This window comes from Triticum aestivum, chromosome 1D (assembly GCF_018294505.1).
Source record: "Triticum aestivum cultivar Chinese Spring chromosome 1D, IWGSC CS RefSeq v2.1, whole genome shotgun sequence".
NCBI lineage: Eukaryota > Viridiplantae > Streptophyta > Magnoliopsida > Poales > Poaceae > Triticum > Triticum aestivum.
The window spans coordinates 350,917,447-350,989,535 of NC_057796.1; the positions used below are offsets into that span (position 1 = coordinate 350,917,447).

At 45.1% G+C, this 72,089-nt stretch overlaps 2 protein-coding genes across 2 annotated transcripts; one reads left to right on the forward strand and one right to left on the reverse strand.

Moving 5' to 3' along the window:
• Positions 1-36,472: 36,472 nt before the first annotated feature.
• On the forward strand, positions 36,473-42,609 carry LOC123182000 (65-kDa microtubule-associated protein 5). The gene is made up of 11 exons (XM_044594432.1): positions 36,473-36,726; positions 37,389-37,592; positions 37,716-37,970; positions 38,050-38,265; positions 38,959-39,114; positions 39,224-39,383; positions 40,583-40,734; positions 40,879-40,966; positions 41,416-41,489; positions 41,584-41,658; positions 42,191-42,609. The coding sequence occupies exons 1-11, from the start codon at positions 36,655-36,657 to the stop codon at positions 42,470-42,472; spliced, it is 1,734 nt and encodes a 577-aa protein (XP_044450367.1). The 5' UTR covers positions 36,473-36,654; the 3' UTR covers positions 42,473-42,609.
• Positions 42,610-46,006: 3,397 nt separating this feature from the next.
• On the reverse strand, positions 46,007-47,811 carry LOC123169857 (WAT1-related protein At5g07050). The gene is made up of 4 exons (XM_044587726.1): positions 47,100-47,811; positions 46,852-47,010; positions 46,602-46,753; positions 46,007-46,506 (listed from the first exon to the last, which is right to left on the reverse strand). The coding sequence occupies exons 1-4, from the start codon at positions 47,745-47,747 to the stop codon at positions 46,245-46,247; spliced, it is 1,221 nt and encodes a 406-aa protein (XP_044443661.1). The 5' UTR covers positions 47,748-47,811; the 3' UTR covers positions 46,007-46,244.
• Between the last annotated feature and the right edge of the window lie 24,278 nt (positions 47,812-72,089).

Here is a 72,089-nt window from a genome sequence, read left to right on the forward strand (position 1 = left end):
TGTTTCCCTTTCGTAACGCTTCGGTCTCACGGAGATGAGTGAATCGGTCCCACCGAGTTTGCCTGACCAACTCTCTGTTAGCTTATTACCAAAATCGGTCCCATCGAGTTTGTGTAATCGGTCTCACCGAGATTACATTATGCCCTAACCCTAATGAAATCGGTTCCACCGAGTTGACATGTTAGTCCCACCGAAAAGCCTAATGTTCACATTTTGAACTAAATCGGTCTGACCGAGTTTCATTATTCGGTCCCACCGAGTTTGGTGATTTGTGTGTAACGGTTAGATTTTGTGTGGAGGCTATATATACCCCCTCCACCCACTCTTCATTCGTGGAGAGAGCCATCAGAACATGCCTACACTTCCATCATACATTTTCTGAGAGAGAACCACCTACTCATGTGTTGAGGTCAAGATATTCCATTCCAACCATATGAATCTTGATCTCTAGCCTTCTCCAAGTTGCTTTCCACTCAAATCATCTTTCCACCAAATCCAAATCTGTGAGAGAGAGTTGAGTGTTCGGGAGACTATCATTTGAAGCACAAGAGCAAGGAGTTCATCATCAACACACCATCTATTACCTTTTGGAGAGTGGTGTCTCCTAGATTGGTTAGGTGTCACTTGGGAGCCTCCGTCAAGATTGTGGAGTTGAACCAAGGAGTTTGTACGGGAAAGGAGATCGCCTACTTCGTGAAGATCTACCCTAGTGAGGCAAGTCCTTCATGGGCGATGGCCATGGTGGTATAGAAAAGGTTGCTTCTTCATGGACCCTTCGTGGGTGGAGCCCTCCGTGGACTCGCGCAACCGTTACCCTTCATGGGTTGAAGTCTCCATCAACATGGATGTACGATAGCACCACCTATCGGAACCACGCCAAAAATCTCTATGTCTACATTGCGTTTGCTCCCTGCAAACTCCTCCCTTTACCTTCATGTGCAATGTTTTACATTCTGCTGCTATACTCTTAGACTTGCATGTGTAGGTTGTTTGCTTGACTAGTGCTAAGTTGCTAAAATCTGCCAAGACTTAAAATTGGGAAAAGACTACATTTTTATTTGGTCAAGTAGTCTAATCACCCCCCTCTAGACATACTTTCGATCCTACAATGACCATTGTCAAGACTATTGATTATGTGATGTCATCCCCAGATCTTATCGATCCTTGTAATTCATGAGATGTATCTCTGCTTATTTTCCTTTGCCTGACTCGTGAGGTTGTGGGATCCTTACTTTCCTTAGGTATATCTGCTGGATCCTTGCCGCATCTCGTATGAGTGACTGATATGACTGGGGATGCATGCTCACCATATATAAGAATCATATGCAACCAAACACTTGATTCTTGAGGTAGGCATATGTTTTGAATGAATTGCACCTCTGACAAAATTATTGCAAATCTGATCCTTGAACTGCACTGTCATATACTGGCAACTCACGGGGTCATCTCTTGTAGCAATACTGAATACGACATGCGGTGTCATACTGAAGAAGGCAATGTGTCGTGGGTTGAAAGCTATCTGAGTAACTTGCATGTCCGAGGACACATTCTCACCATATATGCGGAAAGATACGTAACCGAACACTTGATTTCTGAAGGAGACACATGGCCTGACGTATTTGTGCTTCCGACAAAAATGTTGCGAGTCTGATTCTTGAGCGGTACTGCCATACATTGGCAACTCATCATATAACCTCTAAGAAAGGTGTAATAGTATGATACTGACGCAGACTGAATGGCTTACGAGAGAAGCCATCTGAGTAGCTTGTTGAGGAAGACTTGTTAACTTCTGCTTAAATCTTTTGTCTGGGTATCATGCAAAAGAAGGCTCTATAGCTTACACATGAAGCTTGGTCTGATTATTGTGCTAGAGAATCCTGAGTTCCGTACTTGATAAGCTTCTCCTCGGGTTTGCTTGTTGAGAAAAATTCATTTCCGTCTGTCAAAAGCTTTTACCAAGGTATCTTGCTAAGAAAGACCTGGTATCTTGGACCGGAAATTGTTCACATATCATGCTTTGACTGAAAATATACCGTTGATCTTGTACCTGACTTGTCTTGCTGCTGACTTGATCATTACTGCTATGAGGATTTTGTACTAATGTAGACTTGAGGCTGATAATCAATCCAATACACTATTGGTATTCTGAGCAGATATTAATGCTATAATGCAGTTGACTGGGTAGACCATAATGTTTAGCTGAGCTTCTTCCAAATATTTGAAATCCTTATTACTTCTTCGAGTCTGGTGTCAGTTGATGAGCAACTCTTTATAGGGGAAATAAGGTAAACCGGGACCCAAAAAGAATGAAGCAAAAGAAAACTCAACTAAACAAAAGCACACAACAACAATCACTACACACTCAAACAAAGTCACATAGTATTGCTAGTCACACAGTATGCATGCCTACTTAAGCACACAAATCTCGCGGGATCTCTGGTTCTACGATCTAGCGTGTTGTGATGGTGTGCACGAGGACGAATAAATGTGTGGAAAATTGGTGTAAACAGTGCTACACCAAGTGCTATCTTAGCCAGGTAGCAACCTGGACAAGCTCGGAGGCGAGGACGCACTCGGTAATCATGTAGTGGGACACGAAGGTCGCAACCACATTATTATCAAGTGGACGGAAAAATATTCGTACTCGTCCAAGAAATAGGATAGCGGGGAAAAACTGAGGCTGCTGACATTGCCCTCTCTTGATAACTAAGATCATTAAGGGTTAGCAGCACGAAAAAATGAAAGAGCGATTCGGGATAGAAGCATGTCCATCACCAAAACGATAGGCGGGGCTGAAAGGGGGACATCGGCGAGATACCTGAGCACCATTTTTGCAAACAATGTCGGGATCACTTGGCATCACTCTGTTGGGACAGAAATGACACCAAACATCGAAGAACGAGCAAGAAAAGAAAACTGGAGAAATGCAAAGGCTGAGCTGTAGTGGATCCGGACCGATGCCAACTACACTCACTAGATAAACCATTAGCAACAAATACTAAGGCTATATGCATGCTATGCAACAAACAAATGCAGCAACCAAATGCAATAAACAAGCCGGACTTTAAACTACCGATTTCTACCGCTCGCGCTGACTAGGGCGTCCTACAGCCAGACCTGCTCTGATACCAAGCCTGTGGCACCCCAGCTCAGAGAAACAAGAACGCCCCGTATTCCATCCCAGAGATCGAGATGAAGTCTTCTAGAATACGGCACTGCTTGACATAGAACAAATCAACTCTTATTACAAAGGATAAATACAATGGTCTGATGTTACAAAGGATCACATCAGCACGGCGACACTACGCCTGCTATACTACACTTGCTCTATGCTAGCAGCAGAAATCTCCTAGCAGCGGAACAACGACGAAGGTGGTGAACTCCACTCCGCAGGGACTCTGGCTGGGACACAATATAGCTCGCACGAACGAAAATCACGACAAGCAATCAAGCAATCACGGCATCACCTGCAATTTGGCATGACACGCCAGGTCAGTACATTGAATGTACTTGCAAGCTCACAACAACCAAAAGCATCAAGGCAAGTCAACAACATAGCATTAACATGTTAATTAATTAACAGCTACCATGATACGAAAGCAACTGCTAAACATGACATCAAACTCATACAATACTGATAAACCACCATCTCCAATATCAATATCCATCTCACCCTTGGCTAACCGGCCAAGCAATATACAATCTCGACCACCTCGTGATCCACCTGATCACCTTGTGATCAAAGCATCCACATGATCACCTCGTGATCATACCACAAACTGAATGATCATCCTCGAGATCATCCCAACATCATCATCAACATCCTGCCAAACTGTTACTGCTCACAATATATCAACATATAAATCACCTATAAGTCATTCCGTCATGTGAGTGTTGATCGAACGGTGTGACCTAGTACGAACTTGTGCCCATGACCGAGGACGTGGCTATCGATAGATTAAACACACACACTCTGCAGAGGTAGCGCACTTTACCCACACCACAGAACCCATGGCCTCGCTCTCCCATTCGGGTGGACCAACGGCGTTCGGACAAAACCGATCTACTGCCATGACACTCTCCGGGCCACTCCGACCAACTCCCCTTTGGGCTAAGTCATGGGTGGCCCCAGCCTACCAAAGGCAAAACGGCCACTATCGTGGCAAATAAACGGTCCCAATGTTGGGGAACGTAGTAATTTCAAAAAAATCCTACGCACACGCAAGATCATGGTGATGCATAGCAATGAGAGGGGAGAGTGTTGTCCACGTACCCTCGTAGACCGAAAGCGGAAGCGTTAACACAACGCGGTTGATGTAGTCGTACGTCTTCACGATCCGACCGATCAAGTACCGAACGCACGGCACCTCCGAGTTCAGCACACGTTCAGCTCGATGACGTCCCTCGAACTCCGATCCAGCCGAGTGTTGAGGGAGAGTTTCGTCAGCACGACAGCGTGGTGACGATGATGATGTCTACCGACGCAGGGCTTCGCCTAAGCACCGCTATGATATTATCGAGGTGTAATATGGTGGAGGGGGCACCGCACACGGCTAAAAGATCGTTGATCAATTGTTGTGTCTTTGGGGTGCCCCCCTGCCCCCGTATATAAAGGAGCAAGGGGGGAGGCGGCCGGCCTAGGAGGAGGGCGCGCCAAGGTGGGAGTCCTACTCCCACCGGGAGTAGGACTCCTCCTTTCCTTGTTGGAGTAGGAAAAGGGAAGGGAGAAGGAGAAAGAAGGAAGGGGGCGCCCCCCCCTCCCTAGTCCAATTCGGACTAGTCCATGGGGAGGGGTGCGGCCACCCTTTGGGGCCTTTCTCTCCTTTCCCGTATGGCCCATTAAGGCCCAATACGACTTCCCGTAACTCTCCGGTACTCCGAAAAATACATGAATCACTCGGAACCTTTCCGATGTCCGAATATAGTCGTCCAATATATCGATCTTTACGTCTCGACCATTTCGAGACTCCTCGTCAAGTCCCTGATCTCATCCGGGACTCCGAACTCCTTCGGTACATCAAAACATATAAACTCATAATATAACTGTCATCGTAACGTTAAGCGTGCGGACCCTACGGGTTCGAGAACTATGTAGACATGACCGAGACACCTCTCCGGTCAATAAACAATAGCGGAACCTGGATGCTCATATTGGCTCCCACATATTCTACGAAGATCTTTATCGGTCAAATCGCATAACAACATACGTTGTTCCCTTTGTCATCGGTATGTTACTTGCCCGAGATTCGATCGTCGGTATCTCAATACCTAGTTCAATCTCGTTACCGGCAAGTCTCTTTACTCGTTCCGTAATACATCATCCCGCAACTAACTCATTAGTTACAATGCTTGCAAGGCTTATAGTGATGTGCATTACCGAGTGGGCCCAGAGAAACCTCTCCGACAATCGGAGTGACAAATCCTAATCTCGAAATACGCCAACCCAACAAGTACCTTTGGAGACACCTGTAGAGCACCTTTATAATCACCCAGTTACGTTGTGACGTTTGGTAGCACACAAAGTGTTCCTCCGGTAAACGGGAGTTGCATCATAGGAACATGTATAAGTCATGAAGAAAGCAATAGCAACATACTAAACGATCGAGTGCTAAGCTAACGGAATGGGTCAAGTCAATCACATCATTCTCCTAATGATATGATCCCGTTAATCAAATGACAACTCATGTCTATGGCTAGGAAACATAACCATCTTTGATCAACGAGCTAGTCAAGTAGAGGCATACTAGTGACACTCTGTTTGTCAATGTATTCACACATGTATCATGTTTCCGGTTAATACAATTCTAGCATGAATTATAAACATTTATCATGATATAAGGAAATAAATAATAACTTTATTATTGCCTCTAGGGCATATTTCCTTCAGTCTCCCACTTGCACTAGAGTCAATAATCTAGTTCACATCGCCATGTGATTTAACATCAATAGTTCACATCACCATGTGATTAACACCCATAGTTCACATCGTCATGTGACCAACACCCAAAGGGTTTACTAGAGTCAATAATCTAGTTCACATCGCTATGTGATTAACACCCAAAGAGTACTAAGGTGTGATTATGTTTTGCTTGTGAGATAATTTTAGTCAACGGGTCTGTCACATTCAGATCCGTAAGTATTTTGCAAATTTCTATGTCTACAATGCTCTGCACGGAGCTACTCTAGCTAATTGCTCCCACTTTCAATATGTATCTAGACCGAGACTTAGAGTCATCTAGATTAGTGTCAAAACTTGCATCGACGTAACCCTTTACGACGAACCTTTTGTCACTTCCATAATCGAGAAACATATCCTTATTCCAGTAAGGATAATTTTGACCGCTGTCCAGTGATCTACTCCTAGATCACTATTAAACTCCCTTGCCAAAATCAATGTAGGGTATATATGATGTCTCAAAGCCCGAGCTTTGAGTCTTACTCAATTTCACACCTTGTAACACAGGCAAGAAACTCTTTCTTTGACTGTTCCATTTTGAACCACTTCAAAATCTTGTTAAGGTATGTACTCATTGAAAAAACTTATCAAGCGTCTTGATCTATCTCTATAGATCTTGATGCTCAATATGTAAGCAGCTTCTCCGAGGTCTTTCTTTGAAAAACTCCTTTCAAACACTACACTCCTTTATGCTTTGCAGAATAATTCTACATTATTTCCGATCAACAATATGTCATTCACATATACTTATCAGAAATGTTGTAGTGCTCCCACTCACTTTCTTGTAAATACAGGCTTCAGCACAAGTCTGTATAAAACTATATCCTTTGATCAACTTATCAAAGCGTATATTCCAACTCCGAGATACTTGCACCAGTCCATAGATGGATCGCTGGAGCTTGCATATTTTGTTAGCACCTTTAGGATTGACAAAACCTTCTGGTTGCATCCTATACAACTCTTCTTTAATAAATCCATTAAGGAATGCAGTTTTGTTTATCCATTTGCCAGATTACATAAAAATGCGGCAATTGCTAACATGATTCAGACAGACTTAAGCATAGATACGAGTGAGAAACTCTCATCGTAGTCAACACCTTAAACTTGTCGAAAACCTTTTGCGACAATTCTAGCTTTGTAGATAGTAACACTACTATCAGCGTCTGTCTTCCTCTTGAAGATCCATTTATTTTCTATGGCTTGCCGATCATCGGGCAAGTCAACCAAAGTCCATACTTTGTTCTCATATATGGATCTCATCTCAGATTTCATGGCCTCAAGCCATTTCGCGGAATCTGGGCTCATCATCGCTTCCTCATAGTTCGTAGGTTCGTCATGGTCTAGTAACATAACCTCCAGAACAGGATTACCGTACCACTCTGATGCGGATCTTACTCTGGTTGACCTACGAGGTTCAGTAATAACTTGATCTGAAGTTCCATGATCATCATCATTAACTTCCTCACTAATTGGTATAGGCGTCACAGAAACTGGTTTCTGCGATGAACTACTTTCCAATAAGGGAGCAGGTACAATTACCTCATCAAGTTCTACTTTCCTCCCACTCACTTCTTTCGAGAGAAACTCCTTCTCTAGAAAGGATCCATTCTTAGCAACGAATGTCTTGCCTTCGGATCTGTGATAGAAGGTGTACCCAACTGTCTCCTTTGGGTATCCTATGAAGACACATTTCTCCGATTTAGGTTCGAGCTTATCAGGTTGAAGTTTCTTCACATAAGCATCGCAACCCAAACTTTAAGATACGACAACTTTGGTTTCTTGCCAAACCATAGTTCATAAGGTATTGTTTCAATGGATTTTGATGGTACCCTATTTAACGTGAATGCAGCTGTCTCTAATGCATAACCCCAAAACGATAGTGGTAGATCGGTAAGAGACATCATATATCGCACCATATCTAATAAAGTACGGTTATGATGTTCGGACACACCATTACACTTTGGTGTTCCAGGTGGCGTGAGTAGTGAAACTATTTCACATTGTTTTTAACTGAAGGCCAAACTCGTAACTCAAATACTATTCTCCACGATCAGATCGTAGAAACTTTATTTTCTTGTTACGATGATTTTCCGCTTCACTCTGAAATTATATGAACTTTTCAAATGTTTTAGACTTATGTTTCATTAAGTAGATATACCCATATCTGCTCAAATCATCTGTGAAGGTCATAAAATAATGATACCTGCTACGAGCCTCAATATTCATCGGACCACATACATCTGTATGTATGATTTCCAACAAATCTGTTGCTCTCTCCATAGTTCCGGAGAACGGCGTTTTAGTCATCTTGCCCATGAGGCACGGTTCGCAAGCATCAAGTGATTCATAATCAAGTGATTCCAAAAACCCATCAGTATGGAGTTTCTTCATGCGCTTTACACCAATATGACCTAAACGGCAGTGCCACAAATAAGTTGCACTATCATTATTAACTTTGCATCTTTTGGCTTCATTATTATGAATATGTGTATCACTATGATCGAGATCCAACAAACCATTTTATTGGGTGTATGACCATAGAAGATTTTATTCATGTAAATAGAACAACAATTATTCTCTAATTTAAATGAATAACCGTATTGCAATAAACATGATCAAATCATATTCGTGCTCTACGCAAACACCAAATAACACTTATTTAGTTTCAACACTAATCCCGAAAGTATAGGGAGTGTGCGATGATGATCATATCAATCTTGGAACTACTTCCAACACACATCGTCACCTCGCCTTTTACTAGTCTCTGTTTATTCTGCAACTCTCGTTTCGAGTTACTACTCTTAGCAACTGAACCAGTATCAAATACCGAGGGGTTGCTATAAACACTAGTAAAGTACACATCAATTAACATGTATATCCAATATACCTTTGTTCACTTTGCCATCCTTCTTATCCACCAAATAGTTGGGGTAGTTCCGCTTCCAGTGACCAGTCCCTTTGCAGTAGAAGCACTTAGTCTCAGGCTTAGATCCAGACTTGGGCTTCTTCACTTGAGCAACAACTTGCTTGCCGTTCTTCTTGAAGTTCCCCTTCTATCCCTTTGCCCTTTTCTTGAAACTAGTGGTCTTGTTAACCATCAACACTTGATGCTCTTTCTTGATTTCTACCTTCGTCGATTTCAGCATCGCGAAGAGCTCGGGAATTACTTTCGTCATCCCTTGCATACTATAGTTCATCACGAAGTTCTACTAACTTGGTGATGGTGACTAGAGAATTCTGTCAATCACTATTTTATCTGGAAGATTAACTCCCACTTGATTCAAGCGATTGTAGTACCCAGACAATCTGAGCACATGCTCACTGCTTGAGCTATTCTCCTCCATCTTTTAGCTATAGAACTTGTTGGAGACTTCATATCTCTCAACTCGGGTATTTGCTTGAAATATTAACTTCAACTCCTGGAACATCTCATATGGTCCATGACGTTCAAAACGTCTTTGAAGTCCCGATTCTAAGCCGTTAAGCATGGTGCACTAAACTATCAAGTAGTCATCATATTGAGCTAGCCAAACATTCATAACGTCTGCATCTGCTCCTGCAATAGGTCTGTCACCTATCGGTGCATCAAGGACATAATTTTTGTGTGCAGCAATGAGGATAATCCTCAGATCACGGATCCAATCCGCATCTTTGCTACTAACATCTTTCAACATAATTTTTCTCTAGGAACATATCAAAAATAAACACAGGGAAGCAACAACGCGAGCTATTGATCTACAACATAATTTGCAAAATAGTATCAGGACTAAGTTCATGATAAATTTAAGTTCAATTAATCATATTACTTAAGAACTCCCACTTAGATAGACATCCCTCTAATCCTCTAAGTGATCACGTGATCCATATCAACTAAACCATGTCCGATCATCACGTGAGATGGAGTAGTTTCAACGGTGAACATCACTATGTTGATCATATCTACTATATGATTCACGCTCGACCTTTCGGTCTCAGTGTTCCGAGGCCATATCTGTATATGCTAGGCTCGTCAAGTTTAACCTGAGTATTCTGCGTCTGCAAAACTGGCTTGCACCCGTTGTATTTGAACGTAGAGCCTATCACACCCGATCATCACGTGGTGTCTCAGCACGAAGAACTTTCGCAACGGTGCATACTCAGGGAGAACACTTTTATCTTGAAATTTTAGTGAGAGATCATCTTATAATGCTACCGTCAATCAAAGCAAGATAAGATGCATAAAAGATAAACATCACATGCAATCAATATAAGTGATATGATATGGCCATCATCATCTTGTGCTTGTGATCTCCATCTCCGAAGCACCGTCATGATCACCATCGTCACCGGCGCGACACCTTGATCTCCATCGTAACATCATTGTCGTCTCGCCAACTATTGCTTTTACGACTATCGCTACCGCTTAGTGATAAAGTAAAACAATTACATGGCGATTGCATTGCATACAATAAAGCGACAACCATATGGCTCCTGCCAGTTGCCGATAACTCGGTTACAAAACATGATCATCTCATACAATAAAATATAGCATCATGTCTTGACCATATCACATCACAACATGCCCTGCAAAAACAAGTTAGACGTCCTATACTTTGTTGTTGCAAGTTTTATGTGGCTGCTACGGGCTTAGCAAGAACCGTTCTTACCTACGCATCAAAACCACAACGATAGTTTGTCAAGTTGGTGTTGTTTTAACCTTCGCAAGGACCGGGCGTAGCCACACTCGGTTCAACTAAAGTGAGAGAGACAAACACCCGCCAGTCACCTTTAAGCAACGAGGATATAGACCTTAGAGTCACCCGCCAGGAGGGGCCGGGTTACTCATATGGTCATTGCCAGAAGCCCGGCGCCAAGCTTGAAGACGGTGGGCCAAAGATGGGCTTAAGACCCGAATATGGCTTAAGGCCCGTAGTTGCAATCATTATTATGGTAGAACTTGTAGTTTAAGGCAAGAATAGTTGAGAGTCCGAGCCGGACACTCTTATGAGCCGGCCGGGACTCTGAGAGCTGCTGGGCGTCAGCCTCCCTATATAAAGGGACGACCCGGCAGCGGTTTAAGGACAGGAACAATCTGATCGAGAGCCAGGCATAGCGGTCTAGCTCCCTGGTTATTGAAACCCTAATCAATACCACCTCAAACTGGACGTAGGCTTTTACCTTTACCGTAAGGGGCCGAACTAGTATAAACCCTCGTGTTCCTTGTCCCGCTTAACCCCTTCAAGCTTCCTAGTTGCGATGGCTCCACGACTAAGTCCTAGCTCGAGGACATCTGCCGTGACAATTCCACGACAGTTGGCGCCCACCGTGGGGCCAGCGCACGGTGGATTTGAGTTCTTGAAGGGCAGCTTCGAAGGGCTCAAGGGATACACTGTGGGCCGGATGACCAAGAGTCGTCGCGCCAAGCTCTACATCGACGATGCAAACTAGGGCCCCGACGCCGGCTCAATTGAGTACGGGTACCAGGTCCCCTTCGGCGGAATTCATGTTTTCATTGGCAATATTGGTGAGCCGGGCCCTGAGCCAGATCTCTGCGCCGATCTCATCGAGACGGCTCAGCGTGCACGACCCGCCCGGGCCCGGCCTGCCTTAAGGCATGCTTTTGTGGGGTGTATCCATGGAGGACTCTCTGATCAATCTGGATCTGGTGATGAGACGGCCGCCGGCTCTGACGGTGAGTCGGCCACCGATGAGTCAAACTCGTTGTATCAACTTCAAGATGGCAGGCTCATGGGTTGTTCCGATGGTGATAGTATTCCGGACCTATTTGAGCCGCCAAGCCGGGTTGGAATCTTTATGGCCGGTGCGCAGCCTGTTCAGAACCCCGCTGCTGGAGCGGGAAGCCCGGTGCCTTCTCCGGCTCAGGTGCTGATGGATCTCACGGACAAGATGACGGCCCTGTTAACCGCCACGGTTGACCCGGCGGATCAAGCTCAGCATGATGCGGAGGTGGCACAGTTAAAATTGGATCTAGTGAAAGCTAAGGAGGATCTTGCAGCGGAAGGGATCAGGATGGCTGCGGAGAGGGCGGCTCTCGATGCCCAAACTCAGTTGATCCAGGCGCGGTCCTTCCGACTCACGATGGATCAGAACGCGTCCAATGAGGTCATGAGAAGGAGGCATCAAAATACCCAATCTCGACTCCCTCCGGTTTACGATCCACGCAACCTCTTCAACACGCCAGGTGCAGGGTCTAGTAACCCGCCAGGGGTCATAGTGCCCGGGTCTGGAACCCCTATTCAGCCAATAGTGATGGGACCTCCCCAGGTGCCCCCTGCCCCGCCTCAGTACGTGCCAATACCCCCGGGTCATTATAATAACCCGCTGGAGAACATGGTCGCCGCGGCAGCACGGCTGGCGGCTCTCCCAGTCGACGACAACTCTCCGACGGCTATTGAAACCCACCGGGTCAGGGAACTCCTTCAGACAGCACTGGCACAGCAAGAGGCGTACTCCTACAGCCGGGACAGGATCCACTCGACCCCTCGGCCAGGCCGGAGCCCGAGTTACAGCAGACACATGGTCTCAGCGACCGGCTCAAGCAACGTCCGACGCCATGACCCGCCCCCTGGCCATGGCCCGGCTCATAACGGAGCCTTTCACGCGGCAGACCAGGACAGAGCGCGGAAAGAGGCGGAGCAGGTGCCTCAATTGACGGCTTACCAGACCCCCCCGGCTTATCCGACGACTTCCGTCGACGTGGGTATCCCTACCAGGACTGGGGGTGTCCCTTGTTTAGTGCCAGCTATCCGCAATGAGCGTCTACCCAAGGACTTCAAAGGCCCTAGGAAGGTGCCTAATTACACAGCAGACTTACAACCCGCAGCCTGGATCGAGAGTTATGAGATGGCTATGGAGCTGCTGGAGGTCAGTGAGGCGGCCATGGCTAAGTACTTCACCATGATGTTAGATGGGACTGCCCGCACTTGGTTGAAAGGGCTACCACCGAATTCCATTGGGTCTTGGGCTGAGCTGAAAGCCCGGTTCATCCAAAACTTCAAGGATACCTGTAGGCAATCTATGTCAATTGTGGATTTGACTAACTGCAAGCAGCAGGAGGGTGAGTCTACGACACATTGGGTTCGCCGGGTTAAGGAGATAATACATTCCTCGGATAAGATGGACGCCGGCTCTGCAGTCTTAATGTTGGAGCAGAATTGTCGTTTTGTGCCCCTAAAGATGAAACTCGGGCGGCTTAAGCGCGACTGCAATGATATGGGTACACTGATGGCGGCTCTTGTCAAGTACGCCGATTCCGATGGTACCAAGGACCCCGCTTCAGATGATGAAAGGAGAGGGAAGGGAAAGAAGAACGGCAATAGCAAGGGTCCTCAGCATAACCCGGGGAACCAAGGAGGAGGCAAGCGCAAGGCCGACGGCAGCCTAGAGTTTGTGGCCAACGCCAGCTCACAAGGGAATAACCAGCGACGTAAGGGGAGGCCCCCTCCCCGAGGCGGCGGGTCAGGTCCGACGCTGGAGCAGCTGTTGAATGAGCCTTGTCCAAGGCATGGCTCTAGAGAGAAGCCAGCGACTCATCTATGGAAGGATTGTGCAATCATGAAGGCCTTTAAGAATTACAATGGCCCGGGCGGCGGCTCAGGCGCCGACGGTTTTCACGGCCCGGGCGGCGGCTCAGGCGCCGGCGGTTTTCATGGCCCGGGCGGCGGCTCAAATTCTAATCCTCAGAACGGTCAAGGGGGCTTTAATCAGCAGTCTGGCCAGGGTCATCAACAGCAGCAGGGGGGTTATCAGACCAATCCAAAGCAGCTTAGCGGTGGACAGTATTATGTGTTTACCACCAGTCTGTGTAAGCGAGATCAGAAGCTTCATAAGAGGGATGTGAATGCTGTTGAGCCGGCGGTTCCACGCTACTTGCGATGGTCTGAACAGCCTATAGTGTGGAGTAGGGAGGATCACCCTCCCCGGCTGGATAACCCGGGCCACTTGGCCTTAGTGGTGGCTCCTCAAGTGGGAGGATATAAGTTCACTAAGGTGCTCATGGATGGAGGCAGCAGCATCAACATCCTCTATTATGAGACTTTTCGCCGTATGGGGTTGGTTGATAAGAACCTCAGCCAGTCAAACACTATCTTCCATGGTGTGGTACCTGGTAAGTCGGCTTATCCAGTCGGCAAGATCGAGTTGGAAGTGGCCTTTGGAGATGAGAACAACTACAGGGTGGAAAAATTGACCTTTGAGGTGGTCAAGATAAGAAGTCCGTACCATGCTATATTTGGGCGGCCGGCTTACGCCAAGTTCATGGCACGGCCGTGTTATGTTTACTTACAGCTCAAGATGCCGGGTCATAATGGGACCATTACGGTTCACGGCAGCCGGAAGGTGGCCTTGGAATGCGAGGAAGGCGATGCAGCTTATGCAGAATCTGTTTGTGCAACAGAGGAGTTGAAGTTTTACAAAGACAACGTTGACCCAACAGATATGACCTCTCTGAAAAAGCCGACTACGGAGCATGAGCCGGCAATGAAATTTAAGTCGGCTGATGAGACTAAACTTGTTGATTTCATTCCAGGAGATTCATCTCAGCAGTTTAGCATCAGTGCCAACCTGGATCCAAAATAGGAAAGCGCGCTCATCGAGTTCATCCGTGAGAATAGGGACATCTTCGCATGGAAACCTTCTGACATGCCAGGTGTACCTAGAGAACTCGCTGAGCACACTCTCAATGTTGATCCGAAATTTAAGCCGGTCAGGCAGTTCCTTCGGCGGTTCAATGAGGAGAGGCGGAAAGCTATTGGTGAAGAGGTGGCCCGGCTCTTGGCGGCCGGGTTTATTGTTGAAGTCTTTCACCCAGAGTGGTTAGCTAACCCGGTGCTCGTGCTCAAGAAGAACGGCACTTGGCGGATGTGTGTGGATTATACGGGCTTAAACAAGGCGTGTCCGGCTGATCCTTTTGCCCTCCCCCGTATTGATCAAATTATTGATGCTACGGCAGGTTGTGCGCGATTAAGTTTCTTGGATGCTTATTCCGGATATCATCAGATTAAAATGGCAGTTAAGGACCAGGAGAAGACGGCGTTCATCACTCCCTTTGGAGCCTTCTGCTATGTGTCTATGCCCTTTGGACTCAAGTGTGCACAGGCGACTTACCAGCGTTGTGTACAGAACTGTCTTCATAAACAGATTGGGCGCAATGTTCACGCTTATGTGGACGATATTGTGGTTAAGTCCATAAAAGAGGAAACCATGATAGATGATTTAAGGGAAACCTTTGATAATCTCCGGGTCTACAAGATGATGCTTAACCCGGCCAAGTGTGTTTTTGGTGTTCCTGCAGGCAAACTTTTGGGTTTCTTGGTTTCTGACAGAGGCATTGAAGCTAACCCGGAGAAGATCAAAGCCATCACCTCCCTAGCTAAGCCGGCGTGTATAAATGATGTTCAGCGCTTGGCGGGTCGCATCGCAGCTTTAAGCCGGTTTATAAGCCGTTTGGGTGAGAAGGCCATGCCATTATATCAGTTGATGAAGAAAGCTGATAACTTTGTCTGGAATGATGCAGCTAATACCGCTTTTGAGGATTTGAAGAAGAGCTGGCAGAGCCCCCAGTCCTTGCTGCTCCGGTTGATAAGGAACCCTTATTACTGTACGTGGCGGCGAACACACGAGCCGTCAGTGTGGCTGTGGTGGTGGAACGCAAGGAAGAGGGTAAGGAGCATCCGGTTCAGCGGCCGGTTTATTATGTCAGCGAAGTGCTTATCGAGTCCAAACAGCGGTATCCACATTGGCAGAAGCTTATTTATGGTGTGTTCATGGCAAGCCGGAAGCTTAAGCATTATTTCCAGGGCCATCCCATAACCGTGGTCAGTTCTGCCCCTCTTGGTGATATCATTCAAAACAGAGAGGCCACAGGGAGAGTGGCTAAGTGGGCTATCGAGCTCGGACCTCATGGTCTCAAATATGTGCCACGCACTGCTGTTAAATCTCAGGCCTTGGTGGATTTCATCAATGATTGGACAGAGTCACAAGTGCCCGAGCAAAAGCCGGATAACACATATTGGACTATTCACTTCGATGGGTCCAGGCAGTTGGAGGGCTCGGGGGCTGGAGTTGTATTGGCTTCCCCTAAAGGTGACAAGTTCCATTATGTGCTACAATTGATGTTTCCTTGCACTAACAATGCGGCTGAGTACGAGGCCTTGCTCCACGGTCTTCGGATGGCTAAGGAGATGAGCTTGAGCCGGGTAAGGTGTTTCGGTGACTCAGACTTGGTGGCTCAACAAGTATCAGGCAAGTGGGACTCTAAGGACCCTCTCATGGCGGCTTATCGCCGCGAAGTTGATGCCATTGCTGGGCACTTTCAGGGCTACCAAGTAGAGCACATTGATCGCAGGAAGAACGAGGCGGCTGATGCTTTAAGCCGGCTAGGCTCTCAGCGAAAGCCGGTGCCGCCTAATACTTTCCTGGATGTCCTGTATAATCCTTCTGTTAAGCTGCCTACAGAGGAAAACTTGGCTGTCCCCGACCCAGAGGCACGACTGGTGGCGGCTCTCCATATCATACCAGACTGGACAATGCCCTATCTGGCTTACATGACCCGGGGCGAGTTACCTGAGGATGAAACTTTGGCCAGGCAAATAACCCGGCGGGCTAAGTCAATGATCGTTATCAATGGTGAGTTGCACCACCGCAGTGTTACGGGAGCGTTTCAGCGTTGTGTTTCCCCTGAGGAAGGTCAAGAGATCTTGCGTGAGATCCATGAAGGGGATTGCGGCCATCACGCCGGCTCAAAGTCTCTTGTGGCCAAGGCTTTTCGTCATGGTTTTTATTGGTTGACGGCTCATGCTGATGCAGAGGACTTGGTCAGTAAGTGTGACGGTTGCCAAAGGTTCTCGCGACGGGCTCATGTACCGGCTCAAGAGCTGAGGATGATCCCAATTACTTGGCCCTTTGCGGTCTGGGGGCTTGATATGGTTGGGCCTTTCAAAAGGTCCAAGGATAAGAAGACCCACCTTTTGGTGGCAGTTGACAAGTTTACCAAGTGGGTTGAAGCGGAGCCAGTTAGCAAGTGCGATGCAGCCACGGCGGTTCAGTTTATGAAAAAGGTGATCTTTCGCTTTGGTTTTCCGCACAGCATTATCACTGACAATGGCACCAATCTCTCCAAAGGCGCCATGGAAGAGTTTTGTCAACGAGAGCATATCCGACTTGATGTTTCCTCAGTGGCTCATCCTCAATCCAATGGTCAAGCTGAGAGAGCTAATCAGGAGATTCTGAAGGGCATCAAGCCCCGGCTTTTGGTCCCTTTGCAACGGACGCCGGGTTGTTGGGTGGAGGAGTTGCCCTCCGTGTTATGGAGCATCAACACTACTCCTAACAGGTCTACAGGTTTTACGCCTTTCTTCATGGTTTATGGGGCAGAAGCAGTCCTCCCCAGTGACATCCGTCATGACTCACCTCGAGTGGCGGCTTATGTTGAGACGGATAATGAACAGGCGCGCCAAGATGCTCTTGACTTGTTGGACGAACAGCGTGATGTGGCAGCAGCCCGTTCAGCAATTTACCAACAAGACCTGCGCCGTTATCATAGCCGCCGGGTTAAATCCCGGGTCTTCCAGGAAGGCGATCTCGTGCTCCGGCTCATCCAGGATCAAACAGATACACACAAGCTGTCCCCGCCTTGGGAAGGGCCCTTTGTGGTCAGCAAGAACTTGCACAACGGGTCATATTACCTCATTGACATTCGGGAGCGCAAAGATTCACGTAAGTCGGAGGAAGAGACCCGTCGGCCGTGGAACATAGCTCAGCTTCGGCCTTACTACACTTGAGCCACCGGCTCTCATAATGTACATATTTCTCTCAGCCATGTATATATTATGATAAGCAATAAAGCAGGACCTCTGTCCTTTTTCCTCCTCCAAATATGTACGTGTTGTTTTTCATTACAAGATTACATGATAACTTGAAGGAGGATCCAGCTTATGATCGTGTTCGAATCTAGCTGTAAGCAATAAGGTCACTTGGGGGCTTCCTGTTCAAACATGGGTCGTATTCGAACCAAAGAGAACATAGCTGTCAATACCCATTTGATTGGCAAGGTGCCGAGCTCATTGAGGAGTTTTCTTTGATCATATTTGAATCTTAGTTTAACCCCTTTGAGAACCGACGTGGATCGTATTCGAATCAGCGTCGTTAAACAATTCTTAAAGTCATTTGGGGGCTTCCTGTTCAAACATGGGTCGTATTCGAACCAAAGAGAACATAGCTGTCGATACCCTCTTGATTGGCATCGCCACACCCACTGGGGGCTATATGATCGTATTCGAATCCTAGCATAACCCCTTTGGGCCGGGTCTCTGGTCGTATTCGAACCGGAAGCCCCTAAGTTCCTCTGCTTTATAGCAAGTTCCGTCTGTTTATTTCCAAGTGTGTACGGCCGGGTCTCACTTTGCCGGCTTAACTTTGGTTTACAGTATTAGCTGAACACAATGGGTGTTATTAAGACAGGTAAACCGGAATTGCGGTACCAACCTTCCTACCCGGGTTATCTAAGCCGGAAGTATGCTTGCAGGCCGCTAAGTATGTTATTACAGCTGTATTCAGGATATTATTGAAGACCAGTCCTTTTTTGATTCATATTCCGGGTTATCTAAAACCTATGATTCTCAGGGCGGTAAGCCACCTCGAGGCTTGTGATTTGTCTTTTTCTGCAGGATAGTTACAGGCAACTATTTTGAGAGTAAGGTAAACAAATGATTAATTATGACCCGGAGAAACATAAAGGAGACAATTTCAACAGACTTCAGCATTCAAAGCGTGCACGGTGGCACGACAAAGATAAAATATTGGTTCTACTCTATTACAAGACTCATTGAGCCAAAAGGGTGAGGCATTGTCTGATAAGCCGCCAGCCGAGTTACGACGCTTGTTGAGTTGAAGTTTCCGGCTCGTTCCTATCTTCTCCTCCGGCTGATCCCAAGACCTGGAAAGTTGATGACTTCCAGTCGATGCCGCTGAGAGCTTCGAATTGGGCTTCCTCGTCAATTAACCCGGCTGGGTCAATCTCCGGGGCGAAGGTGTGCTGACGAGCCGGCGGGATCAAGTTGGGGGCTTCATAGCGCGGAGTAGGGATCCTCTGATTTTCTGCATCGTAGCCCGGCTGATACTTCATCAGATCTGTATCGTTGCCAATCAGAGTGGCCACCGGGCGTACGGCCTTCACGCAAGCTGCGAAGTCCTTCTGATCGAAAGCGGAGCCGTCTTCCTTCAGGCTTGGATAGCCAAGGGCGATGTCCGCCGGGTCTAACTCTGGCAGGAACGCCTTGGCCCGGCTCAGCGCAGCGATCGCTCCGGCTCTTGCAGAGGCCCGTCGCAGCTCTTGGATCCGTTGAGGCAGAACGGCGAGCCGGCGAAGGACTTCTGCCAGGTGAGTCGGCACCTCGTTGGATAGGGCCACCACAGCCAAGGCACGCTGTGACCCGGTGTAGAGTTGCTCCACCAGGGTATACACGGCCTTCAGCTTGGTTACCACGCTCTGGTTGAGGTTGGCACTTCTGGGACCTGTTTAACAGAGTCAGATAAGCCGCCGACAAGGATGAATTATGAGATATAAAAATTCTAAACTTGATGAAAGCCGGTGAGGCGACTTACCGAAGATTGCGGCCACCATCTGGGACACCTGGCGCTTTAGGCCGGAGAGCTCGGCAGTCTTCTCGGAGAGAGCCTTCTCCGCCTGTTCAGCCTAGTTCACCAATGCGACCTTCTCTTCGGCCCACGCCTTCCGCTCAGCGTCAAACTCCGTCTTCAGCTTCTCTTGAGCGGCGATGCTGGACACAAATTTGGCATTTGCCTTCCGGGTCTCCATCTCTTGCATCTTCAGCCGGTTCTTGAGATCAGCCATGTCAGCCTCTAGCTTCTTGCCAGCAGCCTGCATAAATTTCCGGGTTATGACATGAACAATTACTATATAAATTTCAAAGTCCCAAGCGTTTTCCAAGCAAAGACACTTGGCACTTGGGGGCTAATGCATATTGAACGTTTCTATCTACAACTGGCCGGTTCAATTGGGTAAGCTGGAACCTAAGTCTACAACATATTCAACCATAAGTCGTCGACTTGGGGGGCTAGCATGGTAAAGGTAACTATGCAGTAAGTAAGAGGACAGCAGAATGATACCTCAGATTTCTGCTGGATCTGGTTCACCATGGCAACCTCTGCGTCCCGGCTCTTGTGCACTTGGCTGATGTAGCCAGAGACGAGCTCTCCAATGCTCAGGTTGGCGTAGTCGGAGAGGTCCAGGTTCACCCGGTGGGGCTGCAGCAACTCCCCCTTAGCGGAGCACTTGGCCAGTGCGGTAGGTCTCCCCGGCTCAACAAATTCCGTCCGAGTGATTACCACGTCCGGATCATTTGCTGGTTGAGCCGAGCCGGAGGCCTCCGGGTTAGCAGAAGCTTCGGCAGCTGCCTTGTTGGTTGGAGCGGCGGCTTTGGGAGCGGAGGCAGCTGGCGGTTCTTGATCTGCTGCCTCCGGCTCAGGCAACTCCGGCTCTTCGATTGGCTTGGCCTTCTTCGCCCTCTTGGTGAGTTTGGCTTGGGCACTGAAAGGACAGAAACGTTAAGCATAAAAGGGTAAGTAAAGACAAGTATAGCATGAGATGGTTATCATTACCCGGGCGCGGTCTTGAAAGCCAGAAGACTCGACTGCATAGAGTCGCCCGAAGAGGGGGAGGTCTCCTGATAATTTGAGTCAGAAGAATTGAGTGGCTGACGGATAACACCCGCCAACGGATGAAAAGGGTACAAGTGGGAAATAACCTCAGTTCGGCGCTTCCTCGATGCGTCAGGTAACCCGGAGGAGAGGTCGGTGTCCTTGTTGGTCCGGGTGTGACGCCGGCTCTCATGAACCTGTCGCTTCAAAATAAATTGAGGATCTTGATAAGCTAAAGGATGTGAAAAGCTTACTTTTCGGGTTACCCTTCGGACTTTCAGCCTTGGCAAGGGCTCCGAGTCGGAGGAAAGTGACATTACCTCTTCAACCACCGGGTTACTGGCTCCGGTGTCATCCTGTTGATGAACAAGTGTTGGTAAGGCGGACAAGAAATAAACAATAAACACAACAAAGAGCTTACAGGTTCAGGGGTTACCTCTGACTCGGAGCTGTCGCTTAATTGCATCAGCTCCGAAGCAGTTGGCCTACTCCCCTTCTTGCGGGGAGCGGCTTTCTTGGCGGCTTTCTTCGCCTTTCTGGCCTTCTTGGCCGCTTCGTGGTCATATTTGACCCACCAGAACTTGTCATCAGCCTGAAAAAATACAATGGTGATTCCTCAGAGATTCAGATGAAGGTTATCTGTAGACAAAGGTAAAATGTTTAAATCAGTGGCTTACCGCTGGGGCTGGGTTGGTCTTGTAGAAGGGGGCTAACCCGGTCCTCCCGCAATCTGCCAGGCTCTCGTTCAAGAGAGCCTTGGTCATCTCCTCGGCAACATCTTCAGGAAGATCGTTGCGGCTGTGTCTCTGGGGGTCATCCTTTCGGCCCGTGTACTCACACATTAAGCCGGGGCGGCGGCTCAATGGGATCACCCGCCACGAGATCCAGACCCGGAGCAGATCGATTCCGTTCAGACCATTGCCCAGGAGAGCCTTGATCTTGTTGATGGTAGGGAGCAGGGGTTGGCGCTCCGCTGGAGTCAGCTTGTCTGACAGTGGGTGAGTCGGCTCCAGACGCGAGGGGCGAAAGCCGGGCAACGGACTCTCATCAGCCGGTGATGTGTCTTGGCAGTAAAACCACGTCAGATTCCAGTCCTTGGGGTGGCTGGGCGGCTCTGCGTAAGGGAAAAGGCAGTCCCTACGCCGCTGGATGGAGATGCCGCCTAGCTCCAAACTCGGCCCGTTGGCACACTCGTTCTGGCGGTTTAAATAGAAAAGCTCTCTGAAGAGCAGCAGACTGGGTTCTTCTCCAAGGTAAACCTCGCAGAACACTTGGAAGTTGCAGATATTGGATACTGAGTTGGGTCCTATGTCCTGAGGTCGCAGATCGAAGAAATTCAGAACGTCTCTGAAAAACTTTGAGCCGGGCGGTGCGAAGCCCCGGCTCATGTGATCCGCAAAAATGACCACCTCTCCGTCCTTTGGCTGTGGTCTCTCTTCTGACGGGTCAGGGGCGCGGTAGGACATGACATCCTTCTTTGGCAGGTGGCCTGACTTGACAAACTCTGCTAGAGTTTCGTTGGTGACATTGGACCTCATCCAATTGCAAGTGATAGAGGCTTTAGGAGCTTTGGGAGGCATGGTGAAAGTCGGCAGCCTATGATAGAAGGAAACGTCCGGTTTAAGTATAAGCCGGAGGAAAGTTGTAATTCAGTGTTAAGTGGCGGCTTATGGAGGGGACTAATGATATATGTCTAGGTACATCGGGTTATCTAAGCCGCTGGTGTGCTTGAGGGTAATTCAAATTGTCTACAGCCTGGTTATAAGTGAGCTGGAAAGTTTTACGGTGCGCGGCTTCCCTTAAGTCGGAAGGTTCTACGGCGCATGTTTTCTTTAAGCCGGAAATGTAAACCGCCATGATTCAATGAGGGCAGTTTTTTACTAAGTGTGGTGAAAACAGGTTTCACACATTGTGGTAAATGTTTTGGATCAAAATGGTCGGGCAAAAGGAAAATTTCTAGACCTAAAAAACAGACGCAGGGGAATTCTTGAGCATTGAACAAGGCCTTATGCAGTAAAAGGAGGTCTACTTGCATGAGAAATGGGTGCTAAAATAGCTACCGCAGTAGTTCTACACAGGGCTAAGATCAAAAAGGGCAGTAAAAATAAAAACTACCGGGGCTCGTAGGTGACAGCGAAGAACACGAAGAACACGGATGAACCCTACGGCAGATCTGTTCTACAGGGCAAGCAGGACTTACGGTGGCTGGTGAGTCGCGGAGGTTGTCGCATTCCTCTGGTCAAATCAGGGTGATGCAGCGGCCTGAGTTGATGACGACGAGAAGACCCGCGGCGGCGGTAGTAGTAGAGCTCGGGCAGGGGAGCAGTGGCGCGAGGAAGAAGACGAAGGAGAGAGAAGTGGTTGGAGGCCCGTCGGTCCGGCCTATTTATAAGGCGAGCTCATAAGTGGGCGCGAGAATCAAGGAGACCACGGCGTGGTTATCTCCCCACGAAACGCCTCGATTTTCGGGATGACAGTAAAAAAATGGACTTAATGGAGGATGACGTCACGGCGGATTATCCGGAGTCCAGAGGATGACGTCGCGCCGGGTTATGGCCTTCACACAATTATAAGCCAGAGGTTTTCTGTCGAAGGAATGGAAGATTGACATGAGCCGGCTCAAATCAATCTGGGGCCTAATGTTGAGGATATAGACCTTAGAGTCACCCGCCAGGAGGGGCCGGGTTACTCATATGGTCATTGCCAGAAGCCCGGCGCCAAGCTTGAAGACGGTGGGCCAAAGATGGGCTTAAGACCCGGATATGGCTTAAGGCCCGTAGTTGCAATCATTATTATGGTAGAACTTGTAGTGTAAGGCAAGAATAGTTGAGAGTCCGAGCCGGACACTCTTATGAGCCGGCCGGGACTCTGAGAGCTGCTGGGCGTCAGCCTCCCTATATAAAGGGACGACCCGGCAGCGGTTTAAGGACAGGAACAATCTGATCGAGAGCCAGGCATAGCGGTCTAGCTCCCTGGTCATCGAAACCCTGATCAATACCACCTCAAACTGGACGTAGGCTTTTACCTTCACCGTAAGGGGCCGAACCAGTATAAACCCTCGTGTTCCTTGTCCCGCTTAACCCCTTCAAGCTTCCTAGTTGCGATGGCTCCACGACTAAGTCCTAGCTCGAGGACATCTGCCGTGACAATTCCACGACAAAACCGGTCTCGCATAAGCGTACGCGTAATGTTGGTCCGGGCCGCTTCATCTCACAATACCGCTGAACCAAAGTATGACATGCTGGTAAGCAGTATGACTTATATCGCCCACAACTCACTTGTGCTCTACTCGTGCATAACATCAACGCATAAAACCAGGCTCGGATGCCACTGTTGGGGAACGTAGTAATTTCAAAAAAATTCCTACGCACACGCAAGATCATGGTGATGCATAGCAACGAGATGGGAGAGTGTTGTCCACGTACCCTCATAGACCGAAAGCGGAAGTGTTAACACAACGCGGTTGATGTAGTCATACGTCTTCACGATCCGACCGATCAAGTACCGAATGCACGGCACCTCCGAGTTCAGCACATGTTCAGCTCGATGACGTCCCTCGAACTCCGATCCAGCCGAGTGTTGAGGGAGAGTTTCGTCAGCACGACGGCGTGGTGACGATGATGATGTTCTACCGACGCAGGGCTTCGCCTAAGCACCGCTACGATATTATCGAGGTGTAATATGGTGGAGGGGGGCACCGCACACGGCTAAAAGATCGTTGATCAATTGTTGTGTCTTTGGGGTGCCCCCCTGCCCCCGTATATAAAGGAGCAAGGGGGGAGGCGGCCGGCCTAGGAGGAGGGCGCGCCAAGGGGGGAGTCCTACTCCCACCGGGAGTAGGACTCCTCCTTTCCTTGTTGGAGTAGGAAAAGGGAAGGGAGAAGGAGAAAGAAGGAAGGGGGCGCCCCCCCTCCCTAGTCCAATTCGGACTAGTCCATGGGGAGGGGTGAGGCCACCCTTTGGGGCCTTTCTCTCCTTTCCCGTATGGCCCATTAAGGCCCAATACGAATTCCCGTAACTCTCCGGTACTCCGAAAAATACCCGAATCACTCGGAACCTTTCCGATGTCCGAATATAGTCGTCCAATATATCGATCTTTACGTCTCGACCATTTCGAGACTCCTCGTCAAGTCCCTGATCTCATCCGGGACTCCGAACTCCTTCGGTACATCAAAACATATAAACTCATAATATAACTGTCATCGTAACGTTAAGCGTGCGGACCCTACGGGTTCGAGAACTATGTAGACATGACCGAGACACCTCTCCGGTCAATAACCAATAGCGGAACCTGGATGCTCATATTGGCTCCCACATATTCTACGAAGATCTTTATCGGTCAAACCGCATAACAACATACGTTGTTCCCTTTGTCATCGGTATGTTACTTGCCCGAGATTCGATTGTCGGTATCTCAATACCTAGTTCAATCTCGTTACCGGCAAGTCTCTTTACTCGTTCCGTAATACATCATCCCGCAACTAACTCATTAGTTACAATGCTTGCAAGGCTTATAGTGATGTGCATTACCGAGTGGGCCCAGAGATACCTCTCCGACAATCGGAGTGACAAATCCTATTCTCGAAATACGCCAACCCAACAAGTACGTTTGGAGACACCTGTAGAGCACCTTTATAATCACCCAGTTACGTTGTGACGTTTGGTAGCACATAAAGTGTTCCTCCGGTAAACGGGAGTTGCATAATCTCATAGTCATAGGAACATGTATAAGTCATGAAGAAAGCAATAGCAACATACTAAACGATCGAGTGCTAAGCTAACGGAATGGGTCAAGTCAATCACATCATTCTCCTAATGATATGATCCCGTTAATCAAATGACAACTCATGTCTATGGCTAGGAAACATAACCATCTTTGATCAACGAGCTAGTCAAGTAGAGGCATACTAGTGACACTCTATTTGTCTATGTATTCACACATGTATCATGTTTCCGGTTAATACAATTCTAGCATGAATAATAAACATTTATCATGATATAAGGAAATAAATAATAACTTTATTATTGCCTCTAGGGCATATTTCCTTCACCCAAACGGGGACATGAGCTCAAAAGCCAAACCTGGGCACACAAGGCTTATGTCGTCCTACCTGATCAGGGTAGCGCCCCGCGCATAACCTTCCCTCGTTGGAGGCACCGGCGGGAGGCATGACAATAGACCGCATCAGAGCTTCCCCATACAAAGGCAAGTGTGGTTGCACTGAAAAAGCCTATTTTAGTGGCACCTGACCAAGTTAATGACGGAATTTATCCCCAAAATATAATAGTGATAATTGATACTCCGACATCATATATCAACCTGTAATCCAAGTCATAGCAATATCCAACAACTACTCCAAAGCATAATATCATCATACCAAAATGCTCCGAGGATAGCATAACACTACTATCATGATGAATCCGAAAACAATAATCCTACTACTCCAATAACAAGAACAAGCTATCCAGCTAAGATCCACATGCAAATATCATCTCCGAAAATAATACTCCAAGCAACAGAACATCAACTATCATCATGAAAACAAAAACATACTAGCCGCTAATAATCCAATGGCAACATGACCTCCGAAGTAATACTCTGAAATATAATCTCACACACCAACATGAAAATAATCATAACATAAGCCACTAATAACCCAGAGGCAACATTTCATCCACATAATCATCAAAATATAAGTCCTAGAACTCCAAGCAATATCATGGCAATAGCAAGATCAAAACAATACTCCGAGAAATGCCATGAACAAATCATACATAGCTAATGCAAATTTTAAACAAGTTCAAATAATTTAAACCATGTCACTGCATTATAGTGATGCAAATGGAGGGTGTGGCTTGCCTGGGGTGGAAGAAATCACCGGGAGAAAGTGCGAGAAGCTCGCGGAACGAATCGCCGGAAATCTTTCTCTCTCGGAGGGGGCTGAATAAGGGCAAGGGCATAATGGTCATTTTCAGAATGTCAAAACATGGTGAAAATGATTCCATCGGAATGGGCTCGAAGAAGCGAAGAAGTGGGCTTTGGATTCACTTGATTTGGAGCTACAGGTAAAAAGATACAGACGTTTAAAGCTCAGGGACTAGTCTGTAAAAATACTTCTACAAACAGGTCCCTGGTAGTTAAACAGAACGTGTCTTTTTCTGAAAATATGTCTTCCACAATGGAAAACGCATTTTGGCCCAAGAAGAGCAGGAAGGCGCTTTCGTGTAGGGGAGACGTATTCGCGGGAATACGCCTCCACTTATCCACGTCAGCACCCGGCTGGGTCAACGCGGAGTGGCTGACGTGCGGGGCCCGTGGCTAGCTGGCAGGGAGGGTCGTCGTCTTCGTCTCCATCGCGCACGCTCGCGCTCGGCCGAGGCAGGGGCGAGCTCCGGCGATGCTCGCCGGCGCTACAGCCCATCTCCCGCGGCGCTCCGCCTACAGATGGATTCAGGAGGAGGAGCCACATCCGAAGGGGTAGGTTACGGCCGCCGGGGATGGACGGAGCGGTAGCAGCTTCGACGCCGGCGGACGGCGGCGTCGGGTGGAGTTGGGGTCGAGGCCACGGTTACTTCCGGAGACGAGGCGAAGGTGTGGGAAGGAGCTTTGAGGTCCGGGTGGTCCTCTGGTGAGGTCAGGAGGGAGGGGGAGGGCTCGATTGGCATGAATTCAAGAGGAGGCCCGAGGCGGCCATGGCGGCCATCTGAGACGAGGAGGAGCTCTCGAGCTCGAATGAAAGGCTAGGGCGGGGTGGGGAGGAGTGGGGGAGGAGTGCTGGTGCGGTCGAGGGAGCTCGGGGTTGCCTAAATAGCCAAGGGGGAGGAGCTGCCGCGCTGGCGTCGCCGCGGACGCGTGGCAGGAGCCACAGACGCGTGTGTGCGCGCTCGAGCTTGTAGGTAGGCGACGGGGGAGGAACATGGGAGAGTCTCACGGGGCAGAGGAGGCCAACGGAGCACGGGGAGGATGACGACGGCGACGAACAGAGCCAAACCGCCACTGTTCGCCCGTGGGCACGCGCTGGCTTGCATCTGTGAGGAAGCTGCCGAAGGGGGAGAGGGGTCCAGGAGAACGGTGACGACGAGGTGAAGCCAAGGGACATGCTCACGCGCGCTAAGACGACGAGGGGGAGCGGTGCCGAAGCACGAACAGTGCTCTAGACACGCCACAACACACAGAGCGCGTGAAACTGCATGCCAGTTGCATGGTCACCACGGGACAATGCACAGGGAGGTCACGAGAGGATTGCAAACTATGTCTGGGGGCTGGTCCTTCCAGGGTGGATCATTTATGTGCCATTGGCTCGATTTGAGGCACTGTGGTTGGGTTGGAATGGAGCTCTGAAGTTTTCTGCAGTAATCTTGGTCGTGCACTAGCGATCAACAGAAACTTGATTGGGGACAAATAGTTTGTCTGCGGTGTTTATCTATGGAAGGACTACAGTCCTGGAGGTTTAGAGAAGAAATGGACCACAATTGACTAGGGTTGCTTCGCAATTGCATTTTTGGTCCAGAAACTTGATCAACATGATGCTCTCACATGGAGTGATGGAATGGGATGAAGTTTGACAAAACCTCATGATATGGACATATAATATGGACATATAAAGATGCTGTAAAAAGCTCATACCAAATGGGTTCACCAAAATGGTACTTGCTTCACAAGCATCCGCTCTGTCCAGAAAATTGGAATAATTTTGGTGATCAAATGGCTCAATGAAATGGTCCCAAATTGCGTGGAGAGATGTTATATAGGCAGGAGCATGATCTGGTAATGTATCAGGATTTTTGAAGCAATATAAAATGCACTTGCTTCACAACCTGAAAATATTGCCAGAATCAAAGATTTGGTCCTGTGCTCACATAGATGATTGGATGGGGCTGCAAATGGGTGGAGGGGGTTGATATGAGCAAATGAAGGAGTATGCAAAAGTTCAACTCATTTGGATACTCCTAGATAGTACTTTCTTCACAAAGCCTTCTGCCTGACAGAAACTTTGAAAAATCACTGAGGAAGATTGGCTAGGCAAATAAAGTTGAATTTGTGCATGAGGCAATGATTTTGGTATATACGCATGCCCAAAAAGCTTGGGAGCAACTAGGAAAATATAAATGACACTTCCTTCACAAAGTGCCATTCAGGGCAGAATAGGAGAATAATTATTGGGGAACTATTCTTGGGCTAGGACAGGAATGTTTGGGCATAGTTGAGCAATATATGACCCAAGGGAATTATGAGAATTATTTGGGGATTTTTGGACGGACAGAAATATAGGTCGCTTCACAACCTAGGGCAGATAGGGTTATTCCTTTAATAGAAAAAGGAATATTCCCTAGAAAAAGATTTTAGGGTTTGGTCAAGGAGTGAAGTGACATGATCTTGGCAAGGTTTTGAGAATGCTGAGCCACTTGGGAGGGGGAATGAGGATGACTTCCCAGGTGGCAAGGCCATAGAACCACTCCAAAAAGAAAAACAGAGCAAAAACCAAATAAATCAAAAGAAAAAGGAAAGGGCCAAAAGCCAGGCTGTTACATCCCGCTACATCATGTCATCTTGCTTAATGCGTTACTCTATTCTTATGAACTTAATACTCTAGATGCAGGCAGGAGTCGGTCGATGTGTGGAGTAATAGTAGTAGATGCGGAATCGTTTCGGTCTACTTGACACGGACGTGATGCCTATATTCATGATCATTGCCTTAGATATTTCATAACTTTGCACTTTTCTATCAATTGCTCGGCAGTAATTTGTTCACCCAGCGTAATAATTTCTATCTTGAGAGAAGCCTCTAGTGAAACCTATGGCCCCCGGGTCTATTTTACAACATATTAGTTTTCCGTCAACTTGCCAATTTCTGTCGCCGTTCCCTTATTTTGCAATCTTTACTTTCCGTTCCATAAACCAAAGATACCAAAATTACTTTACCGTTTATCCATCTCTACCAGATCTCACTTTGCGAATAACCGTGAAGGGATTGACAACCCCTTTGTCGCGCTGGTAGCAAGTTGGTGTTTGTTTGTGCATGTATTCGATGGCTTGTTGCGTAGTCTCCTACTGGATTGATACCTTGGTTCTCAAAACTGAGGGAAATACTTACGCTCCTTTGCTGCATCACCCTTTCCTCTTCAAACCAACGCAAGCTCAAGAGGTAGCAAGAAGGATTTCTGGTGCCGTTGCCGGGGAGATCTACGCCCTCAAGACATACCAAGTACCCATCATAAACTCTCATCTCTCGCATTACATTATTATCCATTCACATCTCATTTTCCTCTCCCCCACTTCTAAAATGATTTTCGAAAATATTCGCCTTTTCTTCGCCTCTCTTCCGTTCGTCTTCTTCGCTTGCTTTTTGTGTGCTCGTGTGGTGGATTGCTTGCTTTGTCACGATGGCTCAGGATAATACCAAATTGTGTGACTTTTCCAATACCAACAACAATGATTTTATTAGTACTCGATTGCTCCCGATGCTAATGTGGAATCTTGTGAAATTAATACTATTTTGTTGAATCTTTTTATGAAAGATCGATTTTCCGGCCTTCCCAATGAAGATGCCGCATCCCATCTTAATAATTTTGTTGATTTGTGCGATATGCAAAAGAAAAAAAGATGTGGATAATGATATTTTTAAGTTGAATTTATTTCCGTTCTCGCTTAGGGATCGCGCTAAAACTTGGTTTTCATCTTTGCCTAAAAATAGTATTGATTCATGGAATAAGTGTACAGATGCTTTTATTTCCAAGTATTTTCCTCCCGCTAAGATCGTCTCCCTTAGGAACGATATTATGAATTTTAAACAACTTGATCATGAACATGTTGCACAGTCTTGGGAGAGGATGAAATTGATGATTAGAAATTGCCCTACTCATGGTTTGAATTTATGGATGATTATACAAAAAAATTATGTCGGATTGAATTTTGCTTCTAGAAATCTTTTAGATTCGGCCGCGGGAGGCACTTTTATGGAAATTACTTTAGGAGAAGCTACTAAACTCCTAGATAATATTATGGTTAACTATTCTCAATGGCATACCGAAAGATCGTCCACTAGTAAAAAAAGTGCATGCAATTGAAGAAATAAATGTTTTGAGTGCAAAGATGGATGAGCTTATGAAATTGTTTGCTAGTAAGAGTGCTCCTATTGATCCTAATGATATGCCCTTGTCTACTTTGATTGAAAACAATAATGAATCTATGGATGTGAATTTTGTTGGTAGGAACAATTTTGGTAATAACGCGTATAGAGGTAATTTTAATCCTAGGCCGTTTTCTAGTAATTCCTCTAATAATTATGGTAATTCCTACAACAGTTCTTATGGAAATTATAATAAGATGCCCTCTAAATTTGAGAATAGTGTTAAATAATTTATTAGTTCACAAAAGAATTTCAATGCTTTGATTGAAGAAAAATTGCTTAAGATTGATGATTTGGCTAGGAATATGGATATAATGTCTCTTGATGTTGATTCTTTGAAACTTAGATCTATTCCACCTAAGCATGATATCAATGAGTCTCTCAAAGCCATGAGAATTTCCATTGATGAATGCAAAGAAAGAACCGCTAAGATGCGTGCTAAGAAAGATTGGTTTATAAAAGCGTGTTCTTCTAGTTTCCGTGAAAATAATGATGAAGATCTTAAAGTGATTGATGTGACTCCTATTTAATATTTGTTTTCCAATGTAAATCTTGATAAATATGGGACTGGAGATGATTCAACTTTAGTTCGAAGGTGTCCCAATGATTCGGAGTTTTTAGATCTTGATGCAAAAATTGATAAATGTGGGATTGAAGAGGTCAAAATTTTAGATAGCAATGAACCCACTATTTTGGATTTCAAGGACTTTAATTATGATAATTTCTCTTTGATAGATTGTATTTCCTTGTTGCAATCCATGTTGAATTCTCCTCATGCTTATAATCAAAACAAAGCTTTTACTTAACATATCGTTGATGCTATGATGCAATCTTATGAAGAAAAGCTTAATTTGAAAGTATCCTAGAAAACTTTATGATGAGTGGGAACCTACTATTAAGATTAATATTAAAGATTATGAATGCTATGCTTTGTGTGATTTGGGTGCTAGTGTTTCCACGATTCCGTAAACTTTATGTGATGTGTTAGGTTTCCGTGAATTTTGATGATTGTTCCTTAAATTTGCATCATGCGGATTCCACTATTAAGAAACCTATGGGAAGAATTAATGATGTTCTTATTGTTGCAAATAGGAATTATGTTCCTGTAGATTTCATTGTTCTTGATATAGATTGCAATCCTACATGTCCTATTATTCTTGGTAGACCTTTCCATAGAACGATTGGTGCAATTATTGATATGAAAGAAGGAAACATTAGATTTCAATTTCCGTTAAGGAAAGGCATGGAACACTTTTCAAGAAAGAAAATTAAATTGCCTTATGAATCTATTATGAGAGCCACTTATGGATTGCATGCCAAGATGATAATACTTAGATCTATTCGTGTTTTTATGCCTAGCTAGGGGCGTTAAACAATAGCGCTTGTTGGGAGGCAACCCAATTTTATTTTTGTTCTTGCTTTTTAGGTCTTTTTTTCTTTGAATAAATCATCTAGCCTCTGGTTAGATGTGGTTTTGTGTTTTAATTAGTGTTTGTGCCAAGTAAGACCTATGGGATAACCTACGCTGATAGTTAATTTGATCTTGCTGAAAAACAGAAACTTTTGTGCTCACAAAAACAATTCTTACTCATAGAAGGAACATGATAAAATACTGATTCTTTTTGAAGAAGACTAGTAAACAAATTATCTAGGATTTCCTATTTTCTCAGGATTTTTGGAGTTACAGAAGTATTCGAAATATTCAGATTGCTACAGACTGTTCTGTTTTTGACAAATTCTGTTTTTCGCGTGTTGTTTGCTTATTTTGATGCATCTATGGCTAGTATCGGGGGGTATGAACCATGGAAAAGTTGGAATACAGTAGATATTACACTAATATAAATAAAGAATGAGTTCACAACAGTACCAAAAGTGGTGATTTATTTTCTTATACTAACGGAGCTTACGTGATTTTCTGTTGAAGTTTTGTGTTGTGAAGTTTTCAAGTTTGGGTAAGGATTTGATGGAGTATTGAATAAGGAGTGGCAAGAGCCTAAGCTTGGGGATGCCCAAGGCACCCCAAGGTAATATTCAAGGATGTCAAAAATCCTAAGCTTGGTGATGCCCCGGGAAGGCATCCCCTCTTTCGTCTTCGTCTATCGGTAACTTTACTTGAGGCTATATTTTTATTCACCACATGATATGTGTTTTGCTTGGAGCGTCCTGTATGATTTGAGTCTTTGATTTTTAGTTTGACATAATCATCCTTGCTGTACACACCTTTTGAGAGAGACACGGATGAATCGTGATTTATTAGAATGCTCTATGTGCTTCACTTATATCTTTTGAGCTAGGCAAAATTTGCTCTAGTGCTTCACTTATATCTTTTTAGAGCACGGTGGTGGTTTTATTTTATAGAAATTGATGAACTCTCATACTTCACTTATATTATTTCGAGAGTCTCTAAACAACATGGTAATTTACTTTGGTTATAAAATTAGTCATAATATGATAGCATCCAAGAGGGATATAATAAAAACTTTCATATAAAGTGCATTGAATACTATGAGAGGTTTGATTCATTATGATTGTTTTGAGATGTGAAGATGGTGATATTAGAGTCATGCTAGCAAGTAGTTGTGACTTTGAGAAATACTTCTCATAGAGTATTCCACCTATAGTGCTATGTCCATGGCTCACGCTCATGTATTGCTTGAAAGTTGAAAAGGTTTGAGAACATCAAAAGTATGAAACAGTTGCTTGGCTTGTCATCGGGGTTGTGCATGATTTAAATATTTTGTGTGGTGAAGATGGAGCATAGCCAGACTATATGATTTTGTAGGGATAAGCTTTCTTTGGCCATGTTATTTTGAGAAGACATAATTATTTTGTTAGTATGCTTGAAGTATTATTGTTTTTATGTCAATATTAAACTTTTGTTTTGAATCTTACAGATCTGAACATTCATGCCACAATAAAGAGAATTACATGGATAAATATGATAGGTAGCATTCCACATCAAAAATTCTATTTTTATCATTTACCTACTCGAGGACGAGCATGAATTAAGCTTGGGGATGCTTGATACGTCTCCAACGTATCTATAATTTTTGATTGTTCCATGCTATTATATTATCTGTTTTGGATGTTTTATATGCATTCATATGCTATTTTATATGATTTTGGGACTAACCTATTAACCTAGAGCCCAGTGCCAGTTTCTGTGTCTTTCCTTGTTTTAGAGTTTCGCAGAAAAGGAATACCAAACGGAGTCCAAATGGAATAAAACTTTTGCAATGATTTTTCTTGGACCAGAAGACAGCTAGGAGACTTGGAGTGCAAGTCAGAAGAGCTGCGAGGCGGCCACAAGGGTGGAGGGCGCGCCCAGGGGGTGGGCACGCCCCTCGACCTTGTGGGCCCCTTGTAGCTCTCCTGACCTAATTCTTCCTCCTATATATACTCTTATACCCCAAAAACATCTAGGGGAGCCACGAAACCACTTTTCCACCGCCGCAACCTTCTGTACCCGTGAGATCCCATCTTGGGGCCTTTTCCAGCATCCTGCCGGAGGGGGATTCGATCACGGAGGGCTTCTACATCAACACCATTGCCTCTCCGATGAAGCGTGAGTAGTTTACTTCAGACCTACGGGTCCATAGCTAGTAGCTAGATGGCTTCTTCTCTCTCTTTGATTCTCAATACAAAGTTCTCCTCGATGTTCTTGGAAATCTATTCGATGTAATATTCTTTTGCGGTGTGTTTGCCGAGATCCGATGAATTGTGGATTTATGATCAGTTTATCTATGAATATTATTTGAATCTCCTCTGAATTCTTATATGCATGATTTGATATCTTTGCAAGTCTCTTCGAACTATCGATTTGGTTTGGGCAACTAGATTTGTTTTCTTGCAACGGGAGAAGTGCTTAGCTTTGCGTTCAATCTTGCAGTGCTCGATCCTAGTGACAGAAGGGGAACCGACACGTATTGTATTGTTGCCATCGAGGATAAAAAGATGGGGTTTTCATCATATTGCTTGAATTAATCCCGCTACATCATGTCATCTTGCTTAATGCTTTACTCTGTTCTTATGAACTTAATACTCTAGATGCAGACAGGAGTCGGTCGATGTGTGGAGTAATAGTAGTAGATGCAGAATCGTTTCGGTCTACTTGACACGGACATGATGCCTATATTCATGATCATTGCCTTAGATATCATTATAACTTTGCGCTTTTCTATCAATTGCTCGGCAGTAATTTGTTCACCCACCGTAATAATTTCTATCTTGAGAGAAGCCTCTAGTGAAACCTATGGCCCCCGGGTCTATTTTACAACATATTAGTTTTCCGTCAACTTGCCAATTTCTGTCACCGTTCCCTTATTTTGCAATCTTTACTTTCCGTTCCATAAACCAAAAATACCAAAAATATTACTTTACCGTTTATCCATCTCTATCAGATCACACTTTGCGAATAATCGTGAAGGGATTGACAACCCCTTTGCCGCGTTGGTTGCAAGTTGGTGTTTGTTTGTGCAGGTATTCGATGGCTTGTTGCGTAGTCTTCTACTGGATTGATACCTTGGTTCTCAAAACTGAGGGAAATACTTACGCTCCTTTGCTGCATCACCCTTTCCTCTTCAAGGGAAAAACCAACGCAAGCTCAAGAGGTAGCAAGAAGGATTTCTGGCGCCGTTGCCAGGGAGATCTACGCCAAGTCAAGACATAGCAAATACCCATCATAAACTCTCATCTCTCGCATTACATTATTCTCCATTCGCCTCTCGTTTTCCTCTCCCCCACTTTCAAAACGATTTTCGAAAAGATTCGCCTTTTCTTCGCCTCTCTTCTGTTCGTCTTCTTCACTTGCTTTTTGTGTGCTCGTGTATTGGATTGCTTGCTTTGTCACGATGGCTCAGGATAATACCAAATTGTGTGACTTTTCCAATAGCAACAACAATGATTTTATTAGTACTTCGATTGCTCCCGATGCTAATGCGGAATCTTGTGAAATTAATACTGCTTTGTTGAAGTTAATATTTCTGTTAATGGTAAAACACTACAACCTATGTGTTAGTTTTGACCTGACCTAGTCATTTTTGACTGGGCCCACCAGTCAGTGAGAGTGGATAGGGTTGTCGTGAGTAAGAAAAGTATTTCCCCTGGCCCACATGTAAGTGACATATGCAACGAGGGTTAAAATGTCCACAGAATGTTCCGGAGATGGTCAAACCCCTTTGACCGGACAAAAACCACATAGAGGGGTATTTTCATAAGCGCACGAGACTGAAAGAGGAGGAAAGTTAATCCCCTGATTTTTTTAGGGATAAAGACAAGAGTGGGCGCAATTTAGGGGAAAAATGGAATTGTCCTAATTCTTATATTACTGACATTGGTCATAGCGCTAATAATACTAGTCGCGCAAACTCTAATAGGTACCAGTGTCGTACTGCTGCGTGGCTTGGTTCCGGTGCAGAAGAAGCCATAGGCATTACCAGATGGGATTATAATCCTTAAACCATGAGTAATACTTTCTTCGTGGCGCTCAAATATATATATATATATATATAACACTAAAATACTTCTAAATGCATCCATTTGAGAGTCAACTAATTTTGGACGGGAGGAGTACAAAAGTAAAAAAAAAAAAGCCATGGAGATTTTGAACGCCACTTGCTCGGGATCGATCAATCAATCAGAGTAGACTAGGCCTCCTAGAGCATAGCAACAACCCCACCGGCTTCAGTTTCAATTTCAATCACGGCCCAGCAAAGTCGGCGAGAACGCCGCACCCGCTTTCAAATCCCCTCCCCCTTCGTCGTCCCATCGCTCCCCTTCCTCCTCCTCCCGCTCCTCCCCTTTCAAACCCCTCCCCCCCTCCCTATAAACCTAGGCGAGGGAGCGCCCGCAGGCCACTCCCAGAGCCCAGATCTATCCACGCCCTCTTCGATCGCCCCGGCGTCCTCGTCCATGGCGACTCCGCCGTCGCCGCCGCCGCCGCCCACGCGCGCCTCCTGCGGCTCCTTCCTCCAGGAACTGCAGGTACGGTTCCGCCTCTCCTGTGATTCCATTTCTTGGCGCACGACTTAGTTGCTAGTTTCTTGGGGAAAGGGCCGACCCGGTCTAAGTCTCGTCGCGTTCGTGATGCGTCGTTCGCCGGAAAGTTGTGGCGACGGTGGTCGCAGGCGCCGCGGAAGGGAGTCGGGGCACTTGCTTGAAACGGTTGGATGCGTGCTGGGGTTCAAAATGTACGTCTGTGGGAGGGATCGGGCTCCTATTGTTGTCTCTTGTGGTTCCTAACTGCGTGCTGGAATCGGGGGGGGGGGGGGGGGGTAGATTCTGCGTTTCTTGATGCTTTCTTGGTTAAAAGATCTTGGTTATTTCGCGGCTTAGTCCCCGAATTCGGCTGTGACCTGCGCATCTCTTGATGTTTTCTTGGTCTTGGTTATTTTACTGGATAATCCCCGAATTCGGTCACATTGCATCTCTCGGTGCTTACTGATGGTTGTTGTACTGCTTGTCGTAGTTAATGCTCCGTAATTATGATTCTGGTAAGCCATTGCCCAAATTCCCCCCCCCCCCCCCCCCTTTTTTTTATTTCATGTTTGCCTCATTGTCTGCTGGTGCTAACTGCTAAGTATCCACTTTTCTTTGATCCGTATGTACTGTCAGCCTTTTGCTGAAGATTACATTTGTTGATTCAGGAACTATGGGGAGAGATAGGCCCGGATGAACTGGAAAGAGATAGGATGATCTTGCAGTTGGAGGAGGACTGCCTCAATGTTTACAGGAAGAAAGTGGAACAAACTAGAAAGCAAAAGGCAGACCTGCTTCAAGTCATGTCCTTGGGCGAAGCTGAGATAGAAAAGATACTTTCTGCTCTGGGAGAGCGTGAATCCTTTTCTAGGGTCAGTGAATTCTTTTCCTGATCCTTTCAAAATATATATTATTTCCTGATCCCTTCCAATTCCATGCCTTTTGCTGATATCATGCTCCAGTCTTATGTGTTATGTTTGGCTTTTGTTTTTTAGGTGGAGAAGCTTGGGGGTACATTAATGGAACAACTTACGAAACTAGAGCCAGTTCTGGACGATCTGAGACGGCGGAGAGATGAGCGCATAAATGAATTTTTGGCTGTTCAGCTGCATATAGTTCGTCTACAAGCTGAGATTTCAGGAACTATTAATCATGGGGATCCTGCAGCTCCTTTAGTGGATGAGACTGACCTATCTACAGGAAGACTAGCTGAACTGAAAACCCAGCTTAATGAACTCCAGACAGAAAAGGTTAGGCACCTGGTATAAGCCTATCATTTCCTGCATCTTTCAACTCTGACGCTTAAATTGTTTGTCCTGATGTTTTCAGAATCTCAGACTGCAAAAGATTGATGCTCAGATCAAGTGTATTAATGAAATGTGCAACATGATGTCTCTTGATCTTAAGAAGACATTATATGAAGTTCATCCCAGCTTTGTTGAATTGGAAAGAATCAAATCCATGAGTATAAGTGATAGCACACTTGATAGGCTTGCAGGAACAGTTCATGCACTAAATCAAGAAAAGAAACAGAGGCTCAGGAAGGTACTGATGTTTGCTGTTCATGTTAGTCATTTAACAAAAGTATGGGTCTGTGTGTATCTTTGATGTATTCACCTTAGTTTTTATATTTTTACTGGTGACCTCCAGTATGGGCCTGGCATTGTGTTTGAGTAGTTGACCTGATAATATTATTCAGCTTAGCAAATCATACCATGATTTATTTTTTCTGAATTGTCGAGTATGTTGTCTTGGTTGTCACTTTTATGATTCAATTTACCTGTACATTTAATAAAGCAGGGGTCTGCATGTATCTTACTTCAGTGCTTTCACCTTGGCGTATATTGTTTTACTATTTGACCTCCAGTATGCGAGTCATTGAATTTGAGACTTGACATTATGATGTGATTCAGCTTAGCAAAGCATATCATGATTATTTTCTAAACCTTTTGTAGTATGATTTCTTTGGTTTTATGTCATTCCATTATGATTCACATACACTATACATGACATGGTTTGACATTTGTCTATTTGTTTATTGGGCAGCGCTCAAAATTCTTCAATCAATCATACATTCATACTGTAATTGCCATCCTAATTCTGTTTAATTCTTGACCAGTGTATGGTTTATGGACTTGTGCACTTTAGCATGCTTTCCTTTCAACTTCTGCTAAATATTGTTCCATATTTCTTTGTATCAAAGATCCACATTGTTGAAATTTGCATTATCTATTGCAGCTACAAGATCTTGGAAGCACACTCATTGAGTTATGGAGTCTAATGGACACACCATTAGATGAACAGAAATGCTTTGATCATGTTACCTCTTTGATTTCAGTCTCACCCAATAGAGTGATGCCCCAAGGATGCCTTGCACATGACCTTATTGAGAAGGTTACAATTGATTGTCTATTTATTTACTTATTTTCTTTGGATTTTCATCAAGCTAATTTCTTCAAATTATACTAATTTTCATGTAAAATTCCTTTCCCCCCTTGTTTAGGTAGAGGTTGAGGTCAAGAGACTGAAGCATTTGAAAGCTAGCAAAATGAAAGAGCTTGTCTTGAAGAAAATGACTCAGCTTGAAGAAATCTACAGAAGTGTTCACATGCATATTGATAGCGATCATGAGTGGCAGATTCTCACTGAACTTATTGATTCTGGTTCACTTCTTTCCCATGCCTTTCATCCTGAAGATACATAACTGAAGTTATTTTATACAGTTCTGTTTCCATTAAGAACTACCTGATGCATGATTTAACTGGTGCTCCTTAGTTATATAACGTTGCCGTTTCTGTCTCACCTTAAAATTCTGTGAATTTCTTAGTCAAATGCAATTGTAGGTTCTGAAACTGTCTTTCAACTTTGTGTCTTCTAGTGTCAGCTTGAATATTTAGGCAGATCAATTTTGACACAAAAATTGAATAAGCTCTTATGAAAACTAAAAGAGCATGCAGCAATGGGCAGTTGGATGAGAAAATTGCTGTTCTGTTGAAATGCTGTTTTCTTAATATTGTATGCACTATTTTGTTTAAAAGCTGTCTTTGTTTCTTACAGTAAGTTTTTTGAGCTACTGTTCTGGATTTGTTGGCACATCAGACACAAGTTTTAAACTTGGAGCACTCAGTTCCTTTACTTTTAACATATCCATCATAGCAACTTATTTCCCTTGGCAATTGACCCAGCACAATTGCATATTTCTACTAGACTCGAAGCATTAAGGCATAAAAGTTGTGGAGCATTAATCATGATAAAAAAACATCTCCAGAAACAACTGGATTTAATCATCAATATCGTCTATGGTAATGTGGAAAACATCATTCACATACAAAAAGTCAATAGTCTAAAATAAATGGCAATATTTAATTGCAGAAGTAAAGGCTGATAATACTCAAACATGAGGTTATTTTTAGAAGTACTCAGTTGTTTTTACTAAGTATCTCAACGGTAGTTTCCTAAAGGCACAGTACTCAGTTATTTTTAGAAGTACTCAGTTATTTTTAGAAGACATTTTACTGTTACTACCTCCGGTCCTTTTTACTCCGCGTATTAGAATTGGGTCAAGTCAAACTTTGTAAAGTTTGACCAAATTTATATGAGAAAATATCAACATCTACAATACCGAACACATAAACTATGAAACTACATTTCATAATGAATCTAACAATATTGATTTGGCATTGTGTATGTTGATATTTTTTTTCTATAAGTTTGGTCAAAGTAGAGATACTTTGACTTCGGACAAAACTTATATGCAGACTAGAAAGGACCGGAGGGAGTACCATATTGCTCTTCGTTTATTCCCTAATGGCACAGTACTGTTACCTGTTGAATTTGACAATGCATAAATTTTGTTTTGTAGGTAGAGCAGATCTCTCAGAGCTGCTTACAGATATGGATGACCGAATTGCAGAAGCAAGAGATCTTGCTCTAAGTAGAAAGGACATTCTAGAAAAGGTGGAAAAATGGACATCAGCAATTGAAGAGGAGGGTTGGCTTGGTGAATATGAGGGGGTAAATTGAATTTTTCTTCTTCTTATCTTTAAATGCTCTTTGGTCTATACTTGTTCCAATGGTTAATCGACCAGCTAGTTATCTTTAGTCAAAGTATTGCATTGTTGCATCCGCCTTAGGCGATTTATATGGTCTCAATTTCAGGATCAAAATCGCTATAATGCTGGTCGAGGAGCTCACATAAATCTCAAGCGCGCGGAGAAGGCAAGGGTATTGGTCAGCAAAATTCCATGTATGCCTCTATACTTTTCTGTGTGTTTCTACTGGAAATTTCTATTGTTTGGATGAGCCTTCATGTGATTATCATTTTGGATTGCTTGGACAATAGCTGTGAGTATGTTGAATTTTACCCGCTGCTTAATTTGTTCTAGATGAATACTATAGTTGGACATAACTGAAGCTTTATTTAAAATATTCAACAATGTGAAATCTTCTGGAAACATGCTTATGGGTCATTTGATGCACCTGTTAGTCAGGTACACCCAGTTAGTTAAATTTACAATGCACGGCAGTTATAACATTTTAACTATCTCTGACACTCATTTCCTTCTGTTTTCTGGTGTTTGTCCTACTGATGTTTAGTTTGTTTTTGCGGGAAACTGATGTTTAGGTTTGATTTCTCTAACAGAAGTTTTTGTTGATACCTCTGTTTCTCAACTTCAATATTGTTTTACCATGTAGCCCTGCTGGAGAATTTGACTACTAAAGTTAAAGCTTGGGAAAAGGAGAAGGGCATGTCATTTATGTATGATAAGGCAAGTTCAGTTACCAAATGCTCTTTTCAAACGAATATGTTTCAGTTTGCCAATTTCATCTTAATTATGTAACATTTGCCGCATTCATTTACAGAAGAGGCTTTTGGATAGCTTAGAAAAATACACCTCTGAAAGACAACAAAAGGAAGAGGAAAAACGTCGATCACGGGTTGGTTCTCCATGCCTCTTGTTCCACTCAATCCTTGTTCATCAGTGTGTTCGGCCTCTTTTTTTAGCTTCTTGAGAACATTTCTGGAGAAATATATTCTAACCTTGCTCAGTATCATGAATACATATGATACAACAAGGTTGTTTCATATTTTCCGTGCCTCTTGTTCCACTCAATCTGTCACATTCATCAGTGTGTGTGTCTGGTGTCTTTGTAGGTTCCCTCTTTAGCTTTCTTGAAATCTTCTCTGATAACATTTCTGGAGATATATATTCAAATCTGGCTCAGTATCATGAGTACAAATGATCAACATGGAAGTAATAATCGAGCCATTCCCTCGTTAGGATAGTTCAAATTGCCTCTTACAATTCTCATTCACCATATCACATGTTAGATGTTTTGTTCTCTTCTCTACATCACTTATTTGGGGAGTTGATAGGAGAGTTAGGATGGGTGTGTTACCTTGTAAGTTGGCTTTCCTGCTACAAATTTCAACTCTAATAGGTTGCTGAAATGTTTTAACTATCTTCAGGAACTTAAGAAACTACAAGAACAGTTTGCAGCAGAACAAGGTGCGCCATATGGAGCAAAGCCTAGTCCTATGCGCCCGCTTTCGGCAAGGAAACCTCTTGGGCAGAGTACTAATGTCAACATTGTTGGTGGAACTCCTAACAGCCGGCGTGTGTCTACCCCAGTTTCACGCAAGGGAGGCTTGTCTTGTGGAAAAATGAAGGATACTGGCAAGACAGCTGCTTCTATACCGGCAAATTATGTTTCTCTTCCCAAGGATTGCTCAGACAGTTCTTACATGTGAAAATGTAACCACCCCTGACAAGTTGGCCTCTAGCCTGTACTTTCATACGTTTGGTCTCATATAGGTTAACTGATTGTTAATGCTTGAATTGTTCGAATCGTTGATCTTAACTCTGATGCAAAACCTGTTTCTGCTCCTGCACAATGCTTGTGCTCTTTTTCCTGCCTATTTGTGCTGCATTCAGCTTCTGCAGAATATAAATTCGATCCATATCTCAGATATTTGCGCTGAAGAAGCTTTCTGTTTTATATAATATCCGTCTTATATATAGCTATTTTGATCTCTGGTTATCGTTTTGTGAAAAAAAGCACAGTTCTTGCTGGTCCAGTCAGGATTAGGATTCAGCAGTTTGTTGCCTTATCCAAAAGCCTTACCTTCTAGTGTTATTTTGATCTCATGTTTAGAAACTCTTACCTTCTAGTGTCAATGTTTAATGACTAAAAGTCATCAACAAAACTGTTGGTAAAATATGGAAATATGTCAGTGTGAATTTGAAATTTGCCATCACATGACCGAACAATCTCAGATTCCTTCTGAGGTGTAGCTCTTTTCCCTCATGCACAGCCTTCATTAGTAGTTGCCTGTGCTCAGTTCTAGTATAATGATCTCACTCAAGCACACTACATGTTAGTGTGCCTTGCCTGGTCATTCCATTGATTCTAAAGGCAGCTTTGGTGCTTCATGTCTACTCTCTTTACTCTCTTGTTGCTAATCCAGCAGGTAAAGTCACAGTAAATCTCCAGCTAAAGAATTCAGTGACATATGCCCCCAAGATCTGATCCCAAAGTAGCATTCATCTAGTTGGCATTTTAGTTGAACTTATGGGTGTTCCTTCAGTGCGAAACTTAATAAAATGCGACCTTGGAACCAAGAATGGTGCTCATTGTTAATTACAACTAGGTCTCTGTTATTATCCTCGAGCACAGCAGCAGCCAGGTGGTTTTCAACTTAGAAAGTGGAAGAAATTACTCCTTCCCTCGCAAGACGACGCGCCTGAACTACCTACTGACTGACTTTTCTAAAAGACAGTGGTGATGTTACCAGGGGGTGCGGGGGGGGGGGGGGGGGGGGGGGGGGGGGGGATTTTTTGTGGCGTGTAGGTCTTGAACCGTACTGCGACACACAGGATGTAACAAATTTCAGGTTTATTTCACACCAGCAGCAAACCAAAGTGTAACACACAATATGTAACATGAACAACTAGTTCACACCATAGTTCAGGTATAACATGGAAATAAAACCAATAGGGAGTCTGCTGCCGCTTCACATAGAACTATTGACGGTGAATACCGAGTCGGATGAGCAGAAAATCGGTGATCTCACTGCCTCGGGTGCCCAAGAAGTCGACGGTGGCGTTAATATCGACAAATACTCAACAGAAAGTGCTTTACATGTTAGTTAAAGCACTGAGCATAAGCTGTTCTGGTAATTTTTCGCAAAGTTAAATCACGAGGGTTCTTGATGTTACTTGGCGTGTTAAAAATCAGGTGTTGGTTAAAGTACAAAAGTTCCACCAATTGTGACAATTTGTTTCTATCCTTGGTTGAATGTTGGCTTGGTCATCTATGAATCTCTTCTTTTATTGGCTCCGGGTGATACGGATATCTCAATTATAGATGGGGCCACAATTTTTTTCACCTCTGAACCTGTGCTGGAGCTTATGATACACCATACATACATGCTGTTTAGAGCACCCATGATGCCTGTTTACAACATATCAGGATATCAAGAGACAAAAACCAAGAAGGCGATTCGGGTTTATGGGTATCGTATATTTGCAATTTGAGGGGGGTGACATGGTTTGGCCTTTGGCATATCACCATCTGACAATTCACTCTTATTTTTATGCCCATGCCGTATCATTTTCTGGTTTGGAACAAGGTATCTTAGTAAGATCACGGCCTACTCTCTTTATTCTATTAGCATTTCTGCCCCTGTTTTTAGCATTCTGCTGAGGTTACCTACTTGCCATACAGCGAGTTTCATTGGTTTTCGGAGATTAAGCGAATTGCTGCGTGTGGGCTGAGTGTAGAAACACTAATTTATGAGTGTGGTTGGCTTTATGCTACGCATTGCTTCTCTGCACATAGAAGGCTTTCGGTTATTCCAAGACGTCGACCGATGTTCGGTATGAGCACTTTCCCTGGCTGATTACAGGGGGATAAGCTCGGAGACTCGCTAATCGTCTACTCGTAAAACCAACTGGAGCAAGCATCTTACACGCTAAGTGGTCAGATAAGTCACAAGCGTGCGTTTTTTGGTGCTGTCCTAGCTGAAAAAAGGAGCTAATAAAGCAGAATTACAATTTGAAACGTATCTTGCATGTGTAGGCATAGCCAATGCGTTTTCCAACAATTTGAGCACGCATTTTATTTGTCGTCTTGCAATGTCTTCCCAAGACGCTATGTCGATCAATCATGACATGTTGCGTGATTAAAAACTTGCCATTATATGTACTGTTATTGTTGTTGTTGTTGTTGTTGTTGTTGTTGTTGTTGTTTAGGTAATGATCTGTCTAAAACATGATTAACTAGAGCCAGGACAAGGAGTGATATGTACCCATAACCTTGGACAATTTGCAGCGCGACACGTGTTTTTCGGTTTCCAAGTAGCCAGTGATGTAGAATCCATTAACTTGCATTGGCACATCTCAGTCTCATCTGCAACCTGTTATTCCCCCCAAGGCAATGGAAGCCAGGGAGGTGGAGGGAGGGGACCTACGAGGGCTCATCGATCGACCGGGTCCGCCATGCCGTGCCCAGGATCGACACCGCGAAAAGACGGAGCATGAGAAAGGTGGTGGAGGAGGAGGAGGCAGGCAGGCAGGCAGGGGGCACATGATTCAGATAACTGTTCTTGTTCCTGGCCCCGGGGCTTTGGGGCACCAACTTGCCCGGGGATGGGACCTCGGATTCGAATCTTTATTCCCGGCTAAAGGAGATTCATGCTGGTTTAAGACTTGACACTGAATCTTTGCGAGTGCGCGCTAGGTAGGATTCCATGCTTTTCTTTTCCGGGGGAATGTTTATTCCTGGCTCCCGTCACCAGTTAATCAATCCTGGTTCTTTAAGGCCATAGTTGCCAATTACTTAAGACAGAGGGTTCTCGGAATCACTAGCACATACATCACATGTATGGTGGGAGCATTATCTTAACTAACCTCTCAAGATGCAATGGGGGTAAAGTTCATGAATAATGTAAGATACATACGGCTATGCGCCAACCGCCGCATCCGAACGATTACGTAGCGAAAACGCACATTTGACAAATATGTAGAATTGAAAAGATATGGGAAATGCAGAAAGAGATATGGTTATTTCTCTTTCGGAGTTTGAGGAGTGCTGCCTGCCTGCCTGCCCACAAATCCCACGTCCAATCAGTCATGTGAGCCCAAAGACTATGATTCCTTTTGTGCACTAGGCGAGGAGTTAGGAAGCAGGATAGCCTGACATGATCAAGCACTTTCCTCATATAGGATTGGAAGAGCTAGCTGAGGTATGGCATGCATAATCATGGTTCATATGTCATAATTAACTTCCCAAGGGGGTAGCTGATACAAGAGATGCAGATAGATAAGACAGGCTACCACAGACAGAAAGCATCGGCTTAATTAGCTAGAGACGTTACAAAGCTCTCCCTCACAGCATATGTTTTACCAGGTTCGTCACCAGGAAGACCAGTTATACTCTTACTGTTACTACCACCACTGCTCAGAGCACTAGACCACCACACCACCACAGCATCAAGATCCACCTATCTCTTGCTCCATCGATCAGTTCTCGTCGTCGCGCTGCATGCCGGCTTCCCCGGCGCCGGCAGGCACCGAGATGGTGACCGCCTTGCCGTTGGCCTGGGCTTTCTCCAGCTCCACCTCGTCCAGCTCGACCATGTCCATGATCCTGCCGTTGCCCTCGACGCCCTTGATCGCCACGGGGATCTCCGTCGCCTCGATCTCCTTCTTCTCCACGTCCTCCTTGTGCTTCCCCCAGAGCACCGAGTAGAGCCCGGCCACGATCAGCACGGACCCGATGATCCTGAAAATATCAAACAGCAAGAATGTACTGACTATTTGCTCGATCTTGTCTCTCATGGTGATTCATATCATGGAGACGAGGATTGATGCACGTACCCTCCGAGGTAGATGTTCTCGGCGAGGATGAAAGAGCCCATGATGGCCACCACGATCATCATGAGCGGGCTGAAGGCCGAGGCGAACACCGGGCCTCGGCTCTGGATCACCAGCCCTTGCACGTAGTAGGCAAGGCTAGACGTCACGATACCCTGCACACATACATATTCACAGAGATTCATGATCAGTACCATGCCATGTTTAATTATTGTCTCGATCTGATGGTGCTAGTATGGCCTGTGAGGCTTACGGCGTAGGCGGCGGCGAGGAGGTTCATGTCGAAGCCGATCTTCCAGACGTCGGTGGTATGCTCCATGGCCAAGGTGACCACGATGGCCTGCAGGGTGCCCACGAAGCAGATGAGCGTCGTCAGGGTCAGCGGCGCGTTGTACCTCGTCAGCGTCGGGCCCTGCATGCACGAAACACCAACTGTTAGGATTTTCAGTTCATGCATGGTTGCATGGACGGGAGGGAAGCGAGCTAGCTATATATATAGACCTGGAGGATGAAGAGGGAGGCCCATGCGAGGGTGGCGATGATGAGGAATATGGACCCCTTGAACCAGTCCTTGGCGGCGGCGGCGGCGTCCTGGTGCGGGCCGGGGAGGTGCGCGTGCCTGGACCAGATCATCTCCACGGCGCGGCCCTTGTAGAGCGTCATGAGCATGGCGCCGGCCACCGTGACGAGCGTGCCGGCCACCTTGGCCATGCACCTGGGCTTCTTGAGGTCCACCTTTTCCATCCGGAAGATGACCGCCATGACGAAGGTCATGGCGGGGAGCATGTTGCTCATGGCGCAGGAGAAGGTGGGCGATGTGTACTTGAGCCCCGCGTAGTAGAAGTTCTGGTCGATGACGGGGCCCATGAGGGCGAGGAGGAAGATGTTGAGGAAGACGAGGGGGGTCATCCGCGGCGGGCGGGCCTTGCCGCGCTCCAGGAAGAGCGCGAAGGGCGCGATGGAGAGGGTGGCGAAGGCGTGGCGGTACACCACCAGCACGTAGTGGCTCATGCCGTGGTTCAGCGACACCTTGGTGATCACGTTCATCCCGGCGTACCCGAACTGCAGCGAGATCATCGCCACGTACGGCTTGCACCGCTGCATCAGCGTCTCCCCCTCGCCGCCGCCGCCTCCCTGCTGCATCGCCATTGCTGGCTGGCTAGGTACGTGAAGTGCTGCCGGGGAGTGGAGTTGAGTGGAGTGGAGGAGTGGTGTGGTGTGTGCCCGTTGCTCCTTCGCCTGAGGGAATACAAGCGGCGCGGGCTCGTATTTATAGCCGTTCCCCGGGGTTGTGGGGGCCGGAGCTTACGTAGGTGGCGGGGCCGGCGCCGGTCGGCGGCTTCGCTCGCTGCATGGATGCTCTTATTCCCACACTGGTGCGGGTGCTCGCGTGCCACTGGTGTATTGTGAGTAGCTAGTTCTTTGCTACTGTGCTTGAATAGAAGAAGATGGATCCGTTGATCGGGCCGGTGAACTTATCCATGGTTGTCGTGATGTGCATGGTTGGCAGGGTCTCGAGGCTTGGATGCCGGGGCGGCGGCCCCGGATGGTGGTCCCCATGTTTCGCTCTCCCGCGGGCTTCATGGCGGCGGCGGTGACTATGCCTCTTGGTCGTGGGGCGACGAGGGGTATAGCACGGGTGTCTCGGTAATGTTCTCTGTCGTTGGCAGTGACGGGGTCCAGATCCGGATATGGAGGTATGTGCTCATCGCGGTTGTCCTAAGGGCCTCTTGCTGTCATGGGTGAGCTGCTGGGTAAAAGCCCCGTGCTTCAACGCTAGCGATGGCGACGCCCGTGGGCATCATTGGGTTCTCCTCTTCGTGCCAGGATTCCGGGGTGAAGACCCTATCTATTTGGACCCGACAGCAATGACACTTTGCGTCGTTATCCCTTCTGAGGGTGTTGTCATGGAGCTTAGGCGTCATAGGGAGTGGGGGTGGCGTAGTCTTCAGTCCCTCCTGTTTTTTTGTTTCCGGCAATAATCATGTGTGTATGTCTTGATCAGTTATCCTGGGATTTTCTGTGTACGAGAGCTCCCTCACTACCTTGTATTCTTCTCGTCGTGTATTGTTTATGTGCTTTATCTATAAAATCGGGTGAGAGCCGATAATTCAAGTTTGAGCTTGGGTTCATCTGTACTCGATGAACAATAAATTAAAAAATAATAGTAAGAAATTCAAAGAAATTATTTGGCTTCGAAGATGCTCAGGTGCGCAAGGAGGTCCCCGGATGTCCGGATGTCCAAACTGCTTGAAACATTACACACACATCTCGCATTCGATCATCTTTGATGCCAAAAGAATTTAAAGGTTTTGAACTATTTTGTATTTACTGTTCATACCCGGTCGGAGATGGCGGATGAGCCCGGCCGGGCACCGAATCACCGCTCGCGTCGAGAGCCGGTTTCGTGAATTAGTGAGGCGGAGTCGAGTGGCGGGTGATGTGGGCTCAGCTGGTGCGCCGTGACGCCGCCGCCCGCGAGGCTTTGCCGTTTGCTCCCGTGTCTGCGCGGCATTGGCCCGGCTGCATGAGCAGGCGACACAGCGGTTCCCCCGCTCGCGCGCCTTTTGTCAGCGTCTGCGTGACACGAGAAAAAAACCAATTGAAGGCAGAAGCTGCTGACACGGCCGGTGACAGGCTGAGACAGCTTGGAAAATCAACAGAGAAAGCATGTAGCGGCAACAGGAACACTCAGGAACACTGCTGGATGTAGAAATCATCATGTCTGTTATTGCGAGTGTTTCTTTAAATTGCATTGTCGATTAACACTACGAGGCTGCATATTTGGAAGACCCCAAGGGCCACAAAGCATGCACTGGAGCTCAAAGTAGCACGGTGCGAGCACTCATGCATCAACTTGAGAAACAATACACAAGTGGACGTGTGACGTGTTATCTACGATGCGATGCGATGGCTGTTCCAGCCAGCGTGGAAGCTACATATGTGGCTGATAAGCATGCACGACCAGCACTATTTAACAACACGTATCTGCAACGGATAAAGTTCGCGCGACGGCGATTATATTCATCCGAGGCAATTTGCAGGGTTCTTGGCGCCAAAAGTTGCACCGAAAGATCAGTATAATACTCCTCACACTTGCAAGTGTAAATCTCTGCATCCATATGCAGCGGCTACAAGCCTACAACCGCATGCATGCCCAGCCCAGGTATGCAGGGCCACAATTTTATCCTTGAGCCTCACAGTCCCGCTTGAAAATTCCTCTCGCAGCCGTGTATTGTCCCCACATCACTTGGCTTCGCAGAAATTGACAAAACCATTAGGATTCCTCCACGAATATATACGGCATGACGGCATGCATGCATATATACGGCATGTAGTTCATCTATGAGTACTCTTAATCTATATATGTCATCACGAACCAATCTATGGCTGGATAGTCAGAAGGACAGTGACATTCTCAGCCCACCAAAATCCAAGTCTTAAATTTGACATTGATACTCGCATTTTTTTGGATTTGTTCCAGACCTTCTGTCAATGTGCGTTCAGTTCGAGAAGATGTTCCCGACGACTATGAAGGCGTCTGTGGCCTTTGTCAATCTCAAGATGGTGTGCCAGATCAGTCTTTCGAAGGTGCTCATAGGAATATGGTGTGTGCGCGTTTATAGAGGTGAGTGTATGCACATACGTGGGTGTGTCTGCATCTGTATTGTGTTCGAAAAAAAATCTATATCTGTTGTCGAACTAATATGCTCTTTCGTCGCAACAGCTGCGTTTATTATTCGCCACTCGCGAGAAAAGTAAGAAACAGAAATGAAATGGATCTTCCCCGGCGCGCAGATGTTGGAAATGAACAAGTTCTGTGTCCTACGTACCTAGATACCCAGCTAGATATTGAGCACGTCAGATTCGATCGGTGCTGACGGAGCACGCATTCGATGCCTTCCTGGTAGTTGCATGTGCCCATCAGACGTGCATGCAGATATACTTTATATGGGAACCGCCTTCAGGATTTTCAGGGCAGATATCGATCGTGTCTAATTTGATGGGACAAAATTCCAGCTTGGATTCGATATGTGAGATATGGCGCAAACACACGCCACACGCATATGGAAAATAATATATATCTGCGGAATCCATTTACACGGTTCGATTCAAAGGGTACGTCGACATCCTTTAATAATTTATTTACACCAAAAATAGTGTAGTAGGCTCGAGCAAATGGATTGCAAATCATTTGTGTTGTGCTTGCAGGGGATACAAGCATATCGGTGCAAATGTAGTGTGGGGTTTGTAAATGTTAGTGAAAAGTAAACATTAGTGCAAATGTAGTGATATGGCTTGTAAATGTTACTAGCGTCAAAAGTAAACATTAGTGCAAACGTAGTGGTGGGGCTTGTAAATGTTAGTGAAAAGTAAACATTAGACTAAAGAAGTCTCATACCCTCTTCGTCTGGACTAGGTTTTTCCCACTCCCGTCGGTGCCGCCCGCCGGTCCGCCTTGCCTCCGATGTTGGAGCCTTGGAAGCATGGTGGACCCCACCCTCTTGCTCACAGGAGGGATCCTGCTCCGTTTGTGCTAAGAGTTTTGTGTTTGTGTCATGTTTAGGGCGAGGAGGCAGTGGCGATGGCACCGTGAAGACGAAATAATGCCCCGCCTAGTCCCCTCCCTGGCGGTGCTTCTAACAACAACGGTGGGCTTGTGAAGATTTGGTCCCGATGGATCTGTTTGGATCTGGCGGTTTATGCAGGTGCAATTGGTGCCTATGCACTGGTTCGAGTGGTGGTGATAGCGCTTCGGTTGGTTGCTCTGGCGTCGATCTGGAGGTTGGTGGATGTTTTAGTGATGACTATGATGTGATGCTCTGCCTCCTTTCTTCGTCTTGATGGTGGAGGGGGCTGGATATGGGCAGTGCTCGAATGCCTCGGCCGGCGATCTTATATGATTCCAACGATGGCTTCAATTCTGTGGTGTCGTTGGTCCATTAGGGTTGAGGTGTTGATGACTTCCCGTTTGTCACAAAAAAGGTTTGGTCGGCTCTGGCAGGGAGCGGTGGCAGCGTGTCGTATCCACTCGTTCAAGAGGTTGAAGACAATGGATCCCCCTGTAACTCTCTTGTATTTTTTTTCTTTTTGTAGGGATGTTTCTACAATCCTAGAATTTAAAATGTATTGTGCCTTTTCCGTAGAAATGTGCGAAGGTAGTGACGGGGCTTGCAAATTGTTATTGATCACCGGCTTCTACTTTGGTTTATAATCAAACTCATGAATTTAGATAGTTTGGCTATAGTTTGAATAACATAGGAATCTCTATAGGTCAAACCATATGTGGAAAGAAGTTTACATATTGTTGGCACTCCTCCGTATGGTGCAAACCATGAGCCGATTTGATTGAATCACTATCCATAGTATTGTGATTCCCTTTTCTTTCTGTTTCTCCATATTTTTTTTTCAAAATAAATAGGTTTTCCTTTCAAAAGTTCGCCCACAACCTTTCAAGCACAAACATAGTGAGATATCATGAATTTTAGATATTTTAAACCCAAATTTTGACATTTTTCACACCAAGTTCTACAAACCGAGCTTTCTAGTACTCAGACCTAGCTATCAAAACAAAATGTGTGAAAACAATATTCTCAAAGAGTTCATGAGAAATATCACGATAGAAGTAGGGGTTTATTGCCAAGGGACCTTGGATCATGTTGCTCAATGCATGCATTTCTTCCATGGGGATTCACCACATGCTCGACTTGGTTCTGCCGCCTTTGGGCGCTGAAAGCCATCAACAAACTTCAGAGTGGATTCCTTTGGGCGGGCTTGGATCATGCTAGAGGCGGCAAGGCCTGGACGCTTGGAAGATGGTATGCGCAACGGTGGAATGTGGGAGTCTTAGGATTTAGAATCTCAAAGCTCTTAACGATGCCTTGCATATAAAGTGGTTGTGAGCCTCTAGAATGAACTCAGGCCTTTCGAGGGTGAGAGAAAATCAAGCGGTGCTTGACTAGGTATTGGCCATGTTTGAGGCCTCAGCTAAGATCACATTAAAGGGTGGAGAGTCTATGCTTTTTTTTTATCAAGAAACCTGAATTGGGGGCATGGTCGTTAAGTATATTGTGCATGTGTGCTCAAGATGATCAAGACAAGGGCAGTTGGATCGAGTGTGGTGGCGCAAGCCCGGGATGGTTAAGGGATCTTTGCGTTCGCTTGTCGTCGTGTACAATTATCCAGTTCTTGCATTTTTAGATGACGGTCCAAATTAAGCTCCCCGCTTAGGAGAGATGTGAGTGAAGTTTGGCAGTGGAAGTTGAAGGAAATATGCCCTAGAGGCAATAATAAAGTTGTTATTTATATTTCCTTATATCATGATAAATGTTTATTATTAGAGCTAGAATTGTATTAACCGGAAACTTAGTACATGTATGAATACATAGACAAACAGAGTGTCCCTAGTGTGCCTCTACTTGACTAGCTCGTTAATCAAAGATGGTTAAGTTTCCTAACCATAGACATGTGTTGTCATTTGATGAACGTGATCACATCATTAGAGAATGATGTGATGGGCAAGACCCATCCGTTAGCTTAGCATAATGATCATTAAGTTTTATTGCTATTGCTTTCTTCATGACTTATACATATTCCTCTGACTATGAGCTTATGCAACTCCCGAATACCGGAGGAACACTTTGTGTGCTATCAAACGTCACAACGTAACTGGGTGATTATAAAGATGCTCTACAGGTGTCTCCGAAGGTGTTTTTTGAGTTGGCATAGATCAAGATTAGGATCTGTCACTCTCTGTATCGGAGAGGTATCTCTGGGCCCTCTCGGTAATGCACATCACTATAAGCCTTGCAAGCAATGTAACTAATGAGTTAGTTACGGGATGATGCATTACGGAACGAGTAAAGATACTTGCCGGTAACGAGATTGAACTAGGTATGAGGATACCGACGATCGAATCTCGGGCAAGTAACATACCGATGACAAAGGGAATAACGTATGTTGTTATGTGGTTTGACCGATAAAGATCTTCATAGAATATGTAGGAGCCAATATGGGCATCCAGGTTTCGCTATTGCTTATTGATCGGAGATGTGTCTCGGTCATGTCTACATAGTTCTCGAATCCGTAGGGTCCGCACGCTTAACGTTCGATGACGATTTGTATTATGAGTTATGTGTTTTGGTGACCGAAGGTTGTTCGGAGTCCCGGATGAGATCACGGACATGACGAGGAGTCTCGAAATGGTCGAGAGGTAAAGATTGATATATTGGAAGGTTATATACGGACATCGGAATGGTTCTGATAAGGTTCGGGGATTTATCGGAGTACCGGGAGGCTACCGAAAGCCCCCGGGAAAGTTAATGGGCCTATTGGGCCATAGTGGAGGAGAGGAGGTAGGACACGGGAGGTGGCGCCCCCCCTTGCCAAATCCGACCTGGACCAGGGGAGGGGGCACGGCCCCCCTCTTTCCTTCTCCTTCTCCCTCGTTTCCCCTTTCCCCCTCTCCGTTGGAAGGAAAGGGGGGGGGGCGAATCCTACTAGGAGCGGAGTCCTAGTAGGACCCCTCCCCCCTTGGTGCCCCCCTTGGGCCGGCCTCCTCCTTCCCCCCACCTTTATATACGTGGGCAGGGGGCACCCCAAAGGGACAACAGTTGTTTCTTAACCGTGTGCGGTGCCCCCTCCACAGTTTACTCCTCCGGTCATAGCGTCGTAGTGCTTAGGCGAAGCCCTGCGCGGATCACATCAGCAACACCGTCGCCACTCCGTCGTGCCGACGGAACTCTCCCTCGACCCTCTACTAGATCAAGAGCTCGAGGGACATCATCGAGCTAAACATGTGCTGAACAAGGAGGTGCCGTACGTTCGGTACTTGGATCGGTTGGATCGTGAAGACGTTCGACTACATCAACCGCGTTAACATAACGCTTACGCTTTCGGTCTACGAGGGTACATGGACACAGTCTCCCCGTCTCGTTGCTATGCATCTCCTAGATAGATCTTGCGTGATCGTAGGTTTTTTTTTGAAATTGCATGCTACGTTACCCAACAGTGGCATCCGAGCCAGGTCTATGCGTAGATGATTTGCACGAGTAGAACACAAAGAGTTGTGGGCAATAATAGTCATACTTCTTACCACCAACGTTTTACTTTGATTCGGCGGTATTGTTGGATGAAGCGGCCCGGACCGACATTACATGACCGCATTCATGAGACTGGTTCTACCGACGTGCTTCGCACACAGGTGGCTAGCCGGTGTCTGTTTCTCCAACTTTAGTTGAATCGAGTTTGAGTACGGCCGGTCCTTGTTGAAGGTTAAAAAAACACACTTGACGAAAAATCGTTGTGGTTTTGATGCGTAGGTAAGAACGGTTCTTGCTAGAAGCCCGCAGCAGCCACGTAAAACTTGCAACAACAAAGTAGAGGACGTCTAACTTGTTTTTGCAGGGCATGTTGTGATGTGATATGGTCAAGACGTGATGAGATATAAATTGTTGTATGAGATGATCATGTTTTGTAAAACTTATCGGCAACTGGCAGGAGCCTTATGGTTGTCGCTTTATTGTACGAAATGCAATCGCCATGTAATTGCTTTAATTTATCACTAAGCGGTAGCGATAGTTGTGGAAGCAATAGTTGGTGAGACGACAACGATGCTACGATGGAGATCAAGGTGTTAATCCGGTGACGATGGAGATCATGACGGTGCTTTGGATATGGAGATCAAAGGCACAAGATGATGATGGCCATATCATGTCACATATTTTGATTGCATGTGATGTTTATCCTTTATGCATCTTATTTTGCTTAGTACGGCGGTAGAATTATAAGATGATCCCTCACTAAATTTCAAGGTATAAGTGTTCTCCCTGAGTATGCACCGTTGCTACAGTTCGTCGTGCCGAGACACCACATGATGATCGGGTGTGATAAGCTCTACGTTCACATACAACGGGTGCAAGCCAGTTTTGCACGTGCAGAATACTCGGGTTAAACTTGATGAGCCTAGCATATGCAGATATGGCCTCGGAACACCGAGACCGAAAGGTCGAACGTGAATCATATAGTAGATATGATCAACATAGTGATGTTCACCATTGAAAACTACTCCATCTCACGTGATGATCGGACATGGTTTAGTTGATATGGATCGCGTAATCATTTAGATGACTAGAGGGATGTCTATCTAAGTGGGAGTTCTTAAGTAATATGATTAATTGAACTTTAATTTATCATGAACTTAGTACCTGATAGTTTTTGCATATCTATGTTGTTGTAGATCAATGGCCCGTGCTACCGTTCCCTTGAATTTTAATGCATTCCTAGAGAAAGCTAAGTTGAAAGATTATGGTAGCAACTACACGGACTGGGTCCATAACTTGAGGATTATCCTCGTTGCTGCACAGAAGAATTATGTCTTGGAAGCACCGCTAGGTGCAAGACCCGCTGCAGGAGCAACTCCGGACGCTATGAACGTCTGGTAGAGAAAAGCTGATGACTACTCAATAGTTCGGTGTGCCGTGCTTTACGGCTTAGAATCGGGACTTCAAAGACGTTTTGAACGTCATGGAGCATATGAGATATTCCAGGAATAGAAGTTAATATTTCAAGCAAATGCCCGAGTTGAGAGATATGAAGTCTCCAACAAGTTCTATAGCTGCAAGATGGAGGATAATAGTTCTGTCAGTGAACACATACTCAGAATGTCTGGGTACCATAACCACTTGACTCAGCTGGGAGTTAATCTTCCTGATGATAGTGTTATTGACAGAGTTCTTCAATCACTGCCACCAAGCTATAAAGGCTTCATGATGAACTATAATATGCAAGGGATGGAAAAGACAATTCCCGAGCTCTTCGCGATGCTAAAGGCCGCGGAGGTAGAAATCAAGAAGGAGTATCAAGTGTTGATGGTTAACAAGACCATTAGTTTCAAGAAAAAGGGCAAAGGGAAGAAGAGGAACTTCAAGAAGAACAACAAGAAAGTTGCTCCTCAAGGGAAGAAGCCCAAGTCTGGACCTAAGCCTGAGACTGAGTGCTTCTACTGCAAAGGGACTGGTCACTGGAAGCGGAACTGCCCCAAGTATTTGGCAGATAAGAAGGATGGCAAAGTGAAAGGTATATTTGATATACATGTTATTGATGTGTACCTTACTAATTCTCCTAGTAGCTCCTGGGTATTTGATACTGGTTCTGTTGCTCATATTTGCAACTCGAAACAGGGGCTACGGATTAAACGAAGATTGACTAAGGACGAGGTGACGATGCGCGTGGGAAATGGTTCCAAAGTCGATGTGATCGTCATCGGCACGCTACCTCTACATCTACTGTCGGGATTAGTTTTAGACCTGAATAATTGTATTTGGTGCCAGCGTTGAGCACGAACATTATATCTGGATCTTGTTTAATGCGAGACGGTTATTCATTTAAATCCGAGAATAATGGTTGTTCTATTTATATGAGTAATATCTTTTATGGTCATGCACCCTTGATGAGTGGTCTATTTTTGTTGAATCTCGATTGTAGTGATACACATATTCATAATATTGAAGCCAAAAGATGCAAAGTTAATAATGATAGTGCAACTTATTTGTGGCACTGCCGTTTAGGTCATATTGGTGTAAAGCGCATGAAGAAACTCCATGCTGATGGGCTTTTGAAATCACTTGATTATGAATCACTTGATGCTTGCAAACCATGCCTCATGGGCAAGATGAAGGAAATATGCCCTAGAAGCAATAATAAATTTGTTATTTATATTTCCTTATATCATGATAAATGTTTATTATTCATGCTAAAATTTTATTAACCGGAAATTTACTACATGTGTGAATACATAGACAAAACATAATGTCCCTAGTATGCCTCTACTTGACTAGCTCGTTAATCAAAGATGGTTATGTTTCCTGACCATAGACATGTGTTGTCATTTGATGGATGGGATCACATCATTAGAGAATGATGTGATGGACAAGACCCATCTGTTAGCTTAGCATTATGATCGTTGAGTTTTATTGCTATTGCTTTCTTCATGACTTATACATGTTCCTCTGACTATGAGATTATGCAACTCCCGAATACCAGAGGAACACCTTGTGTGCTATCAAACGTCACAACATAACTGGATGATTATAAAGATGCTCTACAGGTGTCTCCGAAGGTGTTTGTTGGGTTGGCATAGATAGAGATTAGGATTTGTCACTCCGTGTATCGGAGAGGTATCTCTGGGCCCTCTCGGTAATGCACATCACTATAAGCCTTGCAAGCAATGTGACTAATGAGTTAGTTGCGGGATGATGCATTACGGAACAAGTAAAGAGACTTGCCGGTAACGACATTGAACTAGGTATGATGATACCGATGATCGAATCTTGGGCAAGTAACATACCGATGACAAAGGGAACAACATATGTTGTTATGCGGTTTGACCGATAAAGATCTTCGTAGAATATGTAGGAACCAATATGAGCATCCAGGTTCCGCTATTGGTTATTGACCGGAGATATGTCTCGGTCATGTCTACATAGTTCTCGAACCCGTAGGGTCCGCATGCTTAACGTTCGATGACGATTTGTATTATGAGTTATGTGATTTGATGAACCGAAGTTTGTTCGGAGTCCCGGATGAGATCACGGACATGACGAGGAGTCTCGAAATGGTCGAGAGGTAAAGATTGATATATTGGAAGGTAGTATTCGGACAATGGAAGTGTTCCGAAGTGTATCAGGTACATACCGGAGTACCGCAGGGGTTACCAGAACCCCCCGGTGAAAGATATGGGCCATATGGGCTATAAGAGGGAGGCTAACCAGCCCACAAGGTGCTGGTGCGCCCCCCACAAGGGAGGAGGCCGAATTGGAGTAGGGAAGGGGGTGGCGCCCCCCTTTCCTTCTCATTCTCCCTCTCCTTCCCCCTTTTCCTCTCCAGTAAAAAGAGGGGGGGGTCTGAATTGGACTTGGAGTCCTAGTAGGACTCCCCCCATGGGGCGCGTCCTAGGGCCAGCCTCCTCCTCCTCCCCTCCTTTATATACAGGGGCAGAGGGGCACCCCATAGCACAACAGACAATCTCTTAGCCGTGTGCGGTGCCCCCCTCCACAGTTTTACACCTCGGTCATATCGCCGTAGTGCTTAGGCGAAGCCCTGCGCCGGTAACTTCATCATCACCGTCACCACGCCGTCGTGCTGACGAAACTCTCCCTCGGCCTCAACTGGATCAAGAGTACGAGGGACGTCACCAAGTTGAACGTGTGCAGATAGCGGAGGTGTCGTGCGTTCGGTACTTGATCGGTTGGATCGTGAAGACGTTCGACTACATCAACCGCGTTACTAAATGCTTCTGCTTTCGGTCTACGAGGGTACGTGGACACACTCTCCCCGCTCATTGCTATGCTTCTCCTAGATAGATCTTGCGTGGTCGTAGGATTTTTTTTGAAATACTACGTTCCCCAACAGTGGCATCCGAGCCAGGTCTATGCGTAGATGTTATATGCACGAGTAGAACACAAAGAGTTGTGGGCGATAATAGTCATACTGCTTACCAGCATGTCATACTTTGATTCGGCGGTATTGTTGGATGAAGCGGCCCAGAACGACATTACATGACCGTGTTCATGAGACTGGTTCTTCCGCCGTGCTTTACACACAGGTGGCTAGTGGGTGTCTGTTTCTCCAACTTTAGTTGAATCGAGTGTGACTACGCCTGGACCTTGTTGAAGGTTAAAATAGCACACTTGACGAAATATCGTTGTGGTTTTTGATGCATAGGTAAGAACGGTTCTTGCTAAGCCCGTAGCAGCCACGTAAAACTTGCAACAACAAATTAGAGGACGTCTAACTTGTTTTTGCAGGGCTTGCTGTGATGTGATATGGTCAAGACGTGATGATATATAAATTGTTCTATGAGATGATCATGTTTTGTAACAGTTATGGGCAACTGGCAGGAGCCATATGGCTGTCGCTTTATTGTATGAAATGCATTCGCCATGTAATTGCTTTACTTTATCACTAAGCGGCAGCGATAGTCGTAGAAGCAATAGTTGGCGAGACGACAACGATGCTTCGATGGAGATCAAGGTGTCAAGCCGATGACGATGGTGATCATGACAGTGCTTTGGAGATGGAGATCAAAGGCACAAGATGATGATGGCCATATCATATCACTTATATTGATTGCATGTGATGTTTATCCTTTATGCATCTTATTTTGCTTAGTACAGCGGTAGCATTATAAGATGATCTCTCACTAAATTTCAAGGTATAAGTGTTCTCCCTGAGTATGCACCGTTGCTACAGTTTGTCGTGCCGAGACACCACGTGATGATCGGGTGTGATAAGCTCTACGTTCACATACAACGGGTGCAAGCCAGTTTTGCACACGCAGAATACTTGGGTTAAACTTGACAAGCCTAGCATATGCAGATATGGCCTCGGAACACTGAGACCGAAAGGTCGAGCGTGAATCATATAATAGATATGATCAACATAGTGATGTTCACCATTGAAAAGTACTCCATCTCACGTGATGATCGGACATGGTTTAGTTGATATGGATCACGTGATCACTTAGATGATTAGAGGGATGTCTATCTAAGTGGGAGTTCTTAAGTAATATGATTAATTGAACTTTAATTTATCATGAACTTAGTCCTGATAGTTTTTGCATATCTATGTTGTAGATCAATAGCTCGCGTATAGCTCCGCTGTTTTATTTTTGATATGTTCCTAGAGAAAAATAAGTTGAAAGATGATAGTAGCAACGATGCGGACTGGGTCTGTGATATGAGGATTATCCTCATTGCTGCACAGAAGAATTATGTCCTTGATGCACCGATAGGTGACAGAACTATTGCAGGAGCAAATGCAGACATTATGAACGTTTGACAAGCTCGGTATGAAGACTACTTGATAGTTTAGTGCACCATGATTTACGGCTTAGAACCGGGACTTCAAAAATGTTTTGATCCATGGAGCATATGAGATGTTCCAAGAATTGAAATTGGTATTTCAGACTCATGCCCGAGTAGAGAGGTATGAGATCTCTGACAAGTATTTTTGCATACAAGATGGAGGAGAATAGCTCAACCAGTGAGCATGTGCTCAGAATGTCTGAGTACTACAGTCGCTTGAATCAAGTGGGAGTTAATCTTCCAGATAAGATAGTGATTGACAGAGTTCTCTAGTCACTATCACCAAAGTTACTGGAACTTCGTGATGAACTACAATATGCAAGGGATGATGGAAACGATTCCCCGAGCTCTTCGCGATGCTGAAATTGACGAAGGTAGAAATCAAGAAAAGCATCAAGTGTTGATGGTTGACAAGAACACTAGTTTCAAGTAAAAGGGCAAGGGAAAGAAAGAGAACTTCAAGAAGAATGGCAATCCAATTGCCACTCCCATGAAGAAGCCCAAAGCTAGACCCAATCCTGAAACTGAGTGCTTCTACTGCAAAGGAAATGGTCACTAGAAGTGGAATTGCCCTAGATACTTTGCGGAAAAGAAGGATGGCAATGTGAACAAAAGTATATTTGATATACATGTTATTGATGTGTACTTTACTAGTGTTTATAGCAACCACTCAGTATTTTATACTGGTTCAGTTGCTAAGAGTAGTAACTCGAAACGGGAGTTGCAAAATAAACAGAGACTAGTTAAGGGCGAGGTGATGATGTGAGTTGGAAGTGATTCCAAGGTTGATAAGATCACCATCGCACACTCCCTTTACCTTCGGGATTAGTGTTGAACATAAAATAAATGTTATTTGGTGTTTGCGTTAAGCATAATATGATTGGATCATGTTTATTGCAATACGGTTATTCATTTAAGTCAAAGAATAATTGTTATTCTGTTTACATGAATAAAACCTTCTGTGGTCATACACCCAAGGTGAATGGTTTATTGAATCTCGATCGTAGTGATACACATATTCATAATATTGATGCCAAAAGATGCAAAGTTGATAATGATAGCGCAACATATTTGTGGCACTGCCGTTTAGGTCATATTGGTGTAAAGCGCATGAAGAAACTCCATGCTAATGGGCTTTTGGAATCACTTGATGCTTGCGAACCATGCCTCATGGGCAAGATGACTAAGACTCCATTCTCTGGAACAATGGAGCGAGCAACTGACTTATTAGAAATAATACATACTGATGTATGCGGTCCGATGAGTGTGGACGCTCGCGGTGCATATCGTTATTTTCTGACCTTCACAGATGATTTGAGCAGATATGGGTATATCTACTTAATGAAGCATAAGTCTGAAACATTTGAAAAGTTCAAAGAATTTCAGAGTGAAGTAGAAAATCATTGTAACAGGAAAATAAAGTTTCTATGATCTGATCGCGGAGGCGAATATTTGAGTTACGAGTTTGGCCTACATTTAAAACAATGTGGAATAGTTTCACAACTCACGCCACCTGGAACACCACAGCGTAATGGTGTGTCGGAACATCGTAACCGTACTTTATTAGATATGGTGCGATCTATGATGTCTCTTACCGATTTACCACTATCGTTTTGGGGTTATGCATTAGAGATAGCTGCATTCACGTTAAATAGGGCACCGTCTAAAAATCCATTGAGACGACACCGTATGAACTATGGTTTAGCAAGAAACCTAAGTTGTCGTTTCTTAAAGTTTGGGGTTGCGATGCTTATGTGAAAAAGTTTTAGCCTGATAAGCTCAAAACCAAATCGGAGAAGTGCGTGTTCATAGGATACCCAAGAGGAACTGTTGGGTACACCTTCTATCACAGATCCGAAGGCAAGATCTTTGTTGCTAAGAATGGATCCTTTCTAGAGAAGGAGTTTCTCTCGAAAGAAGTGGGTGGGAGGAAAGTAGAACTTGATAAGGTAATCGTACCTTCTCTCGAATTGGAAAGTAGCTCATCACTGAGATTAGTTCCAGTGATGCCTACACCAATTAGTGAGGAAGTTAATGATGATGATCATGAAACTTCAGATCAAGTTACTACCGAATCTCGTAGGTCAAACAGAGTACGATCCGCACCAGAGTGGTACGGTAATCCTGTTCTGGAAGTCATGTTACTAGACCTTGATGAACCTATGAACTATGAGGAAGCGATGATGAGCTCACATTCTGACAGATGGCTTGAGGCCATGAAATCTGAGATGGGATCCATGTATGAGAACAAAGTATGGAATTTGGTTGACTTGCTCGATGATCAGCAAGCCATTGAGAATAAATGGATCTTCAAGAGGAAGATGGACGATGATAGTAGTGTTACTATCTACTGATACGTCCATTTTGCATCATGCTTATATATCGATATTTATCGCATTATGGGCTGTTATTACACGTTATGTCACAATACTTATGCCTATTCTCTCTTATTTTACAAGGTTTACATGAAGAGGGAGAATGCCGGCAGCTGGAATTCTGGGCTGGAAAAGGAGCAAATATTAGAGACCTATTCTGCACAGCTCCAAAAGTCCTGAAACTTCACGGAAGTCATTTTTGGAATTAATAAAAAATACTGAGCGAAGAAAATATCAGAGGGGGCCCACACCCTGGCCACGAGGGTGGGGGGCGCGCGCCCTACCCCCTGGGCGCGCCCCCTACCTCGTGGGCCCCCTGGCAGGCCTCCGGTGCCCATCTTCTGCTATATGAAGTCTTTCGTCCGAGAAAAAAATCATAAGCAAGCTTTCGGGAAGAAACTCCGCCGCCACGAGGCGGAACCTTGGCGAAACCAATCTAGGGCTCCGGCGGAGCTGTTCTACCGGGGAAATCATCGCCATCGTCATCACCAACGATCCTCTCATTGGGAGGGGGTCAATCTCCATCAACATCTTCACCAGCACCATCTCCTCTCAAACCCTAGTTCATCTCTTGTATCCAATCTTTGTCCCAAAGCCTCAGATTGGTACCTGTGGGTTGCTAGTAGTGTTGATTACTCCTTGTAGTTGATGCTAGTTGGTTTATTTGGTGGAAGATCATATGTTCAGATCCATTATGCATATTAATACCCCTCTGATTATGAACATGAATATGATTTGTGAGTAGTTATGTTTGTTCCTGAGGACATGGGAGAAGTCTTGCTATAAGTAGTCATGTGAATTTGGTATTCGTTCGATATTTTGATGAGATGTATGTTGTCTTTCCTCTAGTGGTGTTATGTGAACGTCGACTACATGACACTTCACCATTATTTGGGCCTAGAGGAAGGCATTGGGAAGTAATAAGTAGATGATGGGTTGCTAGAGTGACAGAAGCTTGAACCCTAGTTTATGCGTTGCTTCGTAAGGGGCTGATTTGGATCCATGTGTTTCATGCTATGGTTAGGTTTACCTTAATACTTCTTTTGTAGTTGCAAATGCTTGCAATAGGGGTTAATCATAAGTGGGATTCTTGTCCAAGAAAGGACATCACCCAAGCACCGGTCCACCCACATACCAAATTATCAAAGTAACGAACGCGAATCATATGAACGTGATGAAAACTAGCTTGACGATATTCCCATGTGTCCTCGGGAGCGCTTTTCTCTATATAAGAGTTTGTCCAGGCTTGTCCTTTGCTACAAAAAGGATTGGGCCATCTTGCTGCACCTTATTTACTTTCATTACTTGTTACCCGTTACAAATTACTCTATCAGAAAACTATCTGTTACCGATAATTTCAGTGCTTGCAGAGAATACCTTACTGAAAACCGCTTATCATTTCCTTCTGCTTCTCGTTGGGTTCGACACTCTTACTTATCGAAAGGACTACGATAGATCCCCTATACTTGTGGGTCATCATCTACAAAGCTCGAATTGTCGCAAAAGGTTTTTGACAAGTTCAAGGTGTTGACTACAATGAGATTTTATCACTCGTATCGATGCTTAAGTCTGTCCGAATCAAGTTAGCAATTGCCACGTTTTATGAAATCTGGCAAACGGAAGTCAAAAAACCGGCATTACTTAATGGATTTCTTAAAGAAGAGTTGTATATGATGCAACCAGAAAGATTTTGTCAATCTTAAAGGTGCTAACAAAATGTGCAAGCTCCAGCAATCCATCTCTGGACTGGTGCAAGCATCTCGGAGTTGGAATATACGCTTTGATGAGTTGATCAAAGCATATAGATTTATACAGACTTGCGGTGAAGCCTGTATTTACAAGAAAGTGAGTGGGAGCACTACAGCCTTTCTGATAAGTATATGTGAGTGACATATTGTTGATCGGAAATGATGTAGAATTTTCTGGAAAGCATAAAGGAGTGTTTGAAAGGAGTTTTTCAAAAGAAGACCTCGGTAAAGCTGCTTACACATTGAGCATCAAGATCTATAGAGGTAAGATCAAGACGCTTGATAAGTTTTTTCAATGAGTACATACCTTGAAAAGATTTTGAAATAGTTCAAAATGGAACAATCAAAGAAGGAGTTCTTAACTGTGTCGCAAGGTGTGAAGTTGAGTAAGACTCAAAACCCGACCACGGCAGAAAATAGAAAGAGAATGAAAAGTCATTCCCTATGCCTTAGTCATAGGTTCTATAAAGTATGCTATGCTGTGTACCAGACCTATTGTGTACCTCACCATGAGTTTGGCAAGAGGGTACAATAGTGATCCAGGAGTGGATCACTGAACAACGGTCAAACTTATCCTGAGTGGAATAAGGAAATGTTTCTCGGTTATGGAGGTGACAAAGAGTTCGTCGTAAAAAGTTATGTCAATGCAAACTTTGACACTGATCTGGATGACTATAAGGGCCAGTTCTTTTGGGTGGCTTAAAAAATAAGCTACCTCTCCCCAGCTTAAAAAATAAGCCGCTCCCAAAATTTGTTGAGGCTTATATTAGTTACCCCATAACTAGTCCAGAAGCCCCAATGAATGAGGAAGGTAGCTTATGGAAAAAGTTGGGGAGGATGCAACTTATTTTTTAAGCCGCCAAAAGAACTGGCCCTAAGTCTCGATCTAGATACATATTGAAAGTGGGAGCAATTAGCTAGAGTAGCTCCATGCAGAGCATTGTAGACATAGAAAATTTGCAAAATACATACGGCTCTGAATGTAACAGACCCATTGACTAAGCTTCTCTCACAAACAAAACATGATCACACCTTAGTACTCTTTGGGTGTTAATCACATAGCGATGTGAACTAAATTATTGACTCTAGTAAAACCCTTTGGGTATTAGTCACATGGCGATGTGAACTATTGGTGTTAAATCACATGACGATGTGAACTAGATTATTAACTCTAGTGCAAGTGGGAGACTGAAGGAAATATTCCCTAGAGGTAATAATAAAGTTGTTATTTATATTTCCTTATATCATGATAAATGTTTATTATTCATGCTAGAATTGTATTAACCGGAAACTTAGTACATGTGTGAATACATAGACAAAACAGAATGTCCCTAGTATGCCTCTACTTGACTAGCTCGTTAATAAAAGATGGTTATGTTTCCTGACAATAGACATGTGTTGTCATTTGATGAACGGGATCACATCATTAGAGAATGATGTGATGGACAAGACCCATCCGTTAGCTTAGCATTATGATTGTTGAGTTTTATTGCTATTGCTTTCTTCATGACTTATACATGTTCCTCTGACTATGAGATTACGCAACTCCCGAATACCGAAGGAACACCTTATGTGCTATCAAATGTCACAACGTAACTGGGTGATTATAAAGATGCTCTACAGGTGTCTCCGAAGGTGTTTGTTGGGTTAGCATAGATCGAGATTAGGATTTGTCAGTCTGTGTATCGGAGAGGTATCTCTGGGCCCTCTCGGTAATGCACATCACTATAAGCCTTGCAAGCAATGTGACTAGTGAGTTAGTTGCGGGATGATGCATTATGGAACGAGTAAAGAGACTTGCCGGTAATGAGATTGAACTAGGTATGATGATACCGACGATCGAATCTCGGGCAAGTAACATACCGATGACAAAGGGAACAACGTATGTTGTTATGCGGTTTGACCGATAAAGATCTTCATAGAATATGTAGGAACCAATATGAGCATCCAGGTTCCGCTATTGGTTATTGACTGGAGATATGTCTCGGTCAAGTCTACATAGTTCTCGAACCCGTAGGGTCCGCACGCTTAACGTTCGATGACGATTTGTATTATGAGTTATGTGATTTGATGAACCAAAGTTTGTTCGGAGTCTCGGATGAGACCACGAACATGACGAGGAGTCTCGAAATGGTCGAGAGGTAAAGATTGATATATTGGAAGGTAGTATTCGGACACCGGAAGGGTTCCGAAGTGTATCAGGTACATACCGGAGTACCGGAGGGGTTACCGGAACCCCCCGGTGAAAGATATGGGCCATATGGGCCATAAGAGGGAGGCTAACCAGCCCACAAGGGGCTGGTGCGCCCCCCACAAGGGAGGAGGCGGAATTGGAGTAGGGAAGGGGGTGGCGCCCCCCTTTCCTTCTCCTTCTCCCTCTCCTCCCCCTTTCCCTCTCCGGTAAAAGGAAGGGGGGGTCCGAATTGGACTTGGAGTCCTAGTAGGACTCCCCCCTGGGGCGCGCCGTAGGGCCGGCCTCCTCCTCCTCCTCCCCTCCATTAAATACAGGGGCAGAGGGGCACCCCATAGCACAAGAGACAATCTCTTAGCCGTGTACGGTGCCCCCTCCACAGTTTTACACCTCGGTCATATCGTCGTAGTGCTTAGGCGAAGCCCTGCGCCGGTAACTTCATCATCACCGTCACCATGCCGTCGTGCTGACGGAACTCTCTCTCGGCCTCAACTAGATCAAGAGTACGAGGGACGTCACCGAGCTGAACGTGTGCAGATCACGGAGGTGCCGTACGTTCGGTACTTGATCGGTTGGATCGCGAAGACGTTCGACTACATCAACTCCGTTACTAAACGCTCCCGCTTTCGGTCTACGAGGGTACGTGGACACACTCTCCCCGCTCGTTGCTATGCTTCTCCTAGATAGATCTTGCGTGATCGTAGGAATTTTTTTGAAATACTACGTTCCCCAACACAAGATGACAAAGACTCCGTTCTCCAGAACAATGAAGCAAGCAATAGACTTATTGGAAATAATACATACTGATGTATGCGGTTCAATGAGTGTGGAGGCTCGCGGTGCGTATCATTATTTTCTGACCTTCACAGATGATTCGAGCAGATATGGGTATATCTACTTAATGAAGCATAACTCTGAAACATTTGAAAAGTTCAAAGAATTTCAGAGTGAAGTAGAAAATCATCGTAACAAGAAAATAAAGTTTCTACGATCTGATTGTGGAGGTGAATATTTGAGTTATGAGTTTGATCTTCATTTGAAACAATGAGGAATAGTTTCGCAACTCACGCCACCTGGAACACCACATCGTAATGGTGTGTCCGAACGTCGTAACCGTACTTTATTAGATATGGTGCGATCTATGATGTCTCTTACCGATTTACCGCTATCGTTTTGGGTTATGCTTTAGAGACGGCTGCATTCACGTTAAATAGGGCACCATCTAAATCTGTTGAGACGACACCATATGAACTGTCATTTAGCAAGAAACCTAAGCTATCGTTTCTTAAAGTTTGGGGTTGCGATGCTTATGTGAAAAAGCTTCAACCTGATAAGCTCGAATCCAAATCGGAGAAATGTGTCTTCATAGGACACCCAAAGGAGACTGTTGGGTACACCTTCTATCACAGATCCGAAGGCAAGATATTCGTTGCTAAGAATGGATTTTTCTAGATAAGGAGTTGCTCTCGAAAGAAGTGAGTGGGAGGAAAGTAGAACTTGATGAGGTAATTGTACCTTCTCCCGAATTGGAATGTAGTTCATCACAGAAATCAGTTCCAGTGATTCCTACACCAATTAGTGAGGAAGTTCATGATGATGATCATGAAACTTCAGATCAAGTTACTACCGAACCTTGTAGGTCAACCAGAGTATGGTCTGCACCAGAATGGTATGGTAATCCTATTCTGGAGGTCATGTTACTTGACCATGACGAACCTACTAACTATGAGGAAGCGATGATGAGCCCAGATTCTGCGAAATGGCTTGAGGCCATGAAATCTGAGATGGGATCCATGTATGAGAACAAAGTGTGGACTTTGGTTGACTTGCCCGATGATCGGCAAGCCATAGAGAATAAATGGATCTTCAAGAAGAAGACTGACGCTGACGGTAATGTTACTGTCTACAAAGCTCGACTTGTTGCGAACGGTTTTCGACAAGTTCAAGGAGTTGACTACGATGAGCCCTTCTCACCCGTAGCGATGCCTAAGTCTGTCCAAATCATGTTAGCAATTGCCGCATTTTATGATTATGAAATTTGGCAAATGGATGTCAAAACTGCATTCCTTAATGGATATCTTTAAGAAGAGTTGTATATGATGCAACCAGAAGGTTTTGTTGATCCTAAAGGTGCTAACAAAGTGTGCAAGCTCCAGCGATCCATTTATGGACTGGTACAAGCCTCTCGGAGTTGGAATATACGCTTTGATAGTGCAATCAAAGCATATGGTTTTATACAGACTTTTGGAGAAGCCTGTATTTACAAGAAAGTGAGTGGGAGCTCTGTAGCATTTCTAATATTATATGTGGATGACATATTGTTGATTGGAAATAATACAGAATTTCTTGATAGCATAAAAGGATACTTGAATAAGAATTTTTCAATGAAAGACCTTGGTAAAGCTGCTTATATATTGGGCATCAAGATCTATAGAGATAGATCAAGAAGCTTAATTGGACTTTCAAAAGCACATACCTTGATAAAGTTTTGAAGAAGTTCAAAATGGACCAGTCAAAGAAAGGGTTCTTGCCTGTGTTACAAGGTGTGAAGTTGAGTCAGACTCAATGCCCGACCACTGCAGAAGATAGAGAGAAAATGAAGGTCATTCCCTATGCCTCAGCCATAGGTTCTATCATGTATGCAATGCTGTGTACCAGACCTGATGTGTGCCTTGCTATAAGTTTAGCAGGGAGGTACCAAAGTAATCCAGGAGTGGATCACTGGACAACGGTCAAGAACATCCTGAAATACCTGAAAAGGACTAAGGATATGTTTCTCGTTTATGGAGGTGACAAAGAGCTTGTCGTAAATGGTTACATCGATGCAATCTTTGACACTGATTCGAATGACTCTAAGTCGCAAATCGGATACGTATTTATATTGAATGGTGGAGTTGTAAGTTGGTGCAGTTCCAAGCAGAGCGTCGTGGCGGGATCTATGTGTGAAGCGGAGTACATAGCTGCTTCGGAAGCAGCAGATGAAGGAGTTCATATCTGATCTAGGTGTAATACCTAGTGCATCAGGTCCAATGAAAATATTTTGTGACAATACTGGAGCAATTGCCTTGGCGAAAGAATCTAGATTTCACAAGAGAACCAAACACATCAAGAGACGCTTCAATTCCATCCGCGATCAAGTCAAGGAGGGAGACATAGAGATTTGCAAAATACATACGGATCTGAATGTTACAGACCCGTTGACTAAGTCTCTTCCACAAGCAAAACATGATCAACACCAAGACTCCATGGGTGTTAGAATCATTACAATGCAATCTAGATTATTGACTCTAGTGCAAGTGGGAGACTGAAGGAAACATGCCCTAGAGGCAATAATAAAGTTGTTATTTATATTTCCTTATATCATGATAAGTGTTTATTATTCATGCTAGAATTCTATTAACCGGAAACTTAGTAATGTGTGAATATATAGACAAATGGAGTGTCCCTAGTGTGCCTCTACTTGACTAGCTCGTTAATCAAAGATGGTTAAGTTTCCTAACGATAGACATGTGTTGTCATTTGATGAACGGGATCACATAATTAGAGAATGATGTGATGGACAAGACCCATCCGTTAGCTTAGCATAATGATCGTTAAGTTTAATTGCTATTGCTTTCTTCATGACTTATACATATTCCTCTGACTATGAGATTATGCAACTCCCGAATACCGAAGGAACACTTTGTGTGCTATCAAACGTCACAACATAACTGGGTGATTATAAAGATGCTCTACAGGTGTCTTCGAAGGTGTTTGTTGAGTTGTAATAGGTCAAGATTAGGATTTGTCACTCCGTGTATCGGAGAGGTATCTCTGGGCCCTCTCGGTAAAGCGCATCACTATAAGCCTTGCAAGCAATGTAACCAATGAGTTAGTTACGGGATGATGCATTACGGAACGAGTATAGAGACTTGCCGGTAACGAGATTGAACTAGGTATGAGGATACCGCGATCGAATCTCGGGCAAGTAACATACCGATGACAAAGGAATAACGTATGTTATTATGCGGTTTGACCGATAAAGATCTTCGTAGAATATGTAGGAGCCAATATGAGCATCCAGGTTCCGCTATTGGTTATTGACTGGAGATGTATCTTGGTCATGTCTACATAGTTCTCGAACCCGTAGGGTCCGCATGCTTAACGTTCGATGACGATTTGTATTATGAGTTATGTGTTTTGGTGATCGAAGGTTGTTCAGAGTCCCGGACGAGATCACGGACATGATGAGGAGTCTCGAAATGGTCGATAGGTAAATATTGGTATATTGGAAGGTTATATACGGACATCGGAATGGTTCCGATAAGGTTCGGGGATTTATCGGAGTACCGGGAGGCTACCGGAACCCCCCGTGAAAGTTAATGGGCCTATTGGGCCATAGTGGAGGAGAGGAGGCAGGCCACGGGAGGTGGCACACGCCCCCCTTGCCCAATTCGAATTGTACAAGGGGAGCGGGCGCGGCCCCCCTCTTTCCTTCTCCTTCTCCCTCCTTTCCCCTTTCCCCCTCTCCGTTGGAAGGAAAGGGGGGGGGGGGGCGAATCCTACTATGAATGGAGTCCTAGTAGGACTCCTCCCCCTTGGCGCGCCCCCCTTGGGCCAGCCTCCTCCTTCCCCCTCCTTTATATACGTGGGCAGGGGGCACCCCAAAGGGACAACAGTTGTTTCTTAGCCGTGTGCGGTGCCCCCCTCCACAGTTTACTCCTCCGGTCATAGCGCCGTAGTGCTTAGGTGAAGCCCTGTGCGGATCACATCACCAACACCGTCGCCACGCCGTCGTGCTGACGGAACTCTCCCTCGACCCTCTACTGGATCAAGAGCTCGATGGACGTCATCGAGCTGAACGTGTGCTGAACACGGAGGTGCCGTACGTTCGGTACTTGGATCGGTTGGATCATGAAGACGTTCGATTAAATCAACCGCATTAACATAACGCTTCCGCTTTCGGTCTACGAGGGTATGTGGACACACTCTCCCCGTCTCGTTGCTATGCATCTCCTAGATAGATCTTGCGTGATCGTAGGATTTTTTTTGAAATTGCATGCTACGTTCCCCAACATGTGACGCCCCCGATTTGACCGTACACTAATCATGCACGCAAATGTGTACGATCAAGGTCAGGGACTCACGGGAAGATATCACAACACAACTCTAAAACATAAATAAGTCATACAAGCATCATAATACAAGCCAGGGGCCTCGAGGGCTCGAATACAAGTGCTCGATCATAGACGAGTCAACGGAAGCAACAATATCTGAGTACAGACATAAGTTAAACAAGTTTGCCTTAAGAAGGCTAGCACAAACTGGGATAC

Bases quoted from the DNA above. Each gene is read 5' to 3' on its own strand.
- LOC123182000 (XM_044594432.1), top strand. From the start codon at position 36,655: ATGGCGACTCCGCCGTCGCCGCCGCCGCCGCCCACGCGCGCCTCCTGC. The intron at 36,727-37,388 runs GTACGGTTCCGC...TTGTTGATTCAG, and splicing joins CCTTCCTCCAGGAACTGCAG to GAACTATGGGGAGAGATAGG. The intron at 39,384-40,582 runs GTTCACTTCTTT...TTTGTTTTGTAG, and splicing joins CACTGAACTTATTGATTCTG to GTAGAGCAGATCTCTCAGAG.
- LOC123169857 (XM_044587726.1), bottom strand. From the start codon at position 47,747: ATGGCGATGCAGCAGGGAGGCGGCGGCGGCGAGGGGGAGACGCTGATG. The intron at 47,011-47,099 runs GTCTATATATAT...TCGTGCATGCAG, and splicing joins CCTCCCTCTTCATCCTCCAG to GGCCCGACGCTGACGAGGTA. The intron at 46,507-46,601 runs GTACGTGCATCA...TGATATTTTCAG, and splicing joins GAGAACATCTACCTCGGAGG to GATCATCGGGTCCGTGCTGA.